The 72089-nt window shown below is 45.2% G+C and overlaps 2 non-coding genes across 2 annotated transcripts; one reads left to right on the top strand and one right to left on the bottom strand.

Moving 5' to 3' along the window:
* Nucleotides 1-22581: 22581 nt before the first annotated feature.
* Nucleotides 22582-22690, top strand: LOC123619336 (U6 spliceosomal RNA). Its single transcript, XR_006727911.1, has one exon. It is a non-coding gene; the product is annotated as a U6 spliceosomal RNA (small nuclear RNA).
* An 11248-nt stretch (nt 22691-33938) lies between these two features.
* Nucleotides 33939-34012, bottom strand: TRNAA-GGC (transfer RNA alanine (anticodon GGC)). Its single transcript has one exon. It is a non-coding gene; the product is annotated as a tRNA-Ala (tRNA).
* Between the last annotated feature and the right edge of the window lie 38077 nt (nt 34013-72089).

Here is a 72089-nt window from a genome sequence, read left to right as displayed (position 1 = left end):
GGCATCCCATTACTCAGTGTTGGAGGCAGCAGTGTCGGCAAAAGCAAAACATGGGAGATACCAACAAGAAAAAATAGCCAGTACCTTGTGGAGTATCATGCAGTTGTCAGAATGATAAAATAGATCCAGAGGTGTTGGTGTGGGAAGAGCTGCCAGATAAATTGTTCACTTTCAAAAGTCAAGGGTCATAATAGTGTGTGTTGTAGAATTACTTTTAAAAGGATATATACCTGTGTGTGTGTGTGTGTGTGTGTGTGTGTGTGTGTGTGTGTGCGTGTGTGTATGTTTTGCATACTTGTATGAGCACAGAAGAGTTTGAGGTCTATAGAGGAAGTTGATACAACTGGTTACCACTGGAGAGAGGGACTGGGAGTTTCAGATGGGAAACAATACTTAATTATCCCTTTATGCTCTTATATATTTTCCAAATTTCTACTATGAGTTGGTGTCGTTTTATTATAGATTTTTAAATCTCTGGTGATTATAATTTTCTTATTTACACCTTTATATGGCATCAGAATGTTTTTAAACATAGCTCATTTATCATCTAAAAAGGGTGTTTGAACATGTTAAACACTCAAATCTCAGTCTGTAACAATTCATGAAGTACATTGCACAGATTTTTTTGCACACCTTTATTGAGATATACTTCACATACCATAAAATTCACCAATTTTTAGAACTGAAGTTGATTTACAACGTTGTGGTAAGTTTCTGGTGTACAGCACAGTCATTCAGTTACACATATATATCCTTTTTCATATTCTTTTTTGCTGTAGATTATTACAATATATTGAATATAGTTCCCTGTGCTATACATTAAGATCTTGTTGTTTATCTGTTTTATATATAGTAGTTTGTATCTGCTAATCCCAAACTCCTAATTTATTCCTACCCTCTGCCTTTCCCTTTTGGTAACCGTAAGTTTGTTTTCTATGTCCGTGACTCTTTCTGTTTTGTAAATAAGTTTATTTATCTCTTTTTTTTAGAGATATATACGTGATATCATATACGTGATATCATATGATATTTGTCTTTCTTTGTCTGACTTGACTTAGTGTGTTCACCTTTAGGCCCATCTAAAGCATATGCAGTTCAGTGGTTTTTAGCCTATTCACTGAATGATGCAATCATTATGGCCTTCTAATTTTAGAACATTTTCATCACCTTAAAAAGAAATCTCATACTCATTAGCAGTCACTCCCGGCCCATAGCCCTGGGCCACCTCTGATCTGCTTTACTGTCTCTATAGATTGGCCCATTCTGGACATTGCATATAGATGGAATTACACAACGTGGTGTTTTGTGGTTAGCCCTTTTCACTTAGCATGCTTTCAAGGTCCAGCCATGTTGTGCATGTATCGGTATGTCATTCTTTTTTATGGCTGAATAATATTCCATTGCCTGGCTATTTCAATTATTTTACTTTTAATTATCCAAGTTATTTATTTTATGTATCCATCCATCAGTTGATGGATATTTGGGTTATTTTCACTTCCTGGCTTTTATGAATAATGCTGTGATGAACGTTCACAAACACATTTTTGGGTAGAATTGCCAGGTCGTATGGTAGCTCTACGTTTGGCATTTTAAGGGACCACCAAGCTGTTTTTCGAAACAGCTGCATCACTTTACAGTCCAAATCCCCCTCCCTCCTCATCCTTGCTAACGCTCGTTCACACCTTTTCAATAGAGATGTGCTTCTAAAAATTATATAAATAATATAAGAATACACTCTTACTGTGAAAAAGAGTCAAAACAAACAATTTCCAGAACTGAGTGAGAAAATGCCTCCTTCACTACCTGCTCCATCTTGCTTTCCTCCTTAGAGGTAAACAAATTGTTTGGCACCCAGTGATGGTTCCATACTCTTAGCCGTATTTTTGTATCCATTCTTCCAGTAACTTTCTGCATTTTTCTTCAGTTATATATAGAGAGAAATACAGCTTTCTTGTTTTTATATAACTGTGATCATACTACCCAGACCACTTTATGATTTTCCCTTTTCATTTTACACTGGATCTTGGAGATTATGTAATACATAATAATTTTTGAGGCATCTAGGTTTTTTTTTTTTTTTTTTTGTCCCTTTACCTCTCTCCCAGAACATAGAGCCTGGATGTGTTCAACAGGGCCTGCCTGGCTGACTTTATACCTCAGCAGTTTTCCAAGAAGCCTGCGACCCCCTTAGCATAGCTCTTCCTACCCTGGCTCGGATACAATGCTCTTAAAGTTTCCAGGTGATCAGAGGGTAAAACTTATCGAGAGCAAATCCTGATTCTCTGCCATAAGTTCAGTGGCCCTGAGTCTCCGTGCCTCGGTTTCCTCATTTGTAAAATGGGGATAAAAATAACACTGACCTACCTCTAGGGTTGTTGCTAGGATTGAATGAGAGAATAGAAGTAGGGTGTTCAGCCGTAATGACTCTACACTGTTAGCCACATGCACAGTCTAGAAACACGGACTGGCAGAGAAGCCAGCTTCTTTAGTATAATTCCCTCTGTCATTAGAGCCATCTGGCCACTAAATCAGTTCCATGTGTGTTCATTGGGGGCTCCCAGCCCAGGGAATTAAGTCTCAGCCTTGGGGAGTTGGTTAGAGCCACACCCTTAAGCCTTACTCTTTTGATTGAAATAAAATTGCGAAATGAATGATAATCACAAGAGAGGATCATTATCCATCGTATCCAAGCCAGGCCATCACGAAGGATATTGATATAGCCACAAAAATGAGCCTGGGTCCAGAGGCCAAGCTCCTGAAAGAAGCCAGGCTGGGGAAGAGTGTGACTTGCCCTCACGATGGAAAACATCACTGCTTGTGTTAGGATCCAACGAGTTCTGATGCATTGCCGCCATCACCGCTCCAGGGCCAAGGAGAAGGCTGATCTGTGAGCATTCACTGGTGAAAAAGGTGGCCAACTGGTTCTGCATTGTCACTTCTCATGCCTGGGATTTAACCGGATCCCACTTGCTTTACTGGGCAGATTCATATTTGAATGGTGATTACTGGGCCCTGTAAAAGTGGTCAATAGCTATTGGTTGAATAGCGCAGAATCAACCAGACTTCCATTTACTCTTTAACTCCCAACGCTAAGCGCTAGGCCCTTTGTCAGCACCTTGATATTCTAAAGAGTCTGAAACATTTAATGAGCCAGTAGTTTGAGACGGGACACATCAACTTGGAAAGCTATGAATTATGAAGCAAGAATTGGTTGACAAGAGTCAGCCATGGCTGGAGAAGAGAAGGAGCTGGGCCGATGGATCCCACCTCCTTCTGTGACTAATCTGAATGCTGGGTCCTGTGCATCTCTTAGAAAAGACTCTTCAACAGCCAGAGCACTGGGCTTCTCCTCCTGGCTCCTCTCTTTTTGGGGAAGCTTCTGCTCAGTTGGCCAATGCCAACCCTTTTGGGATCCCATGAGAAGCTGTAGGATCCCAGGACTTCTATACTCTTTCATCCCTGTTTCAAAACAAAATTAACTTTTGTTTACTATTGCCTGAATTAAAATGTGCCTGAATTCACTTTGCTGCTTACCATACATTAAAAATCAAAACCACTTTCCTGCTGTCTAGAAAAAAAGACCAAGAGGAGAGAAGGAAGTTAATGGCAGGATCAAGTTCCTACTGGTCTATTTATTCATTTGCTGTGAGATAATCAGGCTATCAGTTTCCCAAAAGAGTGAAGGCATGGAATGAAAGGAGGAGGCGAAAGCTGAATGATACAAATGCCGGCATGCCTCTTCAGCAGCCTATAGAAAGAGAAAGCAGGGCTCCTCCATCAGTCAGGGTAGGCGGGGTTTTGCTGCAGTAACAAACAGCCACAAAGGCTCAACAAAAAGAATGATTTCATCCTAATGCTACATAACTCATGTCAGCATGGGGCTCTGCTCCCAGTTCTCGCTCACAGACCCACCACAAAAGTGGGAAGGGAACGTGGGAAGCCAGAACAGCACACTGGCTCTCACACTTTTCTGCCCAGAAGTCAACTTCTGCTCACTTTTTTCTGGCCAAAAAAAACCCAAAAAACAAAAAACAAAAAACAAATGGCCACCTAACCTCAAAGGGGGCAAGGAAGTGTAGTCCTTTCTTGAATCAGGAAGGAGGAGAAATGGAAATATTTCTTGAACAGCAGGAATGACCATCACAGACTCCCAAGTCTACAGAAGTCAACGCAGAAGAGTCATCACGAGGGTGAAAAACCTTGGAGCAGGTTGAAAAGGAGAACTGGGCAGAGCAGCCTGGTCAACAGCGTTCATCTGACAGTCATTTCCTGAGTGCTGTGTGGTAGACCCTGAGCTCGCATGGATAAGGAGAACCACGGACCCCGGCCCAGTGGCAGCCGTGAGCGCGCTGCGGGCTGCAACAGCTATTTCCCTCCCTCCCTCCCTCCCTCTTTGCATGCTAGAAACACAAGGGTCCTTTAGATGTTCACGGGGCAACACTCCCGAGCTCTGTGCCTCTTCTACTTTTCTCAAGGCTGGAATGAGGAGGCCCAATGTCTCACTGAATCATGTCATAAATTTATTTAATCTGCCCATTCCCCTGGGGACCCGGGGGAGAGAGGGACCAGGGGCAGCTGAGGACAGTGTGCGTGGCTATAAAAAGCACAGCTACATTAAATGCAATCGAATGGCTCAAATCTGTCCCAGACCCACATTAGAGGAAGCGTGTCATAACCCCTCTGTCACAGAGTCCGATTTAAAAGGGGCCTCTAGAAATGGAGAGTGGAACTCAGGCCAGCCTGCCAGTCTGCCGCTTCCTCTGCGTGTGCTGGGAAGGCCCCCAAAGGGCTCCTCAGGTCTGAATCTCTGCCCCCAACACAAGCCACAGCACATCCCACCACTAGGGTCGTTCTTGTGGGTAAAGCATTGTTCTCTCTGCCCAGTCCTCTTTTAAAGTATAAACATCCTCAGAAAAACACTCATTCAACACAATCCTGGGAATGTGTTCAGTGGTGGTGAAACACAATGACTCTAGGACTGGATAGACCCCTCTGTGTGAACCTGAGCTCTGTCGTTCAGTAGCTGTGTGATCTTGGATTAGTGGCTGGGCCTCTCTGAGCCTCAGTTTAATCATCTATAAAATGGGGATGGTAACAGTCCTTACTCTCCCCACAGGGTGGCTGTGAGGGTTAAATGTGAATAAAGCTAATGAAGCATTAGGTCAAGTACCAAGCTCCTAGGAAGCTCTCGGGGAGAATGATCAGCATGCTAATAACAGTAGTGATAACAGTAACTGATGGGGGACGGCAAGAAGGTGAGGGCGGCTTTGTTCTAGGCAAGCAGGGAGGCCAAGAGTCCCTGGTAAACAGCTCGCGTGCACAGCGGAGTGGCCGGTGATCTGAGGGAGGCTAAACGGCGGGGAGAGAGGCCGGGATTCAGAGGGGCCGTGTGAAGCCAAGAAGACTTGCCGGAGGAAATTTCCTCGCAGCTGGGCCTCAGAGGACGCGAGTGTGGTTTGGATGGATGGGAGCACAGGATGAAAGGGCTGCCAAGAGCTGGGGGCCCCGTCAGCACGGCCAGAGCTGCCTCGTTCCGTGCAGGGTGTTCATGGCGCCAGGACCCCTACAGAGGGGACAGAGGGGGCTGGCGACACGCACACAGCCTTGGCGCCATGTCTCACGGGTCTTGTCCTTGCAGGCCTGCAGCTGCTGAGATGGGCCCTTTTTGCTAGTCTGCACAGAGGTATCCTTGGAGTGTTTAGTCTAAGTCTTGGCCCGAGGCAGGAGGCGTGCTGAGAAAAGAGCAGGAAACCTGTCCAGGGCGGACCTGGGAAGTTCCGCAGAGGGTACGTTTAGGACGGCCCGGAGCCATGGACTCAAATGAAATCCCTAGGACCCCAGGCAGTGGTGAGAGCCCCGCCATTCGATGGTCATGAGTTTAAAATCCCTAAGTGATCCAACATTGTAAATTGACTATACTTCAATTTAAAAAATAATATAAAATAAATTATCAATAAAATAAAACAAAATAGCCATACTACCCAAAGCAATCTAAAGATTACCCAGGACATTTTCCACAGAACTAGAACAAATAATCCTAAAATTTATATAGAATCACAAAAGACCCAGAATTGCCAAAACAATACTGAAAAAAGAACAACAAAAATAAATACATTAATTAATTAAATACAATAAAATCCCCGAGTGGCCACTTGCCAGCTGTGTGACTTTGAGCAAATCACTGCACCTCTCTGGGCAGCTACCTCTTTATGAAATGGGGATAATAACTCCTGGCTCATGGGCTATTTGGGGGATGCAGTGAGATAACGCTGGTTGAGCCTTAGGTACAGTGCTGGGACTGGACAAGTACCCCAGAGAAGTTATCTTCCGTATGTAATGATGTAGCAGTAACCCCTTCCTGCCACAAGCTGATCGCATATGTTATACGCTATCCGTATACCCATCAGATGAGTGAACTCGAGAAACTGAGAAGTCGGAGGGCCTGGTGCCGTGGGGAGGGCACGGAAGGACAGCAGCAGTGCCGGGGGGGCCAATGTCACTGATTTCCTGAGGGTGCCAGAGCCCCTCAGTCTCCTGCAAGGCTGACCCTGGGCATGGTTGACCTCAGGACTTGCACAGAAGCTTCAGGACACAGAGAAGGTGTCTGTTCCAGGTCTGGGTGCCAGGGGAGCCCCAGCTGCCTTGTTCTGCAGGGGTTCTCAGGACCCAGCCCAGGGCCCCACATTCCCAGGGTCTCCATGAATATCTGTGAATGAGGAAAAGGATGGGGAAAATGGCAAGAGGCTGACAAGAGAAACCCCAATACTGGATTCGGACAGCAGCCCTCATGCAGGGCTGGGGGTGCCGTGCACAGCTCATAACACACACACGTGCAAACACGCCCACGGGCACAGATACACACACATAGCTCACACACACAGACACACTTCCTTCCCCCACATTCACACAGACATGTGTGTATACACACGTTCATGGGTGTACACACATCTCCCCATCACACACACACACACACATCCACAGATACTACACATCCATCCACACTCACATGCAGACACACGTTCTGTATGCAGACAACATATTAACTCAGTCACGTTTTTAGATAAAGTCAGATTTCCCCATCTCCACGTACACATCTACTCAGTACACTCACAAATGCACACACATTCACAAATACACACACAGACTCCCCCACAGTCCTACACACAGATGCACATATCTGTACACGCACACACAGTCGTGTTCACACGCACTGTGCACTTTCCCAAGTCCACACGCGTTCCCATGAACACACTCACGTCACAGATATATTCACACTTCCCCCGTTCATAGACACACACACATTCACAGACACACATTCGGGTCCCCACATTCACACACATCCACACACAGACCACATACGCTCCCAGATATACACACATTCCATCCCCCAGACACACATGATAAGTCAACACACATTCATAGGAACACACACATAAATGTATTCCATTTCCCCATCTACACACACACAAATACACACACATTCACACACACGTGCTCACAGATACACATATATTCTTACACAACACACACAGCCACAGTTGTATACACATGTCCCCCCACATTCACACACGTTCACAGATATATACACATTTGCACACAGACACACACATTCCTCCACATCCACATGATCACATATTCATCATTACACTGCATGCACTCACACTCACACACACATGCACATACACGCTTGCTATGTCCTAAACCACTGAACAAATTCAAAGCTCTTGGTGCCTCCCAGCCTCATCTCAGATGCCTCCAAACTTCCTCCAGTTACTTCTCAGGAAGCTGACATTGGCATCACGGGGCAGAGGCCCCAGCTGCCTTCTCCCGGCTCCAGAAGATGGTCCCGTCCCCGGGGACCCTGGGAACCCGGGACATCCTGGCTGTGGAGCCACCATAATGGGTTTCCTTAGCCCCTGGACAAGCTTTTGACGGATGACATTTGATCAAAATGTACTCTCCTCCAATATTCTGCAGCTGCCTGCACGGACCCCCGTGTCCCCACCTCCAAAATGAGAACCTGGGACACCCACTCCTCCCTCCACTCACCTCGGGACTCCCAGCTCCAGATGAGAAACCACCTTTTTGCACTCAATTAGAACAAGCTGCCTTCACCATAAATTAAGTTATAATGCCTCTGCCCACCAGATGAGCTGGCAAGGCACCCCTTGCCCCTGTCAGAAATTAACTCCTTGATCAAATTTTAAATGAATTATAAAAGTTGAAAATTCAATCTGGCCAAATTAGGGGCTTCCCCTATTATTTTAATGAAGCCGGAGCCACCGGTGGCTGAGAGCTGGGTGGTGACGACTTCCAGCCCAAACTTGGGAGGCAGACTTCCGCCCACTGCTGAGTCAGACTAGTTGTTCTCAGCTCCCAACCTGACGACAGATTATTTCTCTCTGTGTGATGAGCATATGTATTTTTACTTATTTATTTTAAACTCTTTATTTATGGACAAATTCCAGCCTATATGGAAGTGGAGAGAATGGAAAGATGAACCCTCACACACCCTCACTCCGCTTCAATACGAAGACTGTTTGTTAGAAATTAAACCAGTGCACCTTGTGTATGATCATCAGTGACGCCTACTTGCTCGTCTTTCTGTGGTTTTCCCTCTCTCTCTGAATTTATTATTTCAAGGGAAGGAAAAAATTAATAAAGAGCTCATCAATCAACTTCGTGTTTCAGATTAAACTCTTGAGTGCCTAGAGAGACAATGATCATTTTGAGGGGGGAAAGGAGGCATTCCAAACTCCCTTTTACGTATCAAGAGCTGGCCCGGAGGTATGAACCTAGAATTTATGTACACAGAGTCGAAAGAGAATGGAGTTGATGATGTCAAAGATTTTCCCACAGGAAACAGGAACATCCCTCCGGTTGCTTGGGGTTGACCCAGCATGGTCACGCCCAGCCTGGAACAGCGTGATCCGAGGGCACTGTCAAGGTGAAGAGGCATGAGGCCGAGCCTCTGCTTGTCCACAGCCCACACAAGGGGACCCCAAAAGTCCCATGTGCCAGAGTGAAGGAATAGAGAAGTCATGGGAAACAAGAAGCCAGGAGAAACTAGGGAGTTAAGATGGGGCAGCCCCAGAGAGTGGACTTTATAACCAGAGGCCATTGTCAAAGCCACAGCAGTGGGCTCAAACCTAACGTCCCTCAGACCAGATGGAATGGACCACACCACCAGATGCCAATCCAAAATGCAAGGCCACTATGAGGTGGGCTGGAGGACCCCTTAGTGAGACCCTAGGGAATAACCCAAGGGTCATTAGCCCCTTCCCTTTGCTGCCATGAGGGTGTGTAAGCTTCTTCTGTGCCCAGGCGCCATATTGGAAGTGACAAAGGAGAAGAGAGATTGTTGAAGAGGGAGGAACCAGCTCCGTCAGGATCTTTAACTAGATTTTATATTTACCCAAAAGGGACTATCTTAAACCAGAGGACACTGGAATTAATGAGAATAGGAGCCCTAGGGAAAGAGGAGGCCGGTTATAGAAAATATATAAAGTGACATTTTTTTCAAATGTCTGAGTTTTAGCGTGTAGACTTTAATTATGCTGTTTAAGATCACAGAAGCACATAGGACACGGAGTTTTCTGATCGTACACAAAGCTCGAGGTGCATATTTTCTAGTTCCTCCTGGACCTGAAGGAGTTACGGTGATTTAACAGAGAGCAATGGTACTCTGGGCAGAGAAGCCTAGATGGTTGCTGTTACTATTCTCTTGTGGGTGTGAGAACCTTGTGAGTTGGGGGTCCCTATTCTTAGAACATCTGGGACGCCTGAATTCAAGTCCACGAGGCTGCCTCCCTCGTACGGGGCACCTGTACCTGTGGGAGGGGTTATTGGCAGGATTTCCCCAAAGGAATCCTTCTTCCTCACCCTCCCCTCCCTTTCCTGCCTGCACTGGAAATGCTGGAGGGAAGGAAAATCGCAGCCGGGTGAAAAGCGAGAGGCATCTCTCAGGGCAAGCAAGCAGGATGCCGGGGGACAGGCGATTTTACATTTGCTGCCTTTTGACGTAAATAGACTCAAATCGGAGGCTGGGAGGGATGAGTACTGAACCCCAAATCCAAAACACCCCAATTTTAAAGGAAGGTATTAAAATCACCAGTTATCTGTCCTACACATTTCAACGAGCTCACAACCCCTCAGAGCGAGCAACCAAGTCATCTCGGGCCACCAATCCAAGGTGCTGCAGAGGACAGACTCCAGGGAATTGTGACACCAAGGGAGAGCTGTCTCAGGAGAGCAGCAGCCCTAATTGACCAGGGCGGGCTTGCAGAGGTGCCAGGGCCGACTGGCCACTCAGCCCAGCAAGACGGAGAGTGGCAGGAGGGTTATTTAGGTGTTCTGCAAAAGCCCCCCTTCAGTCAGGCTCTCAAGATAATCAGGAAGCAGAAGGATAATTCACGAATGGTCTAAGTCTCTGTAGCACCGGCCTGGCCTGCGTACCAGGGCGGTTTCTGCCTCTGCTTGGACGTGTTCTTTCATTTCTGGGCAAAGAGAGCGGAGTGCTTTTTCAAACTTGTTGAGTGTGGACCATACAGTAAGAAATACATTTGATATTGCAGTGTGGCCCACACTCTCTCTCTCACACACACACACACACACACACACACACACACACACCTGCAACAATCATACTGACCTTCCTATGCGCGATGCACTCTGATGCTTTTTTCCCTATATGCTGTTATTCCCTATTTTTTAACGCCAGTTATGGCCCGCTAAATTGAATTTGCCACCCATTAATGGGCTACAGCTGAAAAATACTGGTCTGGGAGTAGCACCTGTTTGTCTTGATATTTCATTTCTACCCAGAGAGTTTCCGGATAGGCAATTTGTTTGGGATTTTACACTTTGATTATTTTGAGCTCCTTATATCTGAGATCCGCGACACCTAGCTATTTTGCTGGGCTCTTGGGATTGAGTTATTGCTATTATTACCTGTAGCCGTCCTGCGGTTATGAATAGACCCATGAGTTCTGGTTACCAAGGCAGGAGCGATACAAAGACAATTTCTGGTCAACTAAACAGAGCTTGTGGAATTTCCAAGGAGCCGGTTCTTTTTCTAAGTTCATGAACGAGATTTGTCTTTCTGGCAACACGGGCCTTACAAGAAGCCTGACGTATCCCTGTAAAATTAGGTCAGGGCTACCATCAAAATACCTGAATCCTAGATTGACTTTATTAGCCGCGCGATCTTGAGTGAGTCCTTGATCCACTGTGGTGGACGCCATCGGCTGCCTAATTCGGTGCTGGTTCCTGACTCCCCCTTCTTGGCTGCCTCCTCCTTATGTAGCTGGAAAGCTGATTACTCCCTCTCAGAATCCTTTGCAGCCAGAGGTGGTCATGTGACTCAGCTCTGACCAATGAAATGGAAGCAGAAGTAGCCAGAGGTAGTCACATGACTCGGTTCTGACCAATGAAATGTAAGCAGAAGTCTAATGAGAAGAGGGTGGTACCCAGAGGGAGCTTTTGACTGCTGGACGAAAATCACAGGGGTGACTGATGCCAAGCCTTGTCTCCAGTCTTCCCATTTGGGGTGGACTTGCTTTGGGGAGCTGCAGAAAGCTGCTAACAACCATGTGGTGACAAGCATGAAGATGAGAGCCAGGCCAGGAGGGATGACAGAGAAGAGGCATGAGACCAAGGTTTCTGGTGGCATCGTTGAGCACATAAACATCAGCAACTGCCAGTCCCTGGATTTCTGGTTATTTGAGAAAAAGAAATGTCTGTTTATTTAAAGAATGGTTGGATTTTCTGTTTCTTGGAGCCAAATACATTCTTAGTGAATACAGGCTCTCTGGACAATGTCAAACGAGGACAGTGTGTCCCCTCAGAGCTGTTGTGAGGGTCATAAAGAGGATTTCTCAACTTCAGCACGACTGGCGTTGGAGCTGTTCTGTGCCCCGAAGGATGTTTAACAGCATCCCTGGCCTCAGCCAGTAGATACTAGGAGCAACCCCTCCTGAGTTGTGACAACCAAAAATGTCTTCTGATATCACCAAATGTCCCCGAAGGAGAAAAACGTCCCTGCTGGAGACCTACTGATCCAAAGTAATGATGAACATGACCACCCTTTAAAGGTTAATATTTCCACGAGAGTAGAAAATATTAACAATGAAGTATGGTATTTCCTTGTAGACGTCTTAGGTGTTAAAACAAAAGGTTTTTTTAAAAAAAGTATGTCTTTACACTCAGATTAAGTTTTCCTTGCTAAGTGAAGAAAAAGCAACGGTTTCCCCAAGTCGGAGGAAAAATCCAGCAAAGTATCCAACTTGATCCACTTCTCAGAGGAACGTGGATTAGCGGCTAAGGTGGCCAGTAGAGATTTTGCATATTGATTAAAGATAATATTGGAACAAGGCTGTCCTTGCCTGCTTCCCAGCTTCTTCAATAAAAGAATCTGGCGAACCTATTTCCTTCAGCAAAGTTCCATCTCTCTAGTCCTGGGACTGTTAAAACCAGGTGTACTCTAGGCAAGTTGTTCATTCAAGGAGTTGTCTTAAGACACTGGATCTTTGGTAGAAAGTAATGGTTCTCTTGGGTAATAGTTCTCTTTCTTTGGAAAACAAAAACCTACCTGTCTTTCGAGGATGCCCTTGGCTTCACTTCTCAGTCCTCATGGTTTGGGAGGAGCTATCCCGTCCCAGGTGCCAGGGGTGAGATGTGACTTAACTGTAAGCCAGTCAGCATATCCCACCCTCTGGCCATGGGGTTCAGAGATGGGCATATGACCCAATCTGAGCCAGTTCAAGTCAGGCCCTGACTACGGTGAAAAGGACAAGTTTGGATGCAGGAACATTCCAGAGGGTGCTGGAAGCCACTGCCCACATTCAGGAGTGAGGCTGCCCAAGGAGGGGACCAACAGAGGAGAGGAGAGGAGAGACACCAGAGCCCTTTACCATCGTTTGAGGAGAAGTTCTACCCAGAGCTAGTGCTACCCAGGACTTCTCGGTGACATAAGCTAGTAAATAAATTCCTGTTTTTGCTTCAGGTAGTTCAGATTGGGTTTTTTGCCGCTCACAAATAAAGCCAAGGGCAGCCATTAAAAGCTAGAAAGACCTTACTGAAGGCGATGTATCTTATAGAACAGCCCCCACCAACCCCAAGGTGCGAGTGGTGCGCTGATGTCTTGGGCTGATAGATTTCACTTTATGATATGAAACCTATCAACGTACTGAAAATATTGAGGAGGAGGAGGAGGAAGAAGAAGAAGCTCAAACCGTAAAACACAAGCACCAAGAAACCTAGAAGTCTGTGGGCCTGTGCCTCCCACCCCTCCTCTCCCTGCGGAGGTCTCAGAAGATGTAGGAAGCTGGACCTTAAGGAGCCACACTCTGGAGTCGGACATTAGTAAAGATGTCTTTGGGGAACCTAGAAGCTCATAAAACAGGATCCGGCTGAGTCCTGAGCAGCTGGTGGCGGCTGGCCCCAAGCACTGTCAGGAGCCGCTAAAGCTTCTGAAACTCCAGAAACCTGGGTTCTGTCTCCTTCTCCCTTTCTCTCAAAAAGGAAAACTTGACCCATAGAAATACCATCTAATGACATGTGCTGAGCTCGCCGGCAGAAGTCCCAGCCACCCCGCCTGCCGTATTTCTGCTGCCTAGACGGACCAGGGGAACCACAGGAACACCAGGCCAGGCCGAGGGCAGCAGCTGCCCCAGAACACAGCAGTCTCTCTTCTTCTCAGAACCCCTGGAGGCATGTGCAAGCCTCAGGGTGTGTGGCTGGATCAGAGTGGCCTCCGGGAGCCCACAGTTGCAGCCCATTCTCAGACCCACTGGCTGTTTCCTGGAGTTTTCTCCTTGATCGTCACTGATTCTGTGATCCCACTCTGCCCTGTGGCTCCCAGAAGGGTGTGAGTCCTCTTAAGCTGCCACTGGTTTGTGATTTGTATCCAAGTCATCAAAAACTATGTTGCATAGACGAGGTGGATCTGTGACCCTCTGGACAATTAGGCGGAGAAATGTCCTCTCTGCCTGAAGGAAATTGGTTTGTAAGCAAACCTCCACCCTCTGCTTCCAAAAAAAACCCCAAAACCAAAACACTAAAAACTCCCAACTATCATGGCAACTAAGTGTCCGAACATCCTTCTGTCACATAGATTCAGGTTCCAACCTTGATCCTAAGACCCTGGGCAAGGGAACCATACCCCCAGGGGTTCCAAACTTCTTGGAGTCTCTGTTTCTTTATCAGAAGAAAAAGCCTAATAATGCCTCTTTCACTGGGATAAAGTAAGAACTGTGTGTCCAGAATATAGAAATGCACGGTAGCTACCATCACTGTCCTCATTGTCATTGTCAGGACTATAGCCATGAAGCAACGTTCTGGGTTCACTTGTTTGCCAGCCCTACTGCGGAGCAGAGCTCAGCAGGCCGGCCTGGGGTTCAGGGTCTTCTCTTGGTACTTACTTCCAGAGCACAGCCCGAGGGAAATCAGATGTGGGTTAGTGCCAGCTTGAAATATGCAAGAGTTTCTTCCCAACAGTCACCCCAGGATGACAAGGGATTACTTTTTTTATTTTCTGGTTTCTTCCATCATGCTTTATACACAGTAGATGCTCAACAGAACTTAGCCATCGAACGTTGTTGATCAGTTAGAAATGACCTGTGTGGACCACAGGGTCTCCTTTGGCTGGGAGTGGGCGGTGGTGGCATTTGAGGAGGACCCGGAGCACCCCCACCCCCACCCCCGGTGTCAGGTACTCATTCCCTTCTCCGAACTAATGTCGGGCCACACATGCCAAGACAGCCCTGTCCAGAGCTCTGCTTCATAAATAATCGGTCAGACACAAGTTTGACTTCATCAAGAAAGGCTATGGGAAGCAGATTAATGACATTTTGATGAACTTTTCAACTCAATTGGAAAAGCCATGCTACGTTAACCACAGTTTCCAATTACCCTCCAGGAAAAACTCCAGGGCAAGTTGAGCCCCCTCTGCAGAGCGGCATGTACTTGTAGAGAGATGGCGATCTAAACCGCAGTCATCTCCTGAGATCCTTTCTACATCAATGGTCGAAGGAAGAAAAAACCAAACCAATGGACCAAACAAATGAAATGAGTTATCTTTCTTGGGGTGAAAGTTCCAATGTGTTCAAAGGAAAACATAAGTTAGCACCACTTGATTTGCACCTAAAAAGTGCTAATGTGGCCAAATCAGGATAAAGGACCATGGCAAATCTTTCCACTAGACATGCCTCAGTTTCCCCTCATGAAGGGGCACTGACAATGGACTCATGGCTTTCAGAGTTGTCATCTGACATGGGTACAGGCACAGTGGGAGGGGTCAGAAGACCAGCCTCCCCCAAGAAAATCTGAAGCTTCGTGGGGTGGGGCGGAGAACTTGGTCTGTTTTTTTTTTTTTTTTTAACATTTTTTATCGATTTATAATCATTTTACAATGTTGTGTCAAATTCCAGTGTTCAGCACAATTTTTCAGTCATTCATGGACATATACACACTCATTGTCACATTTTTTTCTCTGTGAGTTATAACATCTTGTGTATATTTCCCTGTGTTATACAGTATAATCTTGTTTATCTATTCTACAATTTTGAAATCCCAGTCTATCCCTTCCCACCCTCCACCCCCCTGGCAACCACAAGTCTGTATTCTCTGTCTATGAGTCTATTTCTGTCCTGTATTTACGCTTTGTTTTTGTTTGTTTGTTTGTTTTTGTTTTTGTATTTTAGATTCCACATATGAGCGATCTCATGTGGTATTTTTCTTTCTCTTTCTGGCTTACTTCACTTAGAATGACATTCTCCAGGAGCATCCATGTTGCTGCAAATGGCGTTATGTTGTCGGTTTTTATGGCTGAATAGTATTCCATTGTATAAATATACCACCTCTTCTTTATCCAGTCACCTGTTGATGGACATTTAGGCTGTTTCCATGTTTTGGCTATTGTAAATAGTGCTGCTATGAACATTGGGGTGCAGGTGTCATCCTGAAGTAGGGTTCCTTCTGGATACAAGCCCAGGAGTGGGATTCCTGGGTCGTACAGTAAGTCTATTCCTAGTCTTTTGAGGAATCTCCACACTGTTTTCCATAGTGGCTGCACCAAACTGCATTCCCACCAGCAGTGTAGGAGGGTTCCCCTTTCTCCACAGCCTCTCCAGCATTTGTCATTTGTGGATTTTTGAATGACGGCTGTTCTGACTGGTGTGAGGTGATAACCTCATTGTAGTTTTGATTTGCATTTCTCTGATAATTAGTGATATTGAGCATTTTTTCGTGTGGTCTGTTTTGTTAATTGCTGTGAAGCCGTCCAGCAGGGGAGGGAAGCAACCTGAATTATGTTTTTAAGTGGTCTATTTGAATGGTAAACAAACATGAGTTCAAGTGCTAGAAAAACAATAAAGAAATAATCGGGATCTTTTTTGTTTCTTTTCTCCTTGTGACCCTAGATGCAACAGGAAATGGGGCTTTTCATTATGTTCGTGGGTCTGTGTGACTTGTCTGGTGAAGTTAATTTCTGATGACTCTGGCATCTCAACCTGTCCAAACTCACGTGCAGAGCCAACGGGGCTGTGAGGTGATGTTATCAACAGTGCAACCCTTGTCCTCACTGCTTAAGAGCCAGGCTTCTGCAGAATCACCTAGAGTTGTCAACCCCTTAACCCCCAGCCTGAAATGCCATTCAGCGGACCCAGGTGGGACCACAGGAGGGACACGCTGCTGCTTTTAATCTGAATATTTTTCTGAAGTATGTTTCCCTTCCCCGAAATTGTTTTAAAGAAAATCTATTTCCTTCGACTTTTGCCAGCAAATATCTCCCTGAAATATGCCAACCCTTTCCTGCCTCCAAGCCTTTGTGCTTAGAAACCCTTCTTTCCCTTACAAACTGTCCCCTGCCCCTCACCTGTTGAAGCAAAAGTTAAAAGCAGATGCCTGTTGGGGCCCAGTTAGAGCACAGGCTGGTGAAGCAGGCTGGGTGTGGAGAAGACAGGGCCAAATCCCTTACTTGAAATTCCCAAATGCAAAGCCTTTGGACATTGCACATTTGCTGTAAACCATTTGGGGCAAAACCTGTCCTGATGCCGTCTTATTTGGCAGCAGAAACTGACCAGAACAGATAGAAGGCTACTTAAAGCCTTTAGGGCCCTTACTGTGAATATTTACACATTTTACTACAGAAATGTTAGTTGATCGATTATGGGGGTGCTGCCCCAGATCTTACAGTGGGTATAAGGTAATAGAGTATATGTACTGTATTGTCTCTCTAAAATAAAAACAATTCTAAATTCAGAGATGCAACTGAGCCCTAAAGTTTTGGATGAGGAGTTGTAGGCCTGCACGATAGGGAGGGGTGGGAACTTTGGAAAAGTGAACTTGTTGCTTATACAAAGCACCAGCCAGCCAGCTACTGCCGTTTCAGAAGGCCAGCCCAGTGTTGCCAGAACTCTCATCTTTTAAAAGGACATTGAAAATGCCAGTATTGTTGTGTTTTCTCTCTCCATTTTTAAAATACTGTGCAGACCAAACACAACCAGTCTGCCTATTTGCAGCTTCCTTTTTAGAATCATTCATTCAGCCTCAAATTCTGCCATCTCTAGTTAAGTGTTCTGAGAATCTCCATTTATTCTGGACTGAACTGTGTCATTCCCAAATTTATATGTTGAAGCCCTAATCCCCAGTGTGACTGTGTCTGGAGATAGGGGCTTTAGGGAGGTAATTAAGGTTAAATGAGGTTATAAGGATGGGCTCTAATCAGACTGGTTTCCATATTTTTTGGTTTTTTTTAGTTGCAGTATAGTCAGTTTACAGTGTTGTGTCCATTTCTGGCGTACAGCATAACGTTTCAGTCATACACGTACACACATATATTTGTTTTCATATTCTTTTTCATTGTAGGTTACTACAAGATATTGAATAGAGTTCCCTGTGCTATACGGTGTAAATTTGTTGTTTATCTATTTTATATATGGTAGTTAGTACTGCAAATCTCGACCTCCCAATTTATCCCTCCCCACCCCACCGTGGTAACCGTAAGTTTTTTTTTTTTTCTCTGTCTGCGAGTCTCTTTTGTGAATAAGTTCATTTGTGTCTTTTTTTTTTTTAAGATTCCACATATAAGTGATATCATATGGTATTTTTCTTTCTCATTCTAACTTATTTCACTTAGAATGGTGATCTCCAGGTCCATCCGTGTTGCTGCAAATGGCATTATTTTATTCTTTTTTATGGCTGCATAGTGTCACATTGTATATATACAGAAGGTTATAAAGGCAGGGCTCTAATCTGACTAGTGTCTTTATAAGAAGAGGAAAAGACACGAGAATGCGTTCTTCTCTCTCTCTGTCTCTGTGAGCACACAGAGGAACGGTCACGTGGGGGACAAAATGAGAAAGTGGGCGTCTGCAAGCCAGGAGGAGATGCCTCACCAGACACCACCCCTGACGGCACCTTGATCATAGACTTCCACCCTTCAGAACGATGAGAAAACAATTCTGTTTAAGCCACCCGGTCTGTGGTGTTTGTTATGGCAGACTAATGTAACAAATTGTATAAGCAGACTAATTCACCGTTTATCTAACTTCCCCCCACTCCTATTCTATGTTCCCAATAGTTACTTATTTTGTTCCATTTTTGAGGTATTTTTCTTCCTTTCCATTCTCTCATCTACGGCTAGTGGATTATCCACATATTAGCACGGTGCCTGGGGCATGAGAAAGCATCCAGAATTAGTGCCTAATGTTATTAGCATTTATTGTTATTACTGTTGTAGTTATCACTGTGTTATTTTGGGAAGCACAGACATGTCTTACCCTTTTGTTTTTAAATTCTTTTTGGCAATAAACCTTTAGTGTCCGAAGTCTGGGGTGGGAGTGTCTCTTGCCCAGGGGTATCTTGGAGGGGTTGACCCAGATCCAGGACCCTGAGCAAGTTCTTTGTCTCTTCGTTCTTCAGTCTCCCTAGTGGTAAATTTCTGTTTCTTCTCTCCCTCCTCCTCCCCACAATCATCCTCCACACCAAACACACACACACAAACAGGAAAACACAAACATTCGTGCACACACACACCCAATGTGGGAAATGCAAAGCAATAATGTAACGAACCAAATCCTCTTACAGCGAGGGGCCTGGGGGAATAGCCCAACGGTGGCTGGCATGCATGAAGACCTGGGTTCAATCTTAGTATCTCTATTACAGTAATAATAATAATAATAAAACTCTTAGAGAGATGAGGAGCAAAGGGACAAGAAATGGGACTAAAACTGACTTTTGGTGATGGGAAGGCAAATTTGGATACATCAGTTTCCTCAGCTGTAAAACGGACATCATAGGCCTCCCTTCACAGCGTGCGGGTAAGGAACAAACAAGTCGACACTCAGTAAATGAATGAGAAAATAACGCACAAATAGTCTGAACATGCCGGCTGTTCCTGTTAACGGTAATACGGCCCAATCCGTCACTTCTCGTTAAGCGACATCACTGACTTTCGGTTTATAATGTACCATCTCCGTGTCTTTAACTTTCATGGGGCCATGGGATTCGGTTCTAGATACAATTATAATACTATGATATGAAGGAGCATTACTATTAAATGTATATTCTCCTTTAAAATACTTTTATAGATACACATTTATCATATAACTGTGTCAAAGAGGAGAGACCACTGTATGGGGGCCGACTGGCCAAATGCCCTCACGCTGTGCAGCTGCTTAACTCACAGGGTCCAGAGGGAGGGGAGACTCCTCTGCCAGGAAAAGTCTTCCTGGGGGAATGACCACTTCCCTCTGGAATGAGCTGATGTGCCCGCGCGGTGCATTTTTCTCCCCTGGAGGGACTTCATAACCTCTCAACGCCTGGACAAATAACTTAACCCCTTCCTTCATTTTTCTCATCCGTAAATGGGGCCAATCATAGTAGCTACTTCATAGGGTATTGGTGAAAATTACACAAGCTGATATGTGTAAAAGGCTAAGAACAGCATAAAAATGCCTGGCACATTTTGGTGCCACAGGAGTGTTAGCTACCCTTGTGTTATCTTGCCTCAGGCTAGGAAGCGGTGACCAAAACCTGGTTTTCTATGGGATCTCTGAAAACACTCCAACGGCCGATTTTGGGACTCTGAGAGCTAATTCAGTGTGATTGCGGGTAATCTCCAGAATTGGTCATTTTCATTTAAAAAAAAAATGTGCCATTCCTGCCCTTTGCCAACACCTTACCATCACCACTGAAATCCAGCCGGGTGATTATCCCAGGATAAAAGCTTTTATCATGAAAAGGTTTGTTTGAGAAAGCAAGAACTGTGCTTCTCCCTGCCGGCTTCCCTGCACGCCGGGATTCTGTCCACACTCCGACAAAGGCCGAGATTATCTCTCTCTGTTAAGGGTTTAAAATCCTACAAGCCGGCCATGCAAGTGACCAGTATCAGATTATGATAACAAGATCATGTCCAGTTATAAAAACAAGTGTCGAAACTTTTCTCATGTCACTTTCTCCCGGGGTCCCTTCTGAGCGGGCGAGATCAGCTCATTTTGAAGGCAGTGCTTTGAACTGAATTCATGGGGTATTTGCATAAGAAGATTTGAGGCTGAAGAAAGGCTCCTATTGCATCTGCCCATTAATATGCCTGCTAATTCAGCACATTGTAAGCCTATTGACGGCCCACAAAGGGCTCAAATTCAAGGACAGTTATCCTGCGGCCATTGTGAGCGCTTCAATTCAAGGAAGATGTTCACTCTTGGAATACAGTTGTTACAATTAGATATTTTTCATGAAACATTATAAAGAACTAATGACAACCAGAGGCACAATACTGCAACAACCACCAAAAAACATTCAGAACTCCCTGCACGAGCTTGGAGCTTGCAGCCTGCCGGCCGTCTCTCCCTCACTCATAATCTCCCATGCACTTAGGTTCCCAGATGCAGCCGACTGGTGATGGATGGAGATCTCCAAATGCGAAAGCCCATTTATCTTGCTCCCTAAATTTAAATAAAAAGCCAAATGAAATAAACAGATCCCGGCAGAAGAGGAGGAACCCACATTGCTGGCATAAATAGTGGTTAATTTAATCTCGTTTATGAAAAAACGTCACACTATCACCTCCGAGGGATACACAAGGCAATATTTTAGAGCCGAGATGAATTATTGGAAGGGAGAGCGCTGCTCTCCTTTCAGAGGTTGAGGAAGGATGTTTATGCAGATCTAGGAAAATTTAAAGCCTGCGGAAAAGTGGTGCACTCAGGGGCTGTGTTCGGGTGGCTGGGCTGGGGGCAGTGGCATTTGAGCGAGAAAGTCGCCTCTCTCAGGAGGGACCTTGTAAAAGGGTTGGGTTTGGAAGGGAGGAGGTTTAGCAGGGCTGGGGAGGCAGGCAGGAACTTTCTAAGAAACTGGGAGCTAAAATGCTGTTTCCAGCAGGGTGTTTGTGAAGGCACAGCGCGCCCGGGGCTGCCCGGGATTGGGGACATTGTCTGGGCATTGTACTCAGCTCCCACCCGGCCGGCCATTGTCACAGGGGCCCATCGAGCCGCTGGCCTGAGCACCGGTTGTCTTTTTCTCACTCTACATCCCTCAGAAAAGACATCAAAGACCAGGGAGATGTGCTTTTTGCTTTGTTTGGTGTCTGATTCTCAACATGTGGTTTCCCGGGCCAAACTTCGGCACCTTTTAACCTATTCTGTTCAGCTTAGGCCTGAGCTGTATTTGAGCATTAGGGAAACTATAGTAACCGATAATCTGCCTGTTGCTGAAAAGAAACTATGTATCTTGTCACACAAGAGCTGTCGGACGATCACCGTCCTAGACGAGGCCCTTTACAGGCGCCTGGCTTTCTTTCCCCGGGGGCTCAGCCTGTGCCCCTGAAAAGGCCTCAGAACCCTTTGCCTTTCTGGCACCGAGGACCCGTGTTCATGTTCATTTATATTTAACAAATAAGGCATTGTCCCTTGCAACATATCAGCATTTGATTATCTATTACAAATGTTTTCATCAAGTCAGAGACGAGGCCTCTTAACAAAAGGGGGGAAAGAAAAGCTGGTGCAGCCCAGGGATGGGGCCGAGACTGGGGTTTTCTTGGTGGGATGTTTGGTGGCATACACCTCCACCAAATTAAAAAAGTGCCCCCCAGAGCAGGATAGTTGAAGATGTAATTACGTGGATAAATCTGGACTGAGTAGTAGTCATCCCTGCTCCAGAGCCCGAATCCCAGGGCTCAGGTCCCACCTTGAACTCTTACTAGTTGGTCTCGAGCTAGTCTCTTGAGGTCTCTAACCTTCGAATTTCCTCATTTAAAAATGGATTTTAAAGAAAACCACATGAAGGTGGGAATATTAACAGACCCTACGTGGAAGGCTGGCAGGAGAGTGAGCTGAGCTAAGCCGGGCACATGGCAGGAGCTCCAAAAGGGCTGGATGGAGCAGTTCTTTCAGAGGGTAAATACCGCACTGAGGACCAGGCAGGGTTGCAGGGAGCAACTCCATACCGGGGATCCAAATGGGCCAATGACAGCAGTGAGTATTGGTATTATGATTGCATTACATCTTTATTGATACCCCGACCTGTTAAGGAGATACACAGTATTGCTTTTGAGGAAATAAAATAAACATGAAACAAAATAGAGTGCTTGCTTCAGCAGCGCGTACACTGAAAGATTGAAACAACACAGAGAAGGTTAGCACGGTCCCTGGGCAGGGATGACACGCAAATTTGTGAAGCATTCCACAAAAAAAGAAAAAGAAAGAAAATAGAGACAAACAGAAATAAAGAATAATTGTCAAAACAGTTACCATATTATTTAAATAAACAATTCTTTCTCTTTTTTTATTGAAGTACAGGCAATTACAATGTGTCAATTTCTGGTATATAGCACACTGTCCCAGCCCTGCATATACGTACATATATTCCTTTTCATATTTTCAATTCTTTATTATTATAAAGAATAACACCCAACACGGAAATAAAGAATAATTGTTAAAATAACTACAACCATACAGAAGTGGCGAGTGTAGTAAATGACGGTTCCTGGATGCTGACGCCGCTGGGCAGGCCTGGGACTGGGGGGAGGGGAGAGAGGCCCGTAGCGGCTGGTGCAAATTCTGTGCCCTGGGTGCCTCGCCAGGCCTCCCTCCAATCCCAGTCCTGCTCCTGAAGGAATCACTGTGAGAGGAGGGATCTACTGGCTTCCAGGCTTCTCTCGCTGTGCATACCAACATTTCATTCTTATTGGCAATCTGAGTTTCCATCACGCAGCCTGTTAGAGAGCCCACTTTTCTTCCTACCCAACTGCTTTTGGATATCTTTCCATATGGAAAGGATATACGCTCTGTCCCAGTTATTTTTCTTCCTGAAAAAAAATTGTTTGTCTGGCAATTAGTCATTCAGGAATGATTGGTCACCATGGTTATCATTTGGGTGTGCATCCTGTCTGAATTTTTTAAAAAACGCTTTTATGTAACTAATAACAGCTCACATTTTACTGGATATCTATTGCGAGCGTGTGCTAAGAACCTTACTCTGTATTGACTCACTTAATCTTTATAACACTCCTGTGAGGCAGCAGGTATCCGTATCACCCCCATCTTACAGATAAGGAAACGGAGGCAGTAGTGATGTTTATAAATTGCCCATTCTTAAGGGTACTAAATGCGTCCAGATCAGAGGTCAGCCTACTTCCCAGAGCCCAAGCTTCTACAAATGTGTTAAACAAATGAACACACACCCACACTACACACGTATTTTACAAAAACAGCATCATGCTCTGTATATTGGTTTGCGACTACTTATTTTAACTTAACCTTTCATCAGAGGCGTTTTCATTGGATGGATGCAAAATGGTCCATTGCAGGGACTTATCATCATGTAGTTAGGTTGTTTCTAGTTTTCCACTTTTGCAGGCAAACATGTTGTCTATTACCTCGGAGGGCTTGTGAACTTCAGCTTGGGGCTCAAACGGCGTGCTCTTACAGAGAAACAGCCTTCACAGGCAAACCAGCACCTGCCCTAGGAGAGGCAAATGCGACCATGCTCCTTTCAGAGATGAAGACACTAAGGTTCAGAGAGTCGATGTGACTGACCCAAGGTTATGAGTGAGTTAGTGACAGGCAAGGCTGGTTGACAGGAGCATATCCAGGAAGCACTCCTGGCTCTCCAGGGTGGCCCGGTAGAGATCCCCAAGTTGGAGCATCCCTTTACTGGACCAGTTAAGGCGAGGCTTAGGGTAGGGGCACAAGGATTTAACAAGCACCCCTCCTGGTGTTTCCATATGCATGGCTGTTGAAAACCACTGGACTAGATGGACAATCATATCTGTTTCTGCCAACTCTGCACTCCAGAAGGCTTGCACTCTTACCTGCATCCATGAGTTCTGGACAGGAAGCTCTGTGCCCCTTCCCCAGCCCACAGGGCAGACAGGAACCAGAGCTTCGAGGCACCCAGAGTGAGACCTGTGTTTGCTCAGTCCTGAGCCTGCATCCTCCACACCCCCAACTCAAGCTGCCTAGTGAACCCATCTTGGAATCTTCCTGCTAGTCCAATGTCATCTCCAATCTTCTTCCTGATGCCTGGGGTGGGGGGAGGCAGCAGCCTCATTCTAGGCTCCAGTTGTAGGCTCTGCCCTGTTACCCAGCTCTCCACCTCAGTCTTTAATTAAAGGCAGAATCTCACTGTCTCTGAGACCCTAGAAATCTGCCAGCCCAACCCGATGTGTTACAGGTGGGGAGACTGAGGCACAGAGATGGTAAATAACTTGTCTGAGGTCACAGAGTATAGAAGTGGCCGAAGTGGCCAAAATGGGATGAGAAAAGGCTCATGGCTCTCTTGTCACACAAAACTATGTCCCCTCATTTATGTAATAGGCAGGTATTTAATGATCATCCACTGTATACCAGGCATGGTGCTGAGCGCCCCGTGTACGAAGCCAGGTGAGCCATGGAATCAGCCTCCAAAGAATGTGAGTCTTACTGAAGAGATGTACACATAAAGAACAAGAATAGAGAACCCTAATAGGTTGTCACATTAGTCACTAGGGCTCCCATAACAAGATACCATAGACGGGGAGGCTTCAACGACAGAGATTTACTTTCTTACAGTCCCAGAGGCTGGGAAGTCCAAGATCAAGGTGCCGGCCAGTTGAATTTCTGGTGAGAATGCTCTTCCCGGCTTGCAGATGGCCACCATCTTGCTGTGTCCCCACATGGCTTTTTCCACTTGTAGTTGGAAAAAGAGAGATCTTTCTCTTCTTGTAAGTCCCACCGTCCTATTAGATTTGTGCCTGACCCTGACCATCTCATTGAACCTCAGTTACCTCCTAAAAGCCTCTCTCTAAATGAAACCACATTGGGTGTTGGGGTTCAACATATGAACTGGAGAGAGGGGCACAATTTAGTCCACAGCAGACGTAATAAATAGAGTAACAGTAACAATAGGCTGCAATTATTGAGAACGTCTCATGTACCGGGCATCCTGCTAAGCACCCTCTATATGGTATATCATTTAATCCCCATAGGAACCAATGAGGTCAAGACTATAATCATCTCCATTTTACAGATGAGTTAACTGAGGCCCCTAGAGAGATTAAGTACCTTGGCTCAGGACACACAGAGTGACCCCGGAGTCCACTTCTTAACCAGTAGTGGGAGAGGGTGGGAAAATCTTCCAGGAGGAAGGGATACCTGACGGGAAATTTGAAGGCAAGTGTCAACCCATGCTCCATCCCTCTGAATCAAAAAGACCTGCTCCTTTCTCCAACCCAACTTTTCCTTTCAAAAGTCCTAACTGCAGCCCGGCTGGGGGAAACACTGCCTCGGCCACAATGTCCCTGGGCTCCAAACCTACGTTTGCCCGCATTAAGTGCTTTCTCAGTGACCCAACACCGCCTGGCAACTGGCCGCCTTCTGCTTTTGACAGCTTGCCATATTTGGTCATTTACTGGGTGCATGTGAAGATCAAATGGGTTAAGATTCTTCTCTTTAAACAGCAGGGAAAAGGACATCAAAAAGGTGTACATTTCATTTCCCCAGTTTTGATTAAGTCAAGCATGAAATGAAACGTAATTCCCTCAAGTGGCCGGGGTTTACACCATTGATGGCGTTACTTCTGCTTCAGGAGGTCTAGTCAGCCCCGGGCGAGGGGGACAAGCTAACAGAGTTTTAGGGTGGCCAGATGGACAGGGTTTACTGTGGTTGAAAAGGCAGCTTAGTGCTTGCCTCTTCCAGCCAACTGTGTGAAATCCTGGCAGGGCCCCCTCCCCTCCCGCTGGCCCTCCCGCAGCCCCCGCCTGCCTCCCTCTCTCCGCCCACTCTGGATGGAGCCGCCAGCTCTGGAGGCCACACTGTCCAGGACTGCTCTGCCTGTGACCCCTTCTGCTGAGATGGGCAAGAAGGGGACCACCCCCCCAGGATTATCTGTGGGGCAGGGTGGCCCCAAGAAGGAATTAGCATTCAAGGGTCCCTGGATGGCTCTTGCGAACTCAGTGATAAATGATCCTGTGCAGGAAGCAGAGGGCACCCCTGTGTGCCAGGTAAGTTGCTAGGCCCTGAGGGGGTGAACCCAGCCACCTGGCTCTATCTGGCTTCACCAAATTCTTCAAGGTAGGCTTGGAGCATTAGGTCAAGATGGGAAGGCTGCCCCTGGATCTCACCAGCTGACTCAACTCAAGCTGAGAATGATAGCAATTCTGTCTCAGGCCAACTTTCTGCAGGTAGAAGCCGTTTTATTCACTGGCCCAAGGCCCACCATGTTTCCTATTTTAAAATGAAGTCCTCGTACTGGCTTTCAAATATAGAAAGAAAAACCACAAGATCAAACTTACCAAGTGTTTAACGAGGTTTCTCAAGTGGTCGGTTTCTGTCAACACGTCTGAAACTGAACTCTCGTCCGATTGCATCTCAACAATGAAGAATAAAGCAGGACAGAGTGGATCATCCATTCTCCCTAAAGCTGAACAGAAAAAGATTCAAATAGTCTAAAAAATGTTTTCAGAGATTTGAGAAGTGAAAAACATTTGATTTCATATGAGACGTGGAAGCATAGATTTAATTTGATAAGACTATGAAGGGGCCGGAGCTCCCAAATTCAAAGCTTTAGGGCCTGGTGGGATTTGAAAACATCTCTGCTTAGCCACGGGGCGGGCTGGCGTTTCCGAGCTGGGCTCCGCAGTCGCAGGTCTGAGATCAAGTCGGGAGAAGACCCATTCGGCAGAGGTGCTTTCCGGAAGGTTCTCCTCCAGCCTTAGCTGAAAGGCTCAGGCTCTCAACAGCTGGAGGAGAATAGCCGGGCTTGGGAAGAACTTAATAGAATCCTTAATGCCGCTAACAATCCACTGCTATTGAACTGCATTAAGTAGATATTATGGGAGGACAAAGAACTAAATAGCTCGACATCACCCTCATTGGGCATGCGGCCCCTGGCCGGGACCGTTTTATGGGCAGAAGCATTGTTCCAGCACTCCCCAGGTTAGCTTTAAATTGCAAATGATACCCTGAAAAGGAAAAGAGAGGTGGTTTTTTTCTTTTCTTCTAGCGGGCTCTCTCTCTCTCTTTCCCTCTCTCTCTCTCTCTCTCTCTGTTCTCTCCCTGTTTCTATCTCTCTCTCTCTCTCTCTAAAAATGGCCCTCACAGAAAGAAAATCATCTTAGGCCGTAAGAAAATGAAAGGCATTGTTACCATGGCTGGACCGTAGCAAATGAAATACATCATGGGCTGGGGAGCTGAAAGCTACACTCGAGCTGTTTTATTTTGGTGCTTTGGAATGTGGTTCACAGGAGAACATAAACAACACCAAATCTGTACGAATTAATAGGCCGGGCCTGACATATTTTCCTTTGTTTGAGGCCAAGCAGGCTAGGGTTGGGATGTGGGAGGAAAAGGAGAAGGAAAAGGGAGAAGGGGAAATCTTATTTGATTAAAAAAAAAAATCCAATAATCCAGCTGAATAGGAGGAACGTGTGGCAAGCCTTCTGAAGACGGGCCTCCGGAATCAATGGCGAGCCGGCCGGCCGCCACTTGAAGTCCCGTCACTTGCTAGGATCAAAATGCTTTTTTGAAAAAAAAAGAAAAAAAAAATAGAGGTCTCCATAGAATTGTTTGCAAACTGCAAAGTGCTTCAGCGACTGACATGAAAATGTTGGAAGCTGGAAACCTATTCCCAGGCAGAGGCCTTCTCTGTCACCTTGGTGGGTGAATAATTGTGCCTTTTGCATACTCCTTGTCATCAGCAGCAGGAATGAGGGGGCCCCAAGGACCGCCCTGGCAGCGCGGGTGTTGCACCAGCCGAGTAAATTAAAACACGGCTTAGAGCACGTATGATTGGGGATGACAAGCAGGGCGGGCGCAGTCACAGAACCGGCCGAGCTGCCCATATGGTCCTCAGAAAGCCCACGCAGCACGACTTTCTCCCCAGACTGCTCCAGCTGCCCGTCTGAAGGGGGCCTTTAGGAGGCCTCAAGCCATTTTCTGGAACGGGGAAAATTAGTCTCCTTTCTTTGCGAGTTCAGAAATACCACCAGCTGCAACCAGGTACTTGGCGCTCTAAGTGATGCTCGCCACCCTCCCCACCCTGTCCTGTACTCCGAGGAAGGGTGGGGCGGCGCCCCAAGGGGCACTCGGATGCACAGGGCTGCCGCTTTTGGTTACCTTGTTGGAATTCAGAGAAGAAACTTTCCGGGCCATTGGAAGCAGGGTAAAGGCGGCACCCCAGCCAATCTGGTTGCCATGACCACGGGGGAGGATCCTTGATAACGGCACTAAGTAATACTGGCGAATATTGTTTTCTGCACATCTTATGTTCTAAAACTTGTATTTTTATTTCCAGGAACTGTGCGGATGGTTTGGGCAGACAGACCCTGTCAGAGACGCCCAGGAGGCACCAAGTAGGGCTGAAATCTAGTCCACGTTCTGTTCACCAGGTGGGGAGTGTCTCCCGAAGGATCCGGCGTCTTCCCTATTTTCCACAAATGCACCATATGGGCCAGCAGTGGGCCCGAATTTATCACAGCTTTGCTACAACTCAGTGGATGGATCTGATCATCATCATCCCCATTTTACTGATGAGGAAACTGAGGCTGGGAGAAGTTAACAATTTCCCTGAGGTCACACCGCTAAGAAGGGGAGAGCTAAGACTCCGACCTCTGTCTTCTGAGTCCACAGCCTTCCCCTGTTAATCACTGTGTGGGAAGGACAGGGTGAGATTAGGAGAACTGGAGAGCTACCCTCTTGCTCAGAAGCTTTGTCAGCACAGGGACCTAGAAGCAGAGGATGGGGTGATGGTTCCTGGAATTGGGGCAGATTGGAGAAACAGGGAGGAGCTGGGGACAGAAAGGGGTTGAAAATGCTACACGTAGACAAAACAGGGTGAACTCAGCCAGGGCAGTGCAGAGGGTCACTGCCAGCAAAATCTAGACGTATTCCCCATCCGTGTTTGATTTCTGCATAGCCCACATGAGAGTCTTACGGTGCGCACACGCGCTCGCTTGCTCTGTCTAAAACATGGCCCTACCAATAGGTAGCACACTCACCTGCCCTCCTGCTGAGGAGGAATTGTCATCACTCACATCCTCAGTGACAAAGGATCACCTCCAGGTAGCCTTACTCTTCCTGCTAAACTTACTGTATGAAATAAATTTTACCCTAGAACATCTCGTGTGGAGAAAATGCCACCAACCAGATCTCTTTCTACTCATCAAAGGGTGCGAACTCTTGTCAACCCCATGAAGAGTCACAAATTATATGTCATGGATTTGATTCTTCCATGACCTTAGATCGCAAGACAGCAAGAAAATTCCTTGTAAGAAATTTGCCTTAAAGGGGGTGACGATGGGACCATTTTAAATTACTGTTGACCCTTGAAGCACATGGGTTTGAACTTCATGGGTCCACTTATATGTGGATTTTTTGGTCAGCAAATAAATTGGAAAAATTGGGGGAAATTGGCAACAATTTGAAAAAACACGCAGCCTAGAACTATCAAAAAATTAAGAAAAGTTATATTATCAATGCATAAAACGTGTATGTAGGTATTCATGTAACACAAAATATGCATTAATCTACCGTTTATGTCATTGGTGAGGTTTCTAGCCACCACTAGGCTAATAGTAGTTAAGTTCTTGATTTCCACCTTCTTCTACAACACTGCCTTTAAAAAGATTCTTCTTTTTGGTATCCTGCGATGGTTTCTCTTATCACTCAGATTAAAAGCCAAAGTCCTCATCATGACCTCCCTGTCCCCATACTGGCTGTTCTCTGCCACCCCTGTTCTTTCCTCTCCCATTGTTCTCCTCCCAGATCACTTGGTGGGCTCCTCATAGTGCCTTACACATACCAAGCACCCTGCTGCCACAGGGCCTTTGCACTTGCTGATTCCTCTGCCTAGGCTGCTCTTCCCCCAGATATCCACAAGGTTCATGCCTTCCTTTCCTGCCTTCAGGGCTCTTTGCAATTACCACCTCATCAGAGAGGTCTTCCCTGACCTCCCTACATGAAATAGCCATGTCACTCCCATATTCATGTTGCTTTCTCGCCCCTACCCTGCTTTACTTTTCTTCCTAGCACTGTATCACCTAAACATTATCTGTTTTATCTACTAGCTGGAGTTAAAGATCTGGAGTGTTGGATCTCCTTCATGGCCTGTACAACCCTAGGTCTGAATCTCAGAATTACGATTCAAACAATGAGATTTCCTAGAAAGGACGAAAAGGGAGATCCTAAGCATTTCTGAAAGTTCCTTCATTCTGTGCTGGGAGATGGAAAAGGAGACCTTGATAGAACAACTGCCCAGACAGTCCATAAAAATCACTTAGCAGAGCACCTGACACATAATAGGTCATCAGTAAAGGTCAATTGTCCTTGCTGTTTTTATTGTTATTCTGATTCTTGGGTTCCACATACATCAGTTACAAATGTTGGCAAAAACTTAAACTTCAGGTGTCTAGATTAAATACTAGTCATTTACTGAATATAGTCATTTTTTACTTAAAATATCCAAATGCTTTAAATTTATATGACTTTGAAAACATTGTTCAAACTAAAAAGGGTATGTCAACCAAATGTAATCCCTGACCCTACACCAACCAGGTCTTAGCAGGGAAAACACTCAAAGGACATTATTGGATCAACTGTCAAAACTGAAGCACAAATGATAAACCAGATAAAAGTTATTGTATCAAGGTTAAATTTACTGAAGTTGATAACTATATTGTGGTTATGTAAGGGAATATTCCTGTTTTTAGGAAATTCCCATGGAAGTATCTGGGGGTTGTAACTTAAGGTATATAATGTACTCTCAACTGGTTTAAAGAAGCAACTTTGGAGTGTGTGTGTGTGTGTGTGTGTGTGTGTGACATGCATATGTGATAAAGCACTGGGGTAAAATGCTGACAGTAGGTGAATTTAGACAAAGGCAAAAGTATTGTTTTTAGTTTTGTAACTTTTCTGGGAATTTCAAGTCATTTCCAAATAAATAGTTTCAGAAACAAAACATTCCATAGTTCAGGATTATGATTTGCATGTTAAATCAAAAAGAGAAGCGCCGGGAACACGATCCAATTGGAAGTAAAAATAGCAGATCTACTTATCAACCTTAGAACCAACAAAAAGAAGATAAAGTTCTGGCCTGTAATGCAGAAGGGGGGTGCTTTGTTTGTTTAATGGTGGAGGGGGTGGTTTTTTTCCTTCTTTTGAGTGTGTGTAAGGCCTTCAAGACTCTGAAAAATGAGATTTCGTCTTCAAGTATCAGAAAAGCTTGGAAGATGATTAAAGGCAGCAGGCGAGATAACTTGAGATGCTTCTAGACAAGGCGACTTTGAAGTCGGTTAGCATTTCAGGGCTTCGCATGTTAATTGTATGCAAAGAAATAAAACACTTAAGCAAACTTCAATCTAAGGAGATTTGCATAGAGGATTAGGACCCCTTGGCCCTCCAAAATACTCCTCCATCTGAAAATGGGTGCACTGCGCTCTCAGATCCCCCAAATTTCTTTGTGTTCTCCTTGAAGTTCGACTTAATCCTTCTCTCTTCATTCACACCTTCTCTCTCAAGCTCCCAGGCCGGTGCTTTGAGAGCCGGGAATCATTCTTCTCCCCAGTTGAGGGGGGTTTGCTCTTCATTAATTTCTCTAAGAAGATTACCAAGTGCTTGTTTGTTGTTGTTGAAGCAACTAATTTTCCTAAAGCTCTTTGTTTTTCCAACTGGTTTACACTTTAATGCCCCTGATTGAATTTCAACAACAAGGGAGCAACTGGACCAACCAACTCTCTTTAGGAAGAAAACAAAAAGCCAGAACTTGGTGCAAACTCTTTTAACTACAGGCCTGGTTTAAAAATATATATTCAGCCACTTGGACAGTTTTCAAAGAGATGTGTCCTAATTAGCATATCATTCAGGCCTTCTTTCCTTCCTAAAGTCAAGGTGACCTTCATCAAAACCGAATTTCTTTAATTATGATCGCTAAGTGATGGGGAAGTAACATCCCATTGCATCCTTGTCAGTTGAGCAGGATTTTAAAAATTTGGTTTATGTTCTCTCTTTCTCCCTTGGTGTGCTTGTTTCTTTCTTTCTGATATTTCTTGTCTTTAACAGTCTAAGGATGGAGTGGAATTGGCAGATCCTTCCTAAGAATTTCAATATATATACATTTTGAAAGTGACCAAAAATGTCAAGCATCCCCTTGTTTCGAAATCCATTTTTACCAGGATAATTGTGTGGCATCTCAGTGGTAACCCCCTTCATTCTGCTTCCCAGCCATTTAAACATTTGTGCCAGTTAATTACCATAATTGGTTTGTTTAATTAGCATGAGGAACACTGGCGCTTTCACACAGAGATGCTCCTATTTAGTTGGAGATGCCGTCACTGTCAGGCACCCCAAGACAGGGGAGTTTTCCCCTGCCTTAAGCACCTTGAAGATTGACCCTTGAACTTTCTAAGCCTAAAATGCTATTGATATTCCGTACTTTGTCAGAGGAAAGGAGATGGGGGGGTGGGGCCTGCAGAGGGCCGGCGGAGATGCCCTGTGGGAGGGTGGAGCCCAGTGTGGGAGCGATCTGTAGATCAGTGGGCTCACCAAACAGCAGCAGAGTTCCTGGGGCCACGTCTGAAGACTGGGTCTGGGGGACCCCGTGCTGTTCTTTTGAAGGACTGTCAGCCCACATGTGATGAGTTTCTTTCCCCATTAGCACAGTGGATGGACAACAAATAGCCAAATTATAAACCCCAGGAACAATTACTGAGCTCCTACTATGTGCCGAGGAGTAGACTAGATGGAGCATCACTCATGGGGAGAGATTGTCAATGAGGAATTCGAATCATCCTGGCAGAAGACCCAGCGTCAAGTCCCTCCAGGGGGAAGAGACGCAGGAAAAGTCATCCTCAGAGAATCCAATTTAAAATATGCAGTTTTGGGTCCTGTTAGCTTCGAGATTTCTTTGCAGGACTCGGCTGGCCAACAGCCTCTTAGGATTTTAAAATGCTGTGAGCGCTTGTTTCTCCATCATGATGGACTGTGGACCAAGTTCTTCTTTCAAATACTGGATTTGCATGGAGGAGAGGATTCTTTTAAACCATTCCAACAAAAGAAATTCCACATTCCAAAGGTGAAATATCACAGATTCCAAATGGATGACGTTTGGCTGACCGTAAAATATTCCAGAGGAGAAAGCAGAGGTGTTTGGAATTCCAAATGCTTGAAATGTAAATCGCGGACCGAGTCCTGTCTGAGGTCTCCACCAGGCAGGACCTGCAGATAGAGATACTTAAAGGGCACCACCAATATGTCACAGTCTAAAGACCTTTAGAAAAATAACCTCAAACAATTTGCAATTGATTTCTAGTAATGGTGGTTAATAAAAAGAATTGAGAACATTCAGTTTAGGAAATTTTTGTTTCTTTGTGTGCAACTGAAATCACACACTCAGATTTTAAAAATTAATTAATTAATTAATTATTCTAATTTTGGGGGGAGTTAATTCGGTTTATTTTCATTTTTTAATGGAGGTACTGGGAATCGAACCCAGGACCTCATGCTTGCCAAGCATGCACTCTACCACTGAGCTATTCCCTTCCCCCTTCAGATTATTTTTTTTATTGTGCTTAAATGTTTTACTTGTTATTATTAGTTTTAAAAAGCAATCTGCCATCCTAATGTTGGTTCTAATGTGACTTGGCTGAAGGTTCACAGCTGAACGACAGCCCATCTTTCCTACACAATCATATAATTTAATGAAAGTGAAGGCACTCCGTCTTTCAAAAACTGCACCAGTGCCCAGCAATTGATCTGACATGTATCTGGGTGTGTCTGCTTGTCTGAGTGTTTTAATAACCTGATTTTAAAATAGGATTCTTCTTTGGGAATATCTGAGTCTGACCCCCCTCCTTCCTGCAACCTGTAGTAATGTTGGGCTAATGAAATTAGGAGGTAGGCTGGCCTCTGCCTGGTTTGACGCACAAGTGGGACGGGGGCGGGAGGGGGAGGCCTCATTATTTGACAATGACTCTAACTTTAGAAAAAGTCTCTGTGAACTGGAGCTGTAAGGAATAATTAAAAGAAGTGTGTCTGCCCACTGTAATTAGACTTCTGTGCATTTTAAAATATGTGTGTGGGGGGCTGTGTAAAACGGAGGCCACATTGTGTGTGAGACCCAGAAATCCCTCATAGGAGACCCTCGTCCCAGGAATCCTTCTGTTACTGTCATCCTGTGATGAACTGCCGGTTTCTGAAAGGGGGCTGCCAGGGAAGGTAACACCTGCATTTGCACATCTTTCCCAGCCTCCTCTGCCTTGTCAACACCCTTGCTCTCGGCACCTCAGCACCATCCTATCTGGACCAACATCAACATGCTTCTCCGACCATCATTGTTATCAACCCCGAGCAAACTCCGTGTGAAAAGCGACCACTAATAGAGCAGTGTTTGACATCACATCTTGAACCTGAATAAGCAAACAGGCAAGTCGAATCTTCAGGGTCAAGCTTTGTAGTCATTTTTATGACCCAGGAAATCATTTTCGGTGACAGTGATGACAAATGCTGAACACAGGCCCTGTATAAATACATCTGTGAACGTGGCATTACAAATACTTGGGGTCATTGTCTGCCCAAGGCCCTCCCACCAAGACACCTATGGCTTGGCAAGCACGTACCCTTACTGGAAAAAAGAAGGTTAGAAGGGCTAGCTTGTTGACTGGAAGTTTCTAACCTGATGCTTAAGAGTGTGAGGGTGCCCTGCTTAACAGGGCGGTTAATGACATGGTGACACCTTTGAGTTTTCCCCATCCTGCTATTAGCAGAGAAGAGTTGGTGACAGAAGTTCTCAAACTTGGCTCCTTCTTGGAATCCTCTTCTAAAAGAAGCTTTAGAAAAAAATTTTTTTAAGTTAAAAAGGAAAATAATCATAATCATCAAAATTGCAAAGCTTTACAAATCACCCTCTGGCCAGGTCACACCCTGACCTATTAAATCCCAATTCTGGAGGTGGGACCCAAGCATCAGAATTTTAAAAAACTCCCTGGGGGTTTCAACCTGGAGGCAAGTTGGAGGACCAGTGGCTTAAGAGACAGTTTGAAACAAGACGCTGAAGGGAAGAGCTTTCTTTCAGAAGTTCAAGTGTTGATGGCTATGCTGGAGTTCTCCAGAAACAAAAAATCATCATCATCAGTTAAAGGTGTCAAAATGGGATAGCCTAATTACACAAATATTGGCGGTAACCTAACACACGTGATTAAAAGCCTCCTGCTTCCGAAGCGTGCTTGTGTTGCTTATAATGGAAGCCCTCCTCCAGCTCCCCACCCCACCCCCACCCCATCTATTGAACTAGCTGGCACTGGGCTGCCCTTTATCTCATATTTAAAACACAAGCAATGCCTGAAATTCATTTTCAATTTATTTTCCAATCATATGAAAGGAAGAAAGAAAAAGATTATTCTATTGAATCTTCTTGGTAAAATGTTGGTGACGCTCGTTCTGGATGCGTGGCGGAGAGCTCCCGGGATGGTCTGTAGGGAGCAGAGTTAATCGAATAAACTAATCTGGGCTGTGGAGATTAACTCTCAGTGGTGGCAGGAACCGGGTGAGGCAGAATGCAAATGGCAGGGACCTCAAGGTGCTGGAGGGAGGCGGGTCAGAATCGCCCCTTCTTCACTCTAGTGCTGGAGCTCCTTCCCCCTTCTTAAATTTGGCATGTGGAGATTTAGAGGTTGAAACAGGATGCTTTTTTGGCTTTTCTGAAGGGGCGGGGCTGCTACCTGGGAGGCCAGATCCTCTTCCAGCCTCAGGGAGCCCAGGCTGTGTGTGTGCTGGAGGTAAATACTACCTGGAGGTGAGGATTTGGTTCAAAGCCGCCCCTGACAGTGGGTAAACTGCTTGACTTTCTGGGTGCGTTCTTCCAAACAGCTTTGATTCTGTTTGTCAAGGCACGTGGGCAACATTGGGGTGGAAGTGATTGTGTCAGAAGGCAGCTCCCAGACTTCCCAGTGATTCATGATAAAGCCTCAGCCCCTGGGGAAGAAGGGCAGGAGGTGGGCAGCCTCCAAGGGTTCTTTGGGTCTGGAGAGGGTTTCCTGTTCCCTGGGAGGGCTGTCTCCCTGTTGGCTGGATTCTTGGGGAATCAATCTGAATCCTGGTCCCCTGGGATCTGACGGCTCCTGCAACCCCCAGCTTCAGGGGTGGGGGCTCCCAGCCCCTGAACCTGACAGGAGAGGCAGGGGGAAGTGACAGCCTGGTCCCTGGAGGGGCTGCCCAGGCTCTCTGGTGAGTTGACACCTCTCCCTCCTCCCTCCCCTGCCCTTCCCCCACCACCCGCAGTGCTGAACACAGAGCTAATTCTTTTATTCCACGAATAAAATTAGGGTAAAGCACAGAGAGGGGAAGAGCCAACATCTCTAAAATTCCCCACTTCTCCCCCACCTCCTTCAGTGTCAGTCCAACCTCCACCCTTAACCTCAATGGCCGGGAACGCCTTCAAGGGGCTCTGTGCAGGGTGACTCTGCATTTCACCCTTGCTGTCCTCTCATCTCTTCTCCACCAGCAGCCAGAGGAATCTTGTCATAAGATGCAGATGTGGTTATGGGATGCTTCTACTGAGTTCCTATTGCTCCTAGGATAAGGCCTGGTACCTTTAATAAATGCCCTGTGCCCAGGGCACTGGACAGAATGATTCAGGGGCGTGCCTGGGGATGCCAGGTGGGCTGGCTTTAAAGCCTGGCTGTACGATGTTGGGCAGGAACTGAAACCCTCTCTTTCACATGATCTGTAAAAGTGGAGGAAGAGGCTAGCGCTGGCTACGTGGGCTTGTTGTGAGGCCTGAAGGGGTCACTGGAGGCTGGGATGTATGCCGGGCACCCAGCAAGTCTGCTCTCATGACTCCTCCCTGCCACCTTCTCTGGCCGCCCTTTCGCTAGCTTCCCAGCTGGCTTTCTGCTCCTCCAGTCTTCCCACATGCAGCTCCCTCAGTCTTGCCTCTTCCCCCAGTTACAGAAGCCACCTTGAAGCTCTCTTGGCTTCCCCGTCATCAATCCTGATGGATGCTGAAAGGAGGGTAGATTCTCTCCTGTCCCCACAGGAAGAGCAGCTCTCTCCCAGGCAGAGCCTCGTAGCTGCCACCTGTGGACTTGGCTAAATCCGAGTGTGAGAGCACAGCAGGCTAACAGCAGGTGGTCTCTGGAGAGCAGCCCAGGAAGTTACGTGTTTTCATCACATCCAGAGGAGCAGGGCTGTAGGATCAGAACAGGGCTACCTGCGAAAGGCAGCAGAAGCATTTGCAGCTCTGGGATCCAACCCAGGGCACCCATCTGTGGCTGTAGGCGTGCTAACCTCTGCTCCCGGAGAACATCCTGTATGTCCCAGGCATCGGTCTGTGTCTCCATCTGTATGGGATGCTCATTTATCCTCAGAAGAATTTTACAGAGTAAGTGTTATTATCCTCTTTTTATAGACAGACTGAAAGGGCTCAGAGAGGCTAAGTGACTTGCGTGAAGTCACACAGCAGAGCTCGGACTTGAACAGGTTTTTCTGATGGTGGAACCCGAGCTCAGAAACACCACTCTCTCTACATGTGTGCTCGTGCTGGAGGATGGTCCTGCGAGAATGGCCTGTCTCTCATGAAAGAACTAGAAGACTCCGAATTAAGTGCAGACTCCTGTCTTTAATCATGGAGACCCTCAGATCTCAGTGTTTTAAGGGGAAAATAAAACCCAGCCATGTCTTGGGGTTTTCACTGTAGCCTTTCTTTCAAGTCTCAACTCTGACAGCTCCTCTTCCAGGAAATGGTCCGGGAAATGGCAAGGCTATCACTAAGAGACTTGTCAAAGCCTCTACCTACCCGATGATGTAAGGGAAACTTCCTACCACCTGACTATTTTGGTTCAAACCAGCATCTCCCATTCGCCCTCCTCTGACTGCCAGAGTGAGAGTGTTTCATACATGTCTGTGGGCCCAAATCAGACAGCAGGGGGTCCTCCCTCACTCGTCCACAGGGAGCTGCCGGTGGAGCAGGGATAGCCTTCACAGCCACAAACTCAGCTGTGTGAAAATGGACCTGCATTTTTCCATAACTGAACCAAACTTTGATCTCCAGCCCAGATTCTACCCAAGGGCAGAAAATGTGATGTAGGAAAGAGAGATAAGTCCAGTTCAGATTTTCCCCTCAGTCCCTTTTGGATAAGTAATCCAGGCAAATGCAGGGCCTGCCTCCCATCCTCTCCCCTCTTCCCCTTCTCGCCAAGGTTGATTTAAAGGGGGGGGGGGGGCTTTGTCAATCACCCAGGCATCCAGCAGAGGCCTCTGGTCCATCCTTATCAGCATCTGTCCATGCTGGGTTCTGCCATCGGCCATGGTCATTGGAAGTCAAGCCTGGTGACCCCCACAGAGATGAGCCTGTCTCACTGTGGCCTGCATGAGAGAGGAAAGGGGGGCAGTCATTTGAATGGTGCTGGAGAGTCTGCCTTCCCAAGAAGGTACGCTCAAGTATGGCGGGAGGTGGGAGGTGGGAGGTTCCCATTCTCTCTGCAGGTCTCTTTCTTGCATATTTCCCAGAACAGCAACATATGTTTTGGGGATATAACTTGGCCTTGAAAGACAAAGAAACTGTCATCTGACGCTCAACCAAAATGATCAGTGATTTTTTTCCCCAACACTCTTAATCCACTTGGAATTTTCTCTAAGTTTCCGCACTATAGTTACTGGCTCACTCCTCAGCTTCTTTGCAAAAGGCCCTGCTGCCTCGACTCTCTGCTACAGCTCGCATGACTGAGCCCTTGCAGCAGGTCGGGGCCTGTGCTGGGCACTGAACGTACAGCGTCATTGGATTCTCAACAGCCTCATGAGGACTGTTGAGTCACCATCCCCCTGTTTTACAGATGAGGAAACTGAGGATCACGGAGGGACGTTGAGGATTCTGTCCAAGGCCCACCGTTGGTAAGTGTTGTCACAGAAGCTAACTCCTACTCCTTGACAGTGAAGAGCAGGTTGGCAGCTCAAGCATAATGTACCTAAAGCTTATCCCTGAAGCAATTCTTCTGCTTGAAATTGTTCTTAGGGGGGCATCCTCAGCCCCTCTCAAACTCACATGAAAAATCTGGTGTCCTTTATGACTTTCCTCATCTTTCCTTTGATCACCAGCCTCCATCCCATTTCTACTCTTCTCAACTATTGACCGGTTCCCCTGCCTCATTTATATGGGATTCCCAGAACCTGGGACAGTAGCTAGCACATAGGTGTGGCAAAATATAAATAACCTTAGTTATCATTTTTACCATTTGTAAGCATACAGTTCAGTGGCACTAAAATACTAACACTGTGTGCAACCATCACCACTGTCTACACCTAAAATTTGTTTATCATCTCCAACAAAAATGGTACCCATTAAACAGTAACTCCACTTCTCCTCTCCCCTCAGTTCCTGATAACCTCTATTCCACTTTCTGTCTATGAATTTGCATAGTCTAGGTTTCTCATATAAGTGGAATCATACATATCTGTCCCCTTCTACCTGACTTATTTCACTTAGTGAAATGTTTTCAAGGGCCAGCTATGTTGTAGCATAGGTCGACATTTCATTCCTCTTTACAGTTGAATAACATTTCATTGAGTGTATAGCCCACATTTAATTTATCCATGCATCTGTGGGTGGAAACTTGGCTTGTCCCCACCTTTCGGCTATCGTGAATAATGCTGCTGTCAACATCAGTGTACAAGCATCCGCTTGAGTCCCTGCTTTCAATTCTTTTTGGTATATGCCTAGGGTCCTCCGCCTAGGGTCACGTTCCATATTCAAGCTTTTGAGAAACCATCAAACTGATTTCCTTAGCAACTATACCATTTTACATTCCTACCAGCAATGCATGAGGATTCTAGTCTCTCCATATCCTCACCCACACGTGATTTTCTGCTTTAAAATTGTAGTCATCCTAGTAGGTGTGATGTGGTATCTCATTGTTTTGATTTGTGTTTCCCTAATGACTAACGGTGTTGATCATCTTTCAGGTGCTTATTGGTCATTTGTGTATCCTCTTTGGAGAAGTATCTATTTAAGTCCTTTTTAGTATTTTCTAATTGGGTTGTCTGTTAGGTTGTTAAGTTGTGAGAGTTCTTTATATATTCTGGATACTATTCCTTTATCAGATACACAATTCACATGTAATTTTTCCATGCTCTTTGTTATCGTCTTGCTTTCTTGATAGTCTCCTTTGATGCACAGAAGTTCTTAATTCAGATGAAGTCCAATTTATCTTTTTTTTATATTGTTGTCTGCTTTTGGTGTCATATCCATAAAGTCATTGTCAAATCCAATGTCATGATGATTTTCTCCAATGTTTTCCTCTACGAGTTTTATAGTTTTCACAATTAAGCTTAGGTCTTTGATCCATTTTGAATTCATTTTTGTATATGGTTTAGGGTAAATGTCTAACTTCATTATTTTGTCTTAGGGATATCCAATTTTCCCAACACCATTTGTTGAAAAGACTGTCCTTTCCTCATTGAATGGTCTTGGCACCACTGTCAACAATCAGTTGACCATATGTCTTAGTTTAGGCTGCTATACCAAAATACCACAGGCCGGGCAGCTTAAACAGCACATGGTTATTCCTCACGGTTATACAAGATAGAAGTCTTGAGATCAGGGTGACAATATGGTCGGGTTCTTGGGAAGGGATCTTTTCCTGGTTTGCAAACGAATGCCTTCTTGGTGTATCCCCACACAATAGAGAAATCATCTCTCTCATCCTTTCTTTTAAGGACACTAATCCATTTCATGAAGACTCCATCCTCATGACCCAATTACCTCCCACATCAGGGATTAGGGCTTCAGTATATGAATTTTGACACAAACATTCAGTCTAGGGCATCATATATATGAGGGTTTATTTCTGGGATCTCTATTATACTCCATTGGTCTATATGCTTATCCTGATTCCAGTTCCATACTGTTTTTATTACTGTAACTTTGTGGAAAGTTTCAAAGTTGGGTAATGTGAGCCCTCTAACTTCATTCTTTTTCAAGATTATTTGGGCTGTTTGGGGACCTTGGCAATCCCATATGAATCTGAGGATCAGCTTTTCCATTCCTGCAAAAAAAAAAAAAGCTGCTGGAATTTTGATAGGGACCGTGTTGAATCTGCAGATCACTTTAGGTACTTTAAGTAGTATTGACATCATAACAGTGTCACATCTTCCTATCCATGAACAAGGGATGCCTTTCCATTTACTTAGATCTTTAATTTCTTTCAGCAATTTTTGTAGATCTCAGCATACAAGTCCTTCTCCTTGGTTAGATTTATTCCTAAGTATTTAATTATTTTAGGTGTTAATGCAAATGAAGTTGCTTTCCTAATTGCATTAGAATTTTTTTAAAGCTCTCCAAGAGATGCTTATGTGCAATTGGCATGGAAAACCACTGTCGTAGTCAAAGCTTGACAAGGTAGATGGACGGCCATGTTCCCCTAACCTCCCCGTTCCCATGCCTGGCAACGACCCTCACCTGAGTCACTGTTCAGTAATTGTTTTCTAATCCATGCATGCATAGCTTCCTTCTTGGAAAATACATGTTTTAATTTGTTGGGTTTCAAATATGCTGCACCTGCATCCTGATGCTTCTGTCCTTGCCCCACCCCCAACCTTTTCCACATTCCCCAGTTGGTTCTCAGAGGAAAGACCTGTTTATCAGCGACATCTCTGCCAGACTAGACTTGTGCAGGAAGGGGGCTGAAATTGGCTACAGAGCATCTCCTATTGGGATGGGATGGGGGACCTACCCCTCCTCAGAGAAGCAATGATACTTGACTTCAGCCAAATAGTGCTGGCTGAGAAATGACACCTGGGTACCATTAGGAACATTCAGACAGACAGGATGTATCCAGACTCATGGATGGTTCAGCTGGAAAAAGGAGAGGGTCTGCTTTGATTGAGGAGACCAGCACAGACACCTCGATTATCACCTGATCGCGTCCACCTTCCTGCACATTTATTATGAGAGCTCATTAGGACTGGTGTCCAGGGGCCCCCAGCCCCGGACACTCCATCAGGGACCAGGGGCCTTCCGCTGTAGGGTTTCTGGTCAGGAATTTACCACAATGAGGACTCCAAGTTCACCAGCCCGATTGGCAGTGCTTTCTGAGAAGCCCAACAGATGGGCTCTAATTGCAGACCTGTTGTGGGGACGTTGTTAACAAACACACAAGTAGCTGTATACAGGGCTTTTTGGAACCGAATGTGACTTGGCAGCTGGGGACGGCGATCTAATTACCAACATCTGAGTTTCTTGTTTAATGAAGGGGAATGTGGAAAACGGCCGTGCTCGCGGCAGCCGGGATGGAGAAGGCAGCCAGGGCTGTGACTGCTCTGTGCCTGCACCGTCTCCAGGTGGCCAGGGGCCTTCACGTCATCCAGGGGCCTCCTCTCTCCTCTCCCTAGAGTCCACACATCACTTTTTGGTGGGGGGAGGGTGGAAATCTCGGGACCCCTGGGTATCAACCACCAACCATTAGGGAACAGGGTAGCTGGGGGCACGTGGTCCCTCATATTCATTAGGTTTTTCTTCTTAAATCAAGTTGACTCTCGAGGCAAATATACCATGTTTAACATATGGCTTCCTCTATCTCCTCGCACAACGCTATTTAACCCTGAAACACATACTCCCAGTTTCACAAATCATAACTTTGCAGTAAATTGTGCTCAGGCTTCTGCAGACTTGCTTTGTCTGAGTGCTGCTTTAAGCCTCTACCTGATTAGCTCACCGAAGCCTTTTCCTCAATTATTTTTAAATTTGTAACATTTTAGGTTTTTCTAACTTTACTGAGGCATCACTGACCATTAAAAATTGTATATATTGGGGTTGTACAATGTGATTTTTTTAAAGGTGTACAATGTGGTGATTTCATATACGTTGTGAAAAATCACACCATCAAGCTAACACATCCATTGCTTCACAGTTACCATTTTGTGTGTGTGTGTGCGTGTGTGTGGTGAGAATGCTTAAGATCTGTTCTCTTAGCAAATTTCAGGCACCCACTACAGTATGGTTAACCGTAATCAGAGCCCAGAACTGATTCACCTCATAAACGAGAATTTGCTCCCGTGACCAACATCTCCCCCCTTTCTCCCACTCCTCATTTCATCCTTTAAGTAACCATAAGAGATAGGTACCATTATTACTTCCAGTGTGCAGAGGAGGACACTGAGGCACAGAGAGGTTAGGCGACCTCTTGGGGAGAGGTTGACCTCCGGTTAGGTTCTGGCCTCAGGCTGACTTATCTGATGTTGGTAGTAACTGGCACCCAAGAGGGGAGGCGTGCTGAGCCCCAGGCGCTGCACTTTACAGGCCTGATCTCATTTAGATAAGCCTCCCAATAACTTTGTGAGGCAGACACTGTCATTGTCTCTGAGACTTGGAAGGGAGTTTCGGGAGACTGAGTAACTTGCTCGAGTCACAAAGCTAATGCTGTGCTGAGCTGGGGTTCGAACCCAAGGTGCCTTCTCTGCACCACACTGTCCCGTCACTCCTATGAGAAGAGCCCTGACAGGTAGCATCACTGCAGGGATTCTTTTCGCTTTGGAGGTCATTGACCTTGTGCTCACAATGTCTATTTAAGAGGGTCCACAGAAGAAGCTGATCTTGAGTTTCAAGACCAAAGGCAAATGAACCATCTCTGAAGGGATCAAATTGGCTTTATGTACGGACACTGTGAAACTTAGGAAACCAACCTCTGAACCAGGGTTCAGGTCCCCCGCGGGGGCTATGCAGGTATGTCTGCAGCTTCTAAGGGTCTACCTCTTAGAGTTGTTACAGAAGCACGAGGTAAGTACCTTCACATGCTCCGAGGTATCATTATCCCTTGAGGAGGAAAGGCCACGCAGGTTCTGCCCCTGGGCTTCCCCGGGGTACGCTCCTGGGTACATATGAGAAGCACTACTGTGAAGAGTGCCTCTCACCTTCCCACCTTCCCTTAGGTACTCGGTTGCTCTGAAGCACGAGTGGCAGGAGAGCAGGTGCGCCGGACCTTGGGGCACACATTCTGTGAACAACAGCCTTACCCTGAGCTTCTCCTTATTTCCCGATTGAGCTAATTTCTTCCTTCCTTATTATTATCTGTGGCAGAGTATATCTTCCAAAACTGACTACAACAATATTTCTGGCCCCACATGTGCTTTCAGAGCCTTGTCACTCCCCTCCCCTTGAATCAGGATGGGCCTTTTCAGCTGTCTTGACTAATAGAATGTGGCGGAAGTGATGCCGTGTGACTTGCAGGGCTAGGTCAGAAAAGATGACATAGGTTGGTTCTGGTGCCAGCTAAGATGGAGTATGCACACTTCTCCATCTCTCTCACTGAACGCAGCTACAAAATGTGGACGCAGCACTTGGAGCAGATACTCGAGGCCTCTGAAAAGTAAGAGTAGTAGCCAGATTCAGGAAGAGCAGAACCTGAAAAATCACTGAACTAGAGGTGAGTTCATCATTTGTTTAACCAGCTCTTCCACCGCTTGGCTCTGGATAGAGGTAGTCATGGAAATATGTGGCAGATTAGAGTAACAAAAGCCCTGGGTTTCCTGGATAGAGAACTGAAAAGGGGCTCCTTACAGCAAGATAGCAAAGAGAGAGAAGAGTTTAGGCAAGCAACTGCATAAAGTTGTTTACGAATCCCTGGGTTCATCTCTGAGCTGCATACCAAAGACATTTTGAGAACTGAAGTGACATGTAGACCACCGTCCAAGTGCCAGGCTGGCCACTGGGTGGTGGGCATGCAGATCAGATTCAAATAACACAAAGACTTTAAGAACTGAACTGGCACTAGGAGACATGTTAGAAGTTGAAGCCTGAACAGGACAAGTCATTTGCCTGCTAAAACAAAAACGTCAACCTTCTCCACAGGGTTTATAGAAGACCTAGTGTTTCATAATATAATATTCAAAATATCTGTGATAACATCCAAAATTACTTGGTATATGAAGAACCATGAAAATCTCAACTTGCATGGGAAAAAGACAGTCAACAGATGCCAACCTTGAGATAACAAAGATGCTAGAATTATCTGACAGAGTAGCAATTAAATAAAAGCCCCAACAAGTAATTGTGAACACTCTTGAAATAAATGAGAAAATTAAAAAGCTCATAATTTAATTTTAGAATTGAAAAAAAGTAACTGAAATGAAAAACTCACTGGGCGGGCTTGACAGCAGAATGAGATGCCAGAGTAAGAATGAAAGACGTAAACCTACAGATTCGAGAAGCTCAGTGAACCTCAAACAGGGAAACCTAATGGAATCAGAGGCAAACTGCTGAAAACTAGACCAAAGGAAAAACATCTTTAAATAAGCCAGTTGAAAATGACACATTACCTACAGGGGGACAATGGTTTGAATGACGCTGAATTTCTCATCAGAAACCATGGATACCAGAAAGAAGCAGCATGACACTTTTACAGTGTTAAAACAAATACCAACCCAGAATTCTATAACCAGCAAAAAATCCCTTCAGAAATGAAGGTGAAACAGATATGTTCTCAAAGGAAGGAAAACAGAAGAATTCATTGCCAGCAGACCTGCTCTAGAATAATTGCAAAGGAGGTTTTTTAGAGAAAGGAAATGATACACAAAGGAAACCTGGAACATCAGGAATGAAGGAAGAGCAACAGAAGTGGTAAATATCTGGGAAAATATAATAGACTTCTCTTAAGTTCTGGTGGTTGAAAGCAAAAATTATAACACTGTCTGATGGAGTCGTCAGGGCATGTAGATATAATACATACAACAACTATAACATAAATGAAGGTGGGGAAAAGGATCTACACAGTTGTAAAGTTACTACTTTCCACTTGAAGTGATAAGCTATCAATCTCAAGTAGACTATAAAAGTGAAGTATGCATACTGTAATCTCTAGAGCAACAAATAAAAAAACTAAAAAAAGAGATGTGATAAAAAAACACAATAGAAAAATTTAAATAAAACACTGAAACTATTCAAACAACCCAAGAGGGCAGGAAAGGAGAAACAAAGGAACAAGAGCAGCAGTTAATCATGAATGATAACAGGAAAATCTTTGCCTAAACATTTGGAAATTAAACAACACATTCAAATAATCCACCGGTCAAAAAGGAAGTCACAAGGGAGATAAGAAAATATTTTGAACTGAATAGAAATGAAAACACTGTATATCTAAATTTGTAGGATGCAGATAAAGCAGCGATTAGAGGGAGATTTATAGCATTAAGCGTTTGTGTTAAGGAAAGAAGAAAGTTCTCAAATTAAGAATCTAGGAAAGAGGGCGGGAAGGGATAAATTAGGAGTTTGAGATTTGCAGATACTAACTACTATATATAAAATAGATAAACAACAAATTCATATTATATAGCACAGGGAGTTGTATTCAATATCTTGGGGTAACTTGTGGTGAAAAAGAATATAAAAATGAATATATGTATGTATATGTATGACTGAAGCATTATGTTGTGTACCAGAAATTGACACAACAGTGTAAACTGACTATACTTCAGTTAAATATATATATATATGTAAAGAAAAGAAGAATCTAAATCTCTACCTTAAGCTAAAAAAACAAAAAAGAGAGCAAAATAAAACCAAAGCGAGCAAGAGGAAATAATAAAGAGCAGAAAATAATGAAACAGAAAACAGAAAACAGCTGTTTCTTTGAAAAGGTTAAAAGAAAATGTTATACATATACCAAGACTGACTAAAATTAAAGAATACACAAATTACCAATATTAATAATGTAAAAGGGAATATTATTACAATCTCCATAAACAGATAGTAGGAGGGAGTTTGGGGGGTGATGAAACTGTTCTGTGTCCTAATTGTAATGGCAGGTATATGAATGAATGTGTTTAAAAAATTAATTCTACTGTATGATAATTTTTTTTTAAAGGAACATTCAGATAAAAATTAAAAGGTGATACAGCTTCTGCCTGATCATCTCTCTTGGGACAAGCACCTTTGGAGCCATCAGCCCCGTGAAGCCATCCTGCTGAAGAGACCACACAGAGAGCCCTTAGAGACAGAGATGCCTGAGGCGTCCCACCTGCTCCAGCCCCACATGTTCCAGTCTCCCCAGCCTGGCACAGCCGTGGGAACTAGCCAGCCTTCAGATGACTCCAGTCTCAGCTGTCTGCAGTCGCATGAAGCCCCTGAGTAAGGACCACCGGGCTGAGTCCCATCAACTCCCGGAAGCCACAGGGAAATGATCCTTGGTGTCTTAAGGTGTAGTGTGGTGTGTTACACATTACGGGTAACTGGAGAATTATTATGTTTTAAATCATGGTAGGACGCCTCATATCACATCCTTTGAGGTATCAGGTAAAGTGGAAACAATGAAATAACATCCGAAATAAGAAGTGATTTAGATAAGGAGCTGTGATGTTGAATGAGCCCAGCCTCACTTGGCTCACTGGTGTGTGGCGATGTCAGGACCTGCCCCTTGTCCCAACCACAGTTATGTGCCAAGCCACAAGCACTCCGGGGCTGTGGCTTCCCGTCCTGATTACTGACCCTAGCTGGGCTCAGAGCAGGGACTCGGTAAATCTTTATTCAGAGACTAAGGAACTGCTCCCTTCTTAAAAAAAAGAAAAGAGAAGGAAAGAAAACCACACACTCACACACACACACACACACACATGCACATACATTAGTAATATATGCACATACATGCATAAATATATATACACACAGAAATCGTATGGATACATACATATGTATGTGCATGGATATATGCGTGTGTGTGTGTGTGTGTGTGTTTACAGACACACACACACACACACACACACACACACACATAATACATATATCAACAATTATGCCTACAAAGGCGTGGAAGAGCTAAGACACCAAGCAAGGACAGTGAGAAAACATGGAGGTTAGTAGTAAGAAGTTGTTACCCATCTGAGGGCTAAGGGACAAGGAGGGGGAGGGCATTTCAGAGCCCAGGATTCAGGGCCATCTGGTGGGAGCCAGTGCCTTGGAGGAGGCATGGAAGCCTGAGAAACAGTTTATTGAGTTCAGTTCCCTGCAATGCAGAGCAGAACAGGGGAAGCCACCAGGTGGGGTGGGAGAGCGGATCTTCGAGCAGGCGGGGCACATGGGCAGGCTGGAGATGAACAATGGTACCCATCTTCTGGAGTGGGTCCAAGAGTTAATAGTTAGGAAAGAGCCTGAAACTCAGTCACCTAAGGCAGAGCTGCTAGTGCCAAGTCCTAGGAATTGTAACACCCTGGGTAAAGAGACAAGACGCAAAGCGAGGCTTGGAGAAGCTGATGGAATTGTTTGGGTTCAGATGGGAAGCCACGGGATTTAAACCAGGTTGGACAGACTCTGAAGGCCTTGAGCATCGGGCTGCCTTGAAGGATAAGATGCACTTGCATTTTCTACCAATGCATTTAACAGGAGACCTCCCCACCCCTGCCCATCCTTGCCCCCAGTTTCCTTAGGAAGCGGCCACTGGAATCGGATGTGGGACCTGGGAGTTGCTCTCCTGCCAAATCTAATTTCAGTAGGAAACAGTTCACCCTAAGCAGTAACAGAAAAGCACCACAGAGTATGATCAGAAAACATAGGTTCTGGAAATGGACTGCGTGAGTTCCGATCTTGATTCTTTTAGCAAGCACGCCATGCAGCCCTGGGCAAGTCACATACTCTGTCTGCCTCAGGCTCTTAATCTGAAAAATGGGAATAAAATAGTTAAATGACTTAATAGATGCAAAGTGCTTGGAAGAGTATCTGGCCAGAGTAAACTGTTCAGCGAATGAAAGTGATGTGGGCTCCTGTTTCAGCTATCTACCATAATATCCCACGTAACAAACACACACAAACCCAGTGGCTTAAAAACATTTACTAGCTCATGAGTCTGCTGGCTGGATGGGTGGCTCTGCCAGGCTGGGCTGGGCTCACTCAGGTGTCTCTGGTCAGCTGGCAAGTCACCTGTGGGTCCACTTTGTGGCTCTTGGCTGTGCTCACTCATATTTTGGGAGTTGGCTGGCTATTGGTGGATCTGGGACAGCCTCCCCTCCGCTTCATGTGGCCAGTAGGCTCGTCCAGGCATGTTCCCCACTGGTGGCACTGGCAGAATTCTGAGAAGCATGCAAAGTCTTACGAGGCTTAGGCTTAGAGATGACACCACCACTTCTGCCATATTCTACTGGCCAAAGCCACTCATAAGTTCAGCCCATGTTCATGTATTTGTATGTTGAAGTCCTAACCCTGAGTGACTTAGAATGTGACTGTATCTGGAGACAGGGCCTTTAGGAAGATGACTAAGGTAAAATGAGGTCATATGGGTGGGGCGCTAATCCATTATGACTGGTGTCTTCATACAAAAGGAGATTAGGATGCAGACATGCCCAGAAGGAAGGCCATGTGAGGACACAGGGAGAAGACGGCCATCTGCGAGCCAGGAAGAGAGGTCTCAGAGGAAACCAGCCCTGCCCATACCTTGATCTTGGACTTCTGGCTTCCAGAAAGATGAAAGAATACATTTCTGTTGTTGAAGCCACCCAGTCCATGTGGTTCTCGGTTGCGGCAGCCTTACAAACTAATACAGCTTTTGGTGGGAAAATAGACTTCAATTCTTGATATGGGGCACTGAGATAACATTCAAATGATGTGTTTACAGACAGGCATGAAAAACTGGGGACATTTTTGCTATCAGCTTATTAGAGATGGGGGTGAGGAGCTGAGCTAGCCAACATGGCAGAGAGAAAGGGGTTGGAAATCAGAAAATCTGGCTGTACTCCTAGCTCGGCCTTCTCTGGGCCTCAGTTTCCTCATCTGTGTCATGAAGGGCCTGGACCAGGTCTTGCTGTGTTTCCCCCTAGCTCTGATAGCTGAGGGTCAAGCCCCAAGCTCCTGCCCGCCTCTCCAATGTCCAAGTCTAAGTGCGCATCAGGGGAAGACACTCCTCCTCTCGCCTTCTGGGCACTGCCCTCAGAGGACCTCACCCTCTGCCTCTCCAAGAACTGCTTCCTACCCACGGACACAGGGCACCTGCCCGGGGATGTTTACTGCTAGGTAAACAGTGCCTAACCGAGAGAAGCCCTGCCCCAAAGCCCGAATAAAGGAAAAGACAACAGTGGTATCTTTCTCGTTATCTCCTGGACTAGTCCCCTTCCCCTCGGGAGGGCCGTATAATGAGTATGGATTTGGGAGAGCTTTGCTTGTGGCCTTTGGAGAATTTGACTGACAGTAACGATAAGAAGGGAAAACTCAGACAAATAAGAATGAAGGAAATCCCAGCGAAAAAGAGCTCTTATAGGAGGAGGGGGAGCTATGGAGAGGGAATACTCGGCAAATCTGGAAACACAACCATCAGGTGAGCTGGGTGAGATGCGCGCCAGGCCAAGAGAATTCTCTTAGCAAACATGGCGGAATCCTCAAGCCTGGGAACTTGTTGTGGGCAGAGGTGATGAAACAGCCAGAACTTTTGAAAAAGCAACAAATGGATGCTACAGTTATCTGTGAATAAACAAATAAATCCTCCCATAATAATCATAAACTGAGCTCTTAATATCTGCCAGGCACGATGTCTATATTATAAGTGGATGAGCTCATTGCATCCTTACAAAAGTCCTACGAGGTAAATACTAATGTACCATTATCACTATTTGTACAGACAAGGCAGGAGAGCACAGGGAGATTGACTGTCTTAACCAAGGTCTCACAGCTAAGAAGGAACAGAGCTACACTTGAACTTGGGCAGGCTGGGTCAACAGCCTGAACTGCTCTTGCTAAATTGAGTCTCCATATTTACTGGAGCCTGGTATGTGAGAGATGGAAAATGCCCCATTTTACAGATCGGGAAACAGGCCCAGAGGTGTCTTCCAGTATCTCCAATTGTCTGCCATCTACTCAAAGCACTGTGTTCTTTTCCACTTGAAGGCCTCATCCTCTGCGTCCACCTGGTGGACTCTTACTTATCTGCCAAGATTCTGCTCAAGAGTCACCCCTGGGAACCTTCCACGCTCACCTCAGGCAAAGCTGGTTCTTCCTATTTTGGCTCCCACAAAACTCAGCACATGTCTTTATTAGTGTGTTTTTCACAGGCAGTAAGTATTTTCATTTTTTCTTTTCCGAATTCCTTTAAAAGAAAATTACATAAAGGATAACTTTTCAATATCCATGTTCCCATGAACTAGAATTTATGTTTGTTAACATTTTGCCATAGTCGCCACAAGTCTTTTAAACCAAAGAACTCAAACATAAGAAACAAACTTGAAGGGTTTCTCCTAAGTAAAATACAACATTACTAATGAAGTTGAAGTAGCACATCTGCAGTCTACTGTCCCACTGGCATGAATTTGTTGAGCATCCAAAAGATCTATGTTTAAATTCATGTATGTCTATTTACAAATATGTGTATGTGTGAAATGTAACCTACGTTCAAAAAAAGGACCATGAAACAAACCATGCAGAGTGGGACAAACAATTGATAACCATGACCAATGACAAAAAATGGAACATTGCAAGTACCCCAAAGACACACAGCACTTCCTTCCTGACTATAATCCTCTTCCTGTACCGCCTACAAATTCTTATGCAACATAATGTCGCTTTCCTTGATTTTGAGCTTCGTGTAAATGGAATCACTCAGAAAATATACTTTTGCGTCTTGCTGCTTGGGCTTAATGTTGTGGCAGTGAAATGTTATTGTGTGTGTAGTGTGCTGTTGACACAGTAAGCCGTGATTTATTCATCCAGTGTTTGGGTGATGGGCATTTGGTCTGTTCCCAGTTTGCAGCAATTATGAGAACCATGTTGCTGTGAGCGGTTTTGCCTGTGTCTGCTGGGGTACGCTGCACATATTTTCTTTCCTACGACACGTGCTGGGTCAGAGGTTGTGTGTAATTCCAGTTGCTCTAGATAACGTAAATTGTTTTCCAAGAGCCTGAACTCTTAACCATAATATCAATTTCCTTACCCAAAGTATGTGTTGAAGAAATGAATGGATTTTTGAAAAAGTAAAATAACAAATACAAGGAGGGGAATGCATTTACTAGTGTCCGTGGCTGGGAATCCAAGCAGCTGTCTATGGAAGTAGCATCTCCCTGTGGCATTTGCTGGCTCTGAACTCTGGAATTAGCTGGAATCAGCTTCCCTGGAGGGTTGTAAGGAGCACATCTCACCCATCCCTCTCTGCCTGGACGGCGTCTGCTGACAGAGCAGAAGGATAGATGTTAGCGGTGATTTGGACTTTATCTCCTGACTGCTTCATTACATCCTAACCATCCCAGCGCTGACGAGCAGTCACAAGGAGGCGGCACACAACCCTCAGAGCTGCCAGAGCTGCACTGGGTGGCCCTGCCTCAGTTTCCCTTCTCCTTTTCTGGGACTCCTGGGAATGAGCGCTCTGAGCCATACACAAATCCTCTTGGGAATTGCTCCAGTATATTCGCCTTTCCACCTTTATCCACAATATCCTCAAGGAGCCCCCACCGGGATCCCTCTGAATGACCAGGAAGCCCGTTCATTATTCCGCCCAATATGTCAGCTAGGGCTGTTTACAAATCCAAGGATTCTCTTGCCAAATGTACAGCCTGTTCCCCAGGCTTTCATGTTATAATGAAATGAAGAACAAGTAAGACATCTTAATATCCTATTCTGCTAGAAAGTGAAATTTTTTTCCCCTCCCTCTCTCTTAATAGATAAATTAATATCATCAAACAATCTGAAAATATCCTTTATGAAAACATCTCTCTTGCCAAAAAACAAAAAGTTTATTCTAAAACTGGGGAAATTTATTTCAACTTGTTAAAAGCCCTGTGCTCAGCCGTGAATTCGGCACCCCCCCACCTTTTTTTTCCTTTTCAATTTATTTCACACTAATCCATTTCTTTATCAGGCGTTGGAGTGAATGCAGAGTGAGTGTGGAGTGAGTGATGAAGATGAGGGGGCAATGGAGGTGTTTAGCTCTGTAATTTCATCCTTGAATTTTGTGATTACTAACAGGACAACTTTTTTAATTTGCTCTTTTGTCTGGATTCCCTGGCTGGCAATCTGCTTGGTGAGCTCGGCTTTTTAATCAATCACCTAGATAATCAAATGTCACTGGCTATCTGCTCCGTGTAATTACTTTTGCAATTAAAAATCAACCTCAAGTTGCCTCATCTAATTAGAGGGATGGGCAGATTTTCATCTAGATTGATTTTTTAATAAATATTGACTTAAAATGCCATAATCTCATCATATTCTTTCATTTTCTTTGTACCAAAAATCAAACAAATGGAAGAATTAGCAAGCAGAAGGAATCGTGGGACTTCAAAAGCTTCTGCTGGTTCAGACACACAAAACTATGCTGTACAGAAGCCCAGCTTAGCTCGCCTAATAACAATATTCAATAGCTTCCACCTTTTATTGGAAAAAAGAACAAAGCAATCCAACGATTATATTTCACACTAACATTGTCGTGAGCCCACAACTCTAAGAGCCTCTAATTTCATTTATCGTGCTGCCAGGGACAGTCATTTCTATTAATGTTATTATTTCTTTTAAAGCAATCCCATCCATGCTGCTAGAAATGTTAGCCATTAGCAGAAAAGGAAATATATGCATCATGCTAGAACCACCACTGTGAGTTTTCTTAAACATACAAATGCCGCTACAGAGAGATCATTTTCTCGTCTTTGCTGTCTTGTATCTTTTATGTATTGTAATTAAAACATTGTCAATAACACAGTTCGTTGCTTTTTGGTTGTAGTGGCTGATGTTCAACATGGAAAATCCACAATCTGGTAAGGGGATTACCCACAGGAAAACAGCACACTTTGCTCAGAGAACAATTGTCCCAAGATGAAATGTAATGGTATCTGGTGTGCCTGTTTTTTAAAAAAATCATGTCGGTGACCCCAACAGAATTCCATTTAAACCTCGGCTGATTGGGGTGATGAGGAAGAAGTAATAATGCTTTGAGCATCCCTGCTTTATTCTGTCACAAAGAAGGTATTTCTTGTGCATTCACACTATCAGGGAGGAATAGCGAATTGCCTACATTTGACTGCACAATTCACTTTAAAAAAAATAAAGGCCATAACCAAGACAAATCAAACTTCTGGCTCTTATTGGTGGCAAAACAAACAGGGGAGTAAGGACAGACCCAAACAAAAGAGCCAAGGATGACAAGAGAGACTGCAGAGACCGCAGCCCGTGCCTCCCTCCACCTGGCAGAGCAGTTCCTGCCTGTGGGGACAGTTTGTCTGCTATGCTAGCCTCACCATCAGTTTGGAGTTTCAGTCACCATTTTCCAAAAGAATATTCCATGGGCTATTATTCCCATAAAACGTTGCTCCAAAATGGCAGACGGCTGGTCAAATCACTTTAAAAAACACAACATTCTCTACTTCCTCGCTGGAGAGAAACAATAAAACATTATTTTCAAAAGCCTCCAAGAGGTCCTTCCACAAAGTCTGTTTGGCTCAGAATTTATCAAATTTATTCTTCTTTAGATTGTCCTATCTGTCTCTCTGTCTGTCTATCTGTCTATCTATCTACCTGCCTATTATTTATTTATTCATGGGGTACCACATGGAAACATTCAGTACACACTTTGGGAAACACTGGTATTTACGCCACACCAAGAATCTCATTTTTCTGCACCATTGGCCTCTCCGGGGGACAAACCTTGTCTTCTAGATGTGTCGCCGATTATGTTTTCTAAGTGCAAAGTGATGTCTGGCATGTTGGAGTGTGCTTACGGCCATCTCCAGTGACCTACTGAAAACGAGGAAGGCAGTGGGAGGTCCTGGGCTCTGGGTAACTAGGCGTTGTCTGTGCTTCTTGCCGTGGAGAAATTCTGCAGACGTGTGTTCTGGCATCATCGAGCCGCATGCAGGCTGAAACAGTTGCCCGGGTGCCCGCTATTGTGGAGAGGAAGGATGAAACTCCGCTGAGTCTGAGAGATTAACAAAAAGAGGAAAGTAGGGGGGTGGGAGTGAGACCAGCTGATAATGATCAAACATTTATTATACGGTAGGCGCTGGGCTAAATGTTCTACCTGCCTCTCTCATTTAATCATCACAACAGTTCTGTGAAGCCAGTGCTGTTTGTATTATTATCCTTCCCCTTGCACGGATGAGGAAACTGAGGCTTCAAAGAATGAAGTGCTTGTGAAAGGTGAGAGAGCTCGGAGTGGGCAGAGTTAAACCCCAGGCCCACGTCTGAAAGATGTCAAACACTTTGGGCTCTGAACCACTTCATCTTCTAGGAGTCAGCCTGGGGACAAGGGCTGCTGACATTGGAGAGGGACTGTGCTGTTGGGGAAGAAACATCATTGTGGGGTGGGTATATCAGTTGTCTGTTGCCACCATATTTTTGTGTTACAAAGCCCTCCAAAGAGAGCTTAAGCAATTAAGCATTTCTTTAGCTCTTGAGTCTGCAGGTTGACTGGGAGGTTCTTCTGGTCTCGGCTGCCCAACTCGTGAGTATGTGGTCAGCTGTGGGCTGGCTAGGGGGCTCTGCTGATTTTGGCCGGCTCTCTGCAGGGTTAGCTGGTTGTGGCTGGTCTAGGATGGCTTTGGCTTGGACAACTGGAGAACTGGGCTCTGCTCCATGAGTCATGTCTTCCAACAGGTTGGCCTGGGTGTGTTCTCATGGAGAAGGCAGAGGGGTGAGAGGAGAAGAGGAAACCCATAAGCACATTTCAAGCCTCTGTTCACCTTGTGTTTGCTAACATCTTAGTGACCAAAGCAAGTCAAGGGGCAGGCACCACGAGGTTATGGAGAGAAGGGCATGGATCCAAGGAAGGGAAAGGTTCACAGAGAAGTGTCCTAATTGGCAAATCCAAGCTAGTTTATCAGAACTCACCTCATCAGACCATGTGTTATGCAGGATGCCTCATCTGGGTCATTCCAAGGTCCCAGCCCAGACTTTCTCCCTGGGCTGCCGTGGGGTTGGGTGCCACGTGCCCACAGGCGAGGGATTCCTTCTTCCAGAACGGCCAGTCAGTAGTTGGAGGCCCTCCCCACCCAAGTGACTTACTCACCTCTCTCAGAGCAAGCTGGACAGGGTTTGTGCATAAAAGGCCACATTTGGAGGTGGACAAGGTGACAGGCGATCTCCTTCCCGCCCTGGCTCCTCCTGTCTTGCTGGTAGAGTCCTGACTCCAGGGCTCCACAATGGATCCATTCAGAACCCAGAGTGAAGTTTTTTGACACTCAAATCCCAGGATTCAAACCCAGATGCCAGCAGGAACACTCAATAAGTGAAACTGAATTCTTTCAATACAGTTTTTGTTTATATACAAAATACATAGAAATATTCTTCAATTCAATATGGAATTTGCCCCTACTATTTCTCTTAAAATGGGGTCCATTCTTGGACCAGATTTTGTTTCCCACTTCTGCTAGCATCATAGTTACAGAGGTGTACTTCCTCCATTCTAAGAAAAAGACACAATCAACAATATCTACACAATGAACATGACCATTTTTAGTTGGTCTTGGTGTTGGGAGCTGACAGGGAGTGGTGGTGACTGTGGCAAACTAGAAAGCACTCTGTTCACCTGAATAATGCATCTGTTTCTTCACTGCGGCCACCTCTGGCTGGTTGGGGATGTAGTGGTGCCATCCATTGTGGCTTTATTTTCAAAAGTAGTGAGAAATCTGGACTTTGATGTGAACTCTTGAATGGTGGCTCTCCGTTAAAGGAAAAAAACCATGCAGACCAAAGAAAATTCAGCTGTGGGCCAGATGATGGGCCACTCAGCCATGGGTCACTGGTTTTCAATCTCTGGTACAGGCTAATGACTGCATTGCTCAGAGAGGGAAACTGAGGCCCAGGGATGGGAAGGGACTTACTGAGATCACAAACAGTTCATTTCAGAGATCAAACCAACATCAGACTCCTTAGTAAGCCCCAAGGTCTGGCCTCGATACCTTCCTTGTCTTAGTTTCCAGTGGATTTGTCCTCTCAGTCACCCAACTACCCCACAAACAAGTCTCACGAAGCTTACTTACTTCTTTAGTCTTTGCCCAGGTGGTTCTCTCTACCTGGAATGCTCTTTCAGGCTCAGGTCAGATGTCAGTCCCTCTTGCAAACCTCCCCATTCCCTCTGGCAAAATTTGTCATTCTTATGCATCTGTATCATAACATTTCTTGCTCTGGGTTTTAACTTAGTCATCTATTAGTCTGAGCGTCTTGAGGGCAAGTACCGTGGGGATTTGATCTGCGGATTCCTCAAGCGTACTACAACACTGGCACATAGTAAGTACTCAATAAATGTTTTGGGAAAAAAATAAAGACATAAATGAGAGAGTAATGAATGGAGAATGTGAATAAAATAACAAATCTTGTTCACCCAGCCTGTATTCTTCACCCCACACACTATTATTAGGGCTTTTGCAAAAGATGAAAAGGGGAAATAGGAGACAGAAAGGTTGAGAGAATCACAGTCTGGGGGTCAAATGCCGGCTCTGTCATTTCCTAGCTACATGATCCCAGGCAAGACATTTAACTCTGATGCCTGAGTGTTCCTGTCTGTAAAATGGGTTCATAAAGGTACCAACATCAAGTGGACTGCATGGACCACGTGGGATAATGCACACAGTTAGTGCAGTGCCTGCAGGTAGTAGGTGCTAACCAAACACTAGCTTATATTATTAAAAAGAGGAGCTCAGTGGCTCCTTCGCAGTTCCCAGCCTGTCCCCCAGTCTGCCCCCTATCCTGCCAAAGAGAAACAGGCAAGATACGCAACAGTGGACAGGCAGAATTCAGAAGCCCTGCCCTCAGCCACCTTATCTTTTCCTCCTGCACCCCTGCTCTGAAGTCAGATTCCTTGTGAAATCAGTAGCTTCCTCGGCAGCCAGGGAAGGAGAGAAATGTGGCTGTGACTTGCTCAATGGGGCTTTTCCCCGCATCAGCCTTAGTAAGCACATCCTGAGTCCCTGAACTCAAGATCAGCCCAGGCCTGAGGATCAACAGGCAGAGGGGGCTGCAGAAGTGAGGTCCTTTCTACGTTTTCATATCTCTCCACTCCAGGAGAACAAACAACTTCTGCTGGGTCTTAGTTGTCCTTTGCGGCAGTCTGTGATCATCCCAGGGAGACAGCCAGCCCACCAGCCAATAAGCCGTCGTGTACGGAGGTGAGATGCTCCTGGAAACCTACACGTTGTAATCTAGGTGTTGGTTCCGCTTAGCAAAATGTCCCCTTTCCAAATTCAGTTATGGTTCTTTAGTAATAATTATCATTATCATCATGATTATTACTGTTCTCATTTCAGTATTCTATACAATCAGGCAATCCCCCCAGGTTGAATTTATGACCAAATAAATATGCTGGCGAAGAAGAATGGCCTTGCAGTTCTCAGTATCATATTTTAGTTGCATTTGCATTTGGAGGAGGATTTGAGGCGAGCTGGGGGATTAAATCCCGTGAAATCATTATACAAATTTCAAAATGTCAAGTACTCTGATAGAGATTATGATTTTATCTTCTTATTTTGACAGGAAACCGTGTGTGGCCACCTCTGTCTTAGAACAAGCGAGAAAGGGAGGCCAGGGGAGACCAAATAAAGATAGAGGGGTTTGCAAGTTTCCTGATCAGCTGTCTTTTTATTCTGCTCGCTTGTACGACAGACCGTAATAGACATTTTCCTTTGCACAAAATAATAAGAGCAGTACTTATCGCACGGTGCCTCCAGCCAGTGGCAAAAGGAAATTAGAAAAGTCCAATGAAGCTGAGAAGTAATTAATCATCATACAGTGGGGCCTGTCAAATCAGAAGGGTCCTTCCAGCTGATAATGCTCCCCAACTCAATTTAGACTGATAGAAATTAGAATTTTTTTTTTCCTCTGGCAAAAACAAAAAGACTGGAGTTAGCACAAATGTGGCCAACTGTTGGCTTTCTTGACTGCCTGACCCATTTACAGCGATGTTGGCATCAAGTTCAACTGATGCCAAAATTGAAGCAACATCGTTTATCCCTCTAGGCAAAGGGAAATCATAACTATATTGTTTTAAGACTTTTCCCTCTCCCCTCCCTCCTCCCCTCCACCCCCACCATACAGCCTTAGCTATATAAGAAAAATTAAAGTTCGAGTGTATTGATCAAGTTGGCTGATCTCCCCGCAGAGCTGAGGTTGGGGGGAAGCATTTACCAAGGACCATAATGAGTCTGGACTCTTTGGAGATCAAGCGAAATAAATAAAATGGGTTCAGTAGGAGCCACTGAGGGCTTCTGGCCAAGGGAAGGAGGATAACAAGCTGCTTTCAGAGACTCTTGAGCCCTGGGGGTAAGGGAAGATGGTTCTCCCTCAGGAAAAGACATCTGCCTGTTGGAACAACCTATGTTATTTATACTACGTACCAGTGCTTCCCACACACACCATGACCACCAATTCTCATCCCCCATGTTCTAAAGGGCAAGATAATACTACTATTGCTTCTGTCAGGTGCCCCCTGAAGGTAGTGACCTCAGAGGGGCTAGGAGCAGGGATCTGAAACTCAAATGTCCACAGGGAGCAGGAAAGAAAGAAAATGAGTGAAGCTGGCAGACAACAGGGAATGGTGGGGACTGTGGCCAATTAGTATTCTGTGAGAATTGTTCCACATGTAGATGTATTTTTCTTTTGTTCTCTTGTGGTTTGGTGACTCTCTTTAGTGTTATGTTTGGATTTCTTTTTCTTTTTTGTGTATGTTCCTATTACAGACTTTTGGGTTGTGGTTACCATAAGGTTTTGGTGTAAAATTCTGTGTGTGTGTGTGTGTGTGTATGTAATTGCTTTAAGTTGCTGATTTCTGATTTTCAAATGCATTTCTCCAGCTCCTTCTACTCTGCCATCTTGGCCACCCGTCCAAGTAGATGTATTTCTGACATATTTGTGGGAAAGGGTAAGCTCTGTGTCCTTCTATTGTGCCATCTTGAAGCCCCTCTGGGACTGTGGCCAATTGGAGCTTGTTTGCCTTTCCTGAAGGAACTCTACTTGGTTCCAGGCAGTCACTGTTGAGGGGTAATTCATACACTGTGTTGCCAGATCTTCTGAATGGCCACAATAAGCCCCAAGTCTAGAATTCATAAAATCTTCTAGTTTTTAAATATAGGCAACTAATGAAATTTAAAAAAAAAATGTGTGATTATATCCACCATTGCCTACTATTTGTGGCTTGGGTCCATAAGGAGGTGCAGGCCAAATCAGCTGACTTCCCTCCTCCTAGTTTCAGTTTCCTTCTCTGTAGGGGATGGATGTTAATCAGTACCTCCCTCGTACACTGGCTAAAAATACAAAGAACCCATTGCAGCTCCCGGAACACATCGGTATTCAGCAAAGGCCAGCTGTTCACTGCATTATCACACTGCACCACTCAAAGTGCATCTATTTCAACAAATCTGCCCTGATGACATGTGCCCCCTTTGCCTGCCCAGGGTGCCCTGTGTTCTCAACACTTACACACACCTCTTGTCATCCCCTTACTTGGAATGTGCTATTATGACACCTAATAACGTCCTCTGATTGGACGGGCCAAGCAGAAATCCACTGAGTTTTCAGAATCACAGAATTTCAAGCTGCGGTCTTGCCGCTCAAAGCAAGCACGTTCTCATGTAGGAAACATAGCTATCACCCCCCAAGTTAATACGGCCACCTAGCAGTTGCATCATCTTGCTTATCATTTGAAGCCTGTGGGTACAAATTAATTTAGAGGATAACATGATGACTCAGAGGCACATAATCCCTTATAAGTGGTATTGACTTCCAGGATGTAGGAAAGTTCTCGGGGATACCTGCTTTTTCTCCACTCCCTTCACATCTGATGGCAGAGGGACGACCATGTTGGTGACAGCCACGATGGCCGACAACCACAGCCAAGTCTTCTACAGCACGCCTTCTCCTTTTGCTGCCTCTAGTCCTGACAACAACACTGCATGGTTCAGTAATTCCACCCTCTTTTTACAGACGAAGAAAGTAAGGCTCAGAGAGGTCAAATGACTTGCTGAAGGCCACACAGTATGTGTGGACCAGAACTAGGTCTCACTGTGTTCAAAACTACATCAGGAAGAGGACCCTGGATGCCCTTTCTCCTCTTTTGATTTCTTTCTTTTACTCTCCAGCTCTTAGATTCATTCAACACTTTTTTTTAAAGGTAAAATACATTTGACATATAGCACTGTGTGAATTTAAGGTCTACAGCATGTTAATTTGATCCATTCATATATATTGTAATATGGTTGCCATTGTAGATATAATTAGCATCTCTATACATTACATAATTAACATTTCTTTTTAGTGGTTGGAATAATTAAGTTCTAGCCTCTTAGCAAGTTTGATGATTATAATACAATATTATCACCTATATTTACTCTACTGTGCGTTGGCTCTCTTGGGCTTATTTACTAGTCATTGCAAGTTTGTATCCTTAAGCCATATCTGTCCTATCCCCCAGTCCCACGACCTGGAAAACACCATTTTTCTCTCTGTTTTTATGAGTTTGGTTTTTTTAGATCCCACATATGAGTGGTATTATACAGTACTTCTCTTTCCCTGACTTTCCTCACTTAGCATAATGCACTCAAGGTCCATCCATGGGGTCTCATATGGCAGAATTTCCTTCTTTCTCAAGGCTGAGTAATAGTTCATTGAGTGTGTGTGTGTGTGTGTGTGTGTGTGTGTGTGTACCACATCTTCTTTTTCCATTCATCCCTTGATGGACACGCAGGCTATTTCCATATTTTGGCCACTGTGAATAATGCTGCAGTGAACGTGGCAAGTGGACATACCTCTTCCATATCCTGTTTTCATTCCCTCTGGATATGTGCCCAGAAGTGAAATTCCTATATCTCCACCGCATTTTCTGGAGTGCCTACTATGTGCCAGGCTTCTCCACAGGGTGTCCCCATAGGGTTTCCAGCAACAGTGCCGAGTGGACTGTGGGACCTGGGGGAAGAGAAGGTGGGAGCTAGCACTTTAGCTCTCTGAGGCGATTCGTAGACAGAATTACTGGGGCTGGTACTGGCGCCATGCTGCTGCAACAGAGACTCAACAAGGCAGAATTTAGCGAACAAAGCAAATGTATTTCCTGGTCTCATGATATCCCTGATGCGCACAGTCCCCTCTGCTCCGTGCTCATGCTTGGAGGCCCAGTTCCTCTGTTGCCTTGCCATCCCCCGGGGTAGAGATCAGCAAACCTTTCCTGTGAAGGACAGGTAATAAATATCTTTGGCTTGCCGCTCTTCAGGTCTCTGTTACAACCGCTCAACTCTGGCCACTGCGGCACAAAAGCAGCCCTGGGCAGTGTTCACAGATGGGCGTGGCCAGAATTGGCCCAATCGGGCTGGATTTGGGGCGGAGCTCATTCTGCCCTTAGGGCATTGTCACTGTCTGCTAGGTCACTGTCTGCTAGGTCGCTGCCTCATCCAGATTCCAGCCAGACTGAAGAGGCAAGAGAACATGGAGAAGGCGCCCCCGATGTGTGAAAGCGCAGAACCGAAAGTGGCCCACGTGGCTTGGCTCATATTTTATTGGCAAAAACGTTAAGTCAAGTGGCCACAATCAGCTGCAAGGGAGTCTGGGTAATATAACAACCCGGCTAGGCCAAAGGAGAAATTGGACTCTGTGGACCCGGGCAGTTTCCACCACAAACCTTAACCAAAGCAAGGGGATCTGCAAGGACTCTGGCTCTCTTTCCTCAGCAACCTTTACCCCGCATTACACCTGATGCCAAGGTCTACGTGGGGCTCGGGAAGCCCATTTCACTGTGGCAGGGGTAGCAGTGCAGCTCTCATTTAAGAAATCCTCTTGATTCTGATCATCTGAGCTGCAAATTACATTCCAAAATATTCTCATCTTACTACAGGTCCTTTCAAAAAGCCAACTGCCACTGAGCACTTAGGGACAAAAATGATACTCAAAATTTCTCTTTGTACACAATCTGTGAGGCTTGGGCTCTACTTTTGGACTCAGTTTGTCTGCCCTCGCACTGCAGAAGAGGTTCCACAGGGTCCGGAGAAGATGCTCTGTTCTACGCCCCAGCATCCTGGGTCAGCCGCCTCCACTGTCTCTGCCTCTCTGAGAAACGGGAGCGGGGGCTTTCCTCTAATAACACAATGGGTGGGTGAGGGGAGGCAGAGTCCCTCAGCCTGCCACACGGGAGAAGCAACAGCGCCCACCCAAACTGCCCTGGGCCTGTCAGAGAATCTAGAGGAGATTCCAGACTCTCAGACGGGAGGAATTCCAGTCCTGTTCCCTGCTGGCCCCGCCCATGTAGTCCAGGAGAGCTGGGTGGCTTCAAGGCATCCTCTCATGTGGGACATGGCATGGCCAGGAGCTGATTACATTCCTTCCCAGGGATGAGCCCCATATTACCAAAAGCTCCCGTTGGGGAGCCCCTCAATAGGACTTGATTGATCAGCCTAATCATAGCATCTCCCCACATTTGAAATATTGCCACCAGATGGGCCGTCCATCCTTTGAATGCCGGGGCTTGGAAGTGCGGAAGGAGAGGCCTGGCCAGGCAACACTGCCGGCCTTCTGTGTGCAAGGCAATAGATCCACTGCCTTCTTCCTTTGTCTGTCCTGGAGGGGACGAGGGTGCCAGGCACAACTGTGGGGAATCCAGTCTACTTAGGGGCTCACATTCCTTCATGGAGCTATTTGTCCAAGGTCTCTCAGTGGAGTACAACTCCATCAGAGACCACTGGTGATGCCAGGAAAACAATCTCAAAGCTTCCTGCATGATGATGATGATGATGATGATGATGTAGTAACAACTAATCTCTCAAGACTTAGTGTGTACTATGTGCCAAGCCCTATTTTAAGTCTTAGTGCCTGCAACAACTCCACAGGGTAGATGCTGTCATTGTCCTGATTTTGATTGCTGAGAAAACTCAGGCACAGAGAGGTTCCGTAAATTGCCTGAGGTCACACAGCGAGGACCCACACAATCAGAAGTCAAGCCCAGGCTCTGAGTCCATGCTTTTATAGCCCTTATGCTTTTCCCATTTCCTGATACCTGAACTTAGAAGCCTGCATCAAAAATATGGCCAAGCTATTTAATTTTTCTTTTGTTATCTGCAAGTGGCCGAAGGAAAGGAAGGGAGGCAGGGAAGGGAAGGGGAGATGAAGGGAGCATTGAGGAGGGGAGGGGAGAGAAGAGGGGGTCCAGGGAATGAGAGAAATAACCAGCTAGAGGGAAAAATCAGCCCGCCTAAGAATGAACTGCACTCCTACCGCTGCCGAAATCTGTATTTTCTTCTGGCTTATTTACAGATTGGGTGTTAGATCCTAATAAATGGGGAGGATTTTTAAAAGGTCCTCAGGATAGCAGAGCCAAGCTAAGCAAACGGGTCGTGTACACAGCCGAGGTGAGATGAAAGGCCCCCGCCGCCCCGGACCACTCAGGCCCCTTATCAGCCGCTGGCCCTCTGTGGGGTTAAGAAAGCCCAAGCGGGCGGCCCTGGCGGAGAGTTCAAAGTCATTTTTTGAACAGATAGCGCAATCAAAAGTTTGTCTATCTGTTGAAATATTTAGGAGAACAAGATATCACTTTGACCCGCCTACACCTGGGCCCTTTCTGAATGCTGTTAAGATGTGTTTTAAGCTTGTTTGTAGTCTTAATCTCTAATGGGCTTCTGCATTTTACAAAGGGTAGGATTTGGCACAACAAAACCAAACCAAAAAAAAGTTTTCCCCCATCAAGAGAGGTGTGTTTGGTAACCTAAGCGGTTCCCATGCCTTCTGGGAATTTAAAGAGAAAAAGGTGTATGGTGAGAATGCAGTACATGGAAGCAGGGCACCTCCAGCCTCTTTTCTTAACTCAAGTGTTACTTTGTAGAGCTGAAGCCACCACCTGACTCCCCAGACGCTGGTCCTTAAAGGAGCTGGGGAATTCAGACATGGTACTTTACATTTATAGTCAACTTGCTTTTGTCCTGGGGTGCCAGGTGTTTGAAGGCAAGCAGGACTAGTCTGCAGGCTGCGTGGGTGACTCTGCAGAAGAAAATGAATTCAGTCATTTAAAGAAGGGAGGGAGTCTGGAGTTTGGGACACAGAAACATTTATGTAAAAATGGTATATCTTGACTCCCTGAGCCTGCTTGTTTATGTTTCTTATAATCCTACTGGGACTGTATAATGGAGATAATAGTGTCTCCTTAGAGTTATCATGAGCTCCAGATATGATGGAGAATGTAAGACTGTCCACATGGTGCTTGGCATATAGAAGGAGCAAGTTGCTTGATAGATAAGGAAAACAGGCAGCTTCTTTCCTCTTTCTCATCCTTCTCTTCCTCCCCCTCCTCCTCGTCTTCATCATCAATATCATTAACATCAGACATCAAGATGACTCTTATGTGTCCCCCCAAATGCGGCTTCTTCCAGCTTCATGGTAGAATTGAAAGGCAATTCTAGCCTTTCAAGGCCAGTGATGAAGTCCATGGTCTCCAAGGATGCTTTCTGGGGGGCAAGCTGGCAGTGAGGAAGAGGATCCCCAAAGGTCTGTCCCAGTGGTTCTGGGGAGACCTCTTCTGCCCAGGTGGTACTTCCTCCATCACAAGAGTGAATCAATGGCCACCTGTTCTCTCCCCAAGCCATGAGCCAGAAAAGAGAACCCAACCTTTCACCTTCACACTCCCACGTCGAGTCTTGACTCAGAGCAGGTGCAAAAGTAATTAGGAAAGATGGCGAGCTTTGTTCAGGAAGGTAGCCCCAGTCCCACTGCCGTAGTCTTTCCATGTGGTGGTGATACCAACAAGTCAGTTACGGATCACAGGCTATGATCCACCACTGTCACCTCCACTGCTTACGTTCCTTTGGCTCTATCCTATTAGGCTAGTACGTTTCCAGGTCCTGGTCACTCAACTATGAAATGGGGATAATCCCTCTTTATACCACCTCACGGGATTGCTGCCTGAAATAATCATAAGAATAGTGGGTACCATTAATAGAATACTTACTATGTGCCAGGCACTGCGATAAGCAGTATTACGTTGTACCAGTTCAACTTTGTTAGTAAGCAAATAGCTGCAAATTAAAACCACTACATGCTACCATTACATTCCCATCAGCTGGCAACAATTAAAAATGTCTGGCAAGACCAAGCATTGGCAAGAGTGTAAAATCAGACAACCGTGTCGGGAAAGAGCTTGGCAATATTCACTAAAATAGAGCAGTGCCTGTCCTGCGAGTCAGTCACCCCCTCCCGTTGATGCACCGAGAGGAACTCTCCCACGTGCGCCCGGGGAAAGAGATGTAAGACTCTTCATAAAGCATTGCTCTTTATAGCAACAAAGTTGAAGGTCATGTAAACGCTGGGCATAAAATGGAATCTTCTACAAGGCAAATGACTGCTCAGCACTGTACACATCGGCATGGATGAAGAAAGCACATGTCAGCCTGCACCCCAATGTTCATAGCAGCACTATTTACAATAGCCAAAACATGGAAACAGCCTAAATGTCCATCAACAGGTGACTGGATAAAGAAGATGTGGTATATTTATACAATGGAATACTACTCAGCCATAAAAACTGACAACATAATGCCATTTGCAGCAACATGGATGCTCCTGGAGAATGTCATTCTAAGTGAAGTAAGCCAGAAAGAGAAAGAAAAATACCATATGAGATCGCTTATATGTGGAATCTAAAAAACAAAAACAAACAAACAAACAAAAACAAAGCGTAAATAAAGGACAGAAATAGACTCACAGACAGAGAATACAGACTTGTGGTTACCAGGGGGGTGGAGGGTGGGAAGGGATAGACTGGGATTTCAAAATTGTAGAATAGACTACACTGTATAGCACAGGGAAATATACACAAAATGTTATGATAACTCACAGAGAAAAAAATGTGACAATGAGTGTGTATATGTCCATGAATAACTGAAAAATTGTGCTGAACACTGGAATTTGACACAACATTGTAAAATGATTATAAATCAATAAAAAATGTTAAAAAAAAAAAAAGAAAGCACGTGTCAGAAGAAGAGGAAGAATCTTGTATAGGAGGAACATATAGAAGCAGTTAGAGTGTAAAGAAATACCTGGAAACTTGTATCCTCAATTCAGAGCAGCCATGCTCTCTGAGGAGGGGTGGGGAGGCTGTAATAGAGGAGAGGGACATGAGGGCCTTCCATTGTATTTGTAACAGTTTATTTCTTTAAACTGAGTGGTGGGTTCATGAATGTTTCTTATATGATTTTTAAAATTCTTTTTTGCATGTCAAATGTTTCAAAATGAGTCAATTAAGATAAATTAATTTTATTAAAATACAATCAGCCAGTGAAATTGAATTCGAACCTCTTGGAAGACAGAACCTGCTGGAAAAGAACCACAGGAGCTGAGTGACAGCCTACCGAGGTCAGCACGGACCTCTGGTCCCCCTCCAGGCCAGGCCAACGGGACAGGAAGGCCAGTTCTAGGTCCAGCCAGGGGCCCCAGCAGAAGCACCCTGTTCCCAGCCACAAGCTCTGGCATGAATTCCAGGCAAAGGAAGGGTCAAGACAATGGCACAAGAGCAGATGGAGAGCGTGGAGTCCCTGAATCAACAAGAGGTCGCACCATGAGGTGGGGGGGAATGATGGATTTATATATTTAATGAAAAGTCACCTCTGAAGAGTAATAAAAATATGGTCATGTAAGCAGGTATGTTTGGGTTTTGTTTCTTTTTTTTTTTTTAAATCTATATGCTGGAGCGCTTGCTCTGGTGAAGTTCTTTTGTTAGCTCAGGTAATATTTTTGAAAAACAGCATTACAAAAGGTTAAATGTAGAACAGATGTAAGTTATAAAATACAAGCTGATCAAAGCTGAGATTTTGAGACAGATATGTTAGCAAATGATGATAAATCCGTCCCAGTAGGACTGTAAGAAGCAGACAAATGTAACTATGGAAGAGTGAAAGTCAAGGGTTGAAAATGGGGGAAGGGAAAAAAGAGTGAAAACAAATGTTGGAGTTAATTCCGGTGAACTCACGCAGAACATCAATGAATCTACGCCAAGACAGGACAAATGTAACGGACACAATATACGCCATTTTCTTTCAAAGAATAATCAAATTCCTGGGTTTTGAATAATCCAATTATGGATTCAGATCCCAGAGTCTCAGCGATCTTTCCTTGGACCAGTTTCTGACTCTGGATTTCAACCTTTTCAAGCAACAGATGACGGGTTCTGGTTTAAAGCCTTTAAAAATCGGCTTTCAAATTTGGGCATCTAAACTTCTCATTAAAAAGCCAGATAATTTATAGTCACATCATTAAACCGCTTCCTCAGCCTGCCATGATAAACTTATCATTTAGGGAGAGATTTCAACAAAACATCACGACTCCTTCCTGGGAAGGCAGCGGAGAAACAAAATTAAATAAATCAGCCTCTCTGTGTCAATAAATGAAGCCCATGAGAAGTAAACTATTTACTGAGGCTTAAGTGAAACAGAAAACATTTAAAGATCAAGAAAAAAGGAGGTAATTGTTCAGGCTGTCAGCAGGGGACCACTGTGATAATTTGATCTGAACTCTGCTAACAAATGACTGAGCCGTTCTTCCAACTTTAGTATCTGTTTATGCTTCTACAAATTGAAACCCCACCGCTCAGCTGCACAGAACAGGGCCCGGTACAATAGCACATCAGCCCGCCGATTAGTTCAAGGTGGGGATGGATTAGCTGTCCATCCCAGGCCTCCAAGCCCTCCAGAATATTTTGTCTTTCCCTGCTGGGGTAAAAGGGTGCAGACATATGTAACTAATAAAGAAACAGGCTTCTATGGACTGGAGGTTGAATGAAAGGAATGCAGAACAAAACTATAAAATAATAATAGACAAAGGGGCAGTGAGGACCAGGGGAACTCAATACCTCCTCTGTTTACGCAGGCCGGGCTGTAGCACCCGCATCCCCGCAAGTTTTTAAAAGGGAAGGGGGTCTGCGGTGTGTGTGATCCCCTCGCACAGGGTTCTGGGCTGGCGGAGCCGACGTTCAGGACTGACATGAGATCAGAAGCCTGATGAATGAGAGGAAAGGGAATGTTTGACCCACTAAACCATATTCTACAAGGATCCCAGGCTTTTAAAGTAATAAGCAAGGCCATAAATTACAATGTCTTGGATCTATTCTGATATGTTCTGATGCACGTGAATGTTATTCGAATATAATATTTTTAGAGAGATTCATGAGCCCTTGGAGTCTTAAGAATATAGTTCTCTACTAGAATCCGGCGTCTAGAGCTCACGTTTGGAGAAAAGCAACTTATCTTCCTGGGGTTTCAGAAGCTAAAGGGGATAATTAGGTGAAAAATATGCTTTAAATAAATGGGAGCAAATTCAGAATGACACCAGACATCCATATGCTGCTTCCTTAAATCAGTAACGAGTCTCGCTTAGAAAGGAAAGTTCGGGATTGAGTGAAAAAGAAAAGATGAATGAAGGAATGTAGCTGTATCACAGAGGGTCAAAAACACGCGCTCTGGAGTTGAGGCCTTTCTCCAGCGTTATGAGCTGTGTGGTATTGGTCAGCTCACTTGGTCTCTTCAAGGCTTGGTCTCCTCATGTGTGAATCATAATAGTAATAATAGCCCCTGTTCCAGAAAGCTTTCGAGAAAGCAAAAGGAGAAAGCACACAGGGGACACGGGGACTGAACACCTGGTGAGTTGTTCAGTAAATATTTGTTGATGTGGTTAACTATAATTATCAGTGAAAGACTGCACGGGAGTATCAACAGAATGATGGAAAGAGAATTTTGGTTACTCTATCAAAAAAAAAAAAAACCCACAAAACTCTGCTGAGAAATGAGAAAGCTTGTGGAAACAATGACTAAATACAGAGGAAGCTACTGTGGAAGTTTCCTACTGATTGGATTGTTTCATTTATTCTTTGGTACTTGTGCTGTTTGCCAAATTTTCAAACCATTTGCCCCAGCCTCCTCAGAGGCAACGCTGACAAACTTTCCAGCAGAGGGCACTGGCCCCATTGAGAGTTGGGGAGACCATTTTGAGAATGGTTGTCTTAAGGGTCCCAAAGAAAACACTCCTGCCAGCCACGAGGACAAAAACATGTCTTTCTGTCCAGGCAAATTTGCCTTCAGACCAAAAGCATCCTGTGATGGCCAATGTTTTGCCTGCTAAGATGTTGCCAGATTAAACAATTGCTTACTAGAACCGAAATAACTCCAAAAGGCATGTGATGCAGAAGGCAAGCACAGGATGAAAAAAATACTTAAGCTCAAGCTTTTCGTCCTCTTAGCTAGTCCAGTGGTTCTCAACCAAGGGTGATTTTGCTCCCGAGGGGATACTTGGCAAAGTCTGGAGAAATTTTTGATTGTCACTCTGGAGACTGGGAGGGGTTGCTACTGGCATCTAGCAGGTAGAGGCCAGGGATGCTGCTAAACATTCTACAGGATGTTTAGGACAGCCCCTCACAACAAAGAATTGTCAGTGGCGAATGTCAATAGTGCCAGAGTTGGGAAACTCTGATCTAGGCTCAGGCGTCACACTGGTTTTCCACTTGGCTCAGGGTACACGTTAGTGCGGGAGATGTGCTGTTACTGAGCCTGAGTCTCAGCAAATGAATACCAAAAAATAATAATGAAGAAAAGCGGCCCCTGGGTGACTAAGCTTCAATCAGGAAGGAGAGAAAACAGGTGCTGAGAACATGACTTTGATTTCCTAGCCTTAAACTCCAGAGAAACCAGTACGACCAGAATGTTGTCCAGCTCTTTCTATTTCTCCTGAAGTAGAGAAGCGGATGGCCACAGACTAAGCACTTGCAGCTGTCCTTAGAATCCCTGAGGGACGCTGAATGCACTGGAAATTAACCAGAGGTGGTAGATGGATAGGTGGGGTGGGAGGGGAGCCCAGAATGGAGTCAGTCAGCATCTGAGTTTTAAATCCTGGCTTTGTCTTTTAATAGTTGTGTTGCTCTGGGCAAGTTAGTAAATCTCTCTGGGTCTTAGTTTCTTATCTGCAAATCAAGGTTAACTCCATCCACCTTGCAAGGCTGTGGTGAGGATTAGGTTAAATGATGTATCTAAAGTTCGATATTCTTAACTTCAAGAATGAAATCCATGTATCGAAGTGCCCCGTAGATGTTACATTAATTTCTAAAGTCAACCAACATTTGTTGAACGCTCACGAGAGACGGCATTGGTTGGCATTGGTTATCTCACTTTAGAATTGCCAGCCCTATTTTACAGATGGGGAAACTGAGTGGTAGAGACAGGTTTGAACCATGGTGGTCCAATGCCAGAACCCATGCTTTTAACCACTTCTCTACCCCACCTACTAATTTAAAGAGGTCAAGGCTAGGAGGTCGTCAGAGATCCAGGCAACCCTCCTATTTTCTCAGATGCACAACTGAGTCCCACAGGGACTAAGCAGTTTGCTTGCAGCAGCGATGGCATGGCCAGTGGGGGTGGGTAGGGTCCTGACTCCCATTCCTTCAACAAAGAACAGCTCTGAATTTTTTTTTTTTTTTTCAAAATCAGATACCGTTTTCCCAGCACACAGGGTAAACACAGGACAAATCACTTAGCATGTGTATCTTAATAACCCGACTTGACTGAGATGAATGAATTTGCATTCAGTCATCATATAAGCCTATTAAATATTCTGGGAGGCTGCAGTATACATTTTAATGGATGTTGAAACACTGAGCGTGTGTGTTTATGGCTCTTTTAATCTTGCCAGTTTTACTAACGTGATTAGTTCGGGAACCATTTCACACTGAGACTCAGACGTCAGAA

The sequence above is a fragment of the Camelus bactrianus genome, chromosome 9 (genome assembly GCF_048773025.1).
Source record: "Camelus bactrianus isolate YW-2024 breed Bactrian camel chromosome 9, ASM4877302v1, whole genome shotgun sequence".
Classification (NCBI taxonomy): Eukaryota; Metazoa; Chordata; class Mammalia; order Artiodactyla; family Camelidae; genus Camelus; species Camelus bactrianus.
Note: the sequence above shows the minus strand (reverse complement) of the source record. Positions and strands in the feature narration are given on the sequence as shown.